Source organism: Esox lucius, chromosome 24 (genome assembly GCF_011004845.1).
Source record: "Esox lucius isolate fEsoLuc1 chromosome 24, fEsoLuc1.pri, whole genome shotgun sequence".
NCBI classification, from domain to species: Eukaryota; Metazoa; Chordata; class Actinopteri; order Esociformes; family Esocidae; genus Esox; species Esox lucius.
Genome location: NC_047592.1, coordinates 19,539,639 through 19,611,727, shown reverse-complemented (window position 1 = coordinate 19,611,727; position 72,089 = coordinate 19,539,639). Strand labels below are relative to the sequence as shown.

At 42.1% G+C, this 72,089-nt stretch overlaps 3 protein-coding genes across 7 annotated transcripts in view; all 3 read left to right on the top strand.

The window, feature by feature from the left end:
• Window positions 1-14,246, top strand: part of LOC109615028 (CD209 antigen-like protein E) — a 14,509-nt gene extending 263 nt beyond the window's left edge. The window contains exons 1-9 of one of the 4 annotated variants that reach the window (XM_034290387.1): window positions 1-19; window positions 4,577-5,909; window positions 6,209-6,286; window positions 6,899-7,039; window positions 7,344-7,424; window positions 8,199-8,282; window positions 10,654-10,796; window positions 12,699-12,823; window positions 13,363-14,246. The exon at window positions 1-19 is cut by the window's left edge and continues 263 nt beyond it. In XM_034290387.1, coding sequence (XP_034146278.1) covers window positions 5,831-5,909; window positions 6,209-6,286; window positions 6,899-7,039; window positions 7,344-7,424; window positions 8,199-8,282; window positions 10,654-10,796; window positions 12,699-12,823; window positions 13,363-13,540 — 909 coding nt within the window. In that variant the 5' untranslated portion in view covers window positions 1-19; window positions 4,577-5,830 and the 3' untranslated portion in view covers window positions 13,541-14,246. Of the gene's footprint in view, window positions 20-4,436; window positions 5,910-6,208; window positions 6,287-6,898; window positions 7,040-7,343; window positions 7,425-8,198; window positions 8,283-10,653; window positions 10,797-12,698; window positions 12,824-13,362 lie in introns of those variants that run through there. The other 3 variants (XR_004575337.1, XM_029117531.2, XM_029117532.2) reach the window with 3 other exon arrangements.
• An 18,454-nt stretch (window positions 14,247-32,700) lies between these two features.
• On the top strand, window positions 32,701-40,896 carry LOC105009529 (C-type lectin domain family 4 member E-like). The gene is made up of 5 exons (XM_034290837.1): window positions 32,701-32,719; window positions 33,386-33,469; window positions 34,846-34,988; window positions 39,216-39,340; window positions 40,427-40,896. The coding sequence occupies exons 1-5, from the start codon at window positions 32,701-32,703 to the stop codon at window positions 40,605-40,607; spliced, it is 552 nt and encodes a 183-aa protein (XP_034146728.1). The 3' UTR covers window positions 40,608-40,896.
• Window positions 40,897-70,702: 29,806 nt separating this feature from the next.
• Window positions 70,703-72,089, top strand: part of LOC105010021 (CD209 antigen-like protein E) — an 11,261-nt gene continuing 9,874 nt past the window's right edge. The window contains exon 1 of one of the 2 annotated variants that reach the window (XM_020043242.3): window positions 70,703-70,937. In XM_020043242.3, the coding sequence (XP_019898801.2) occupies window positions 70,853-70,937 (85 nt within the window). In that variant the 5' untranslated portion in view covers window positions 70,703-70,852. The remainder of the gene's footprint in view (window positions 70,938-72,089) is intronic. The other variant, XM_013133043.4, reaches the window with a different exon arrangement.

Genomic DNA, 72,089 nt, shown 5'->3' with positions numbered 1-72,089 from the left:
GCTGGGAACATTTCGAAAGGTGAATGTCTCTATCTTTATTATCCTTTATAAATATGTTTTATACATTTTCATCCTCTCTTCGGGTCCAGAGGAGAGGATGAAAAATGACAATTAGGAACACAGCACGTCAACCCTAATGGTGTATTGGATGTTGGACCTTTTGGTCAAATGAGTGTAACCTTCTGGAGTGGAAACAAAATCAAATGAATAGGGAGTATAATTCAGAATGAGGTTTTAAGTGAATAATGCTATCCTGCATGAGTGCAACAGAGATTTTTTTTTTAACTGTATTTATCAATCCTTAAACTTTAACCACAGCAGTAACGATACATGAGGAGGATGTCACATACTCTGAGGTGTGTGTGTGAGGTGTGTGTGTGTGATCCATGTCTAGTGTATGTGTATATGTGGGCACCTAAATACCTGAAGAAAAATGTCCTCTGGGTTTTCGGTTAAGTTGTCCGGTTCAGGGGTTAGGTTTAGTGAAACATATCCAAATGGGTATAAAGTTTAGGATTAGGCATTTCCAGGTCAGTTTTGGGATTGGGGTTATGGCTAAATCCAGTATAAAAGTTGTTGTTCTGGTTGCAGTTAGGTTAGATTCAGAGTTGGGCTCATGTTGAAGGAATAGGGAACATGGATTTCTAGATTAGTGTTAAGTCTCTGGGGATAGAAAATGAAACGTTTGTATTGTGTTTAGAATGAGAACTTTGTAACAATGATTTCTTGTCATCTATGCTTTTCTTCTTCCGACTATTGTGACCATAAATGACGGTATTATCATGTATTACAGTGAGTCGGGCATAACTCCATAACAGCAGTGTCAAATTGTGCTAATGTAATACCTATTAAAGTACTGAATACATGCATGTGTGAATTGGTTCCATGTGCCCAAGTTATTCTTTTTTAATTTTACTTTACATTAAGCAAGTTGTAACATTAAATCTCTCATTCCTTTTTCTGAAATAGACACTTGTTCTGGTGACTCATCTCCCCCAGTGGGGTCAAAGGTTGTGACTCCTGAGAGAGGATCACAGAGGGTTGTTTTAGTGACCCTGGTGTGTCTCTGTGTTGTACTGCTAGTTCTGTCCATCACTCTGGGAGTCCTCTGTAAGTACAGAACCATTTTATTGAGTTGAATCTTTTCACATTACTGAACCAAACAGAGCTGAATTTTGCTGTATTGGCGTGGTTTTTATTTCCATAAAATGTGCTGAAAATTAAAAGGCAAATCCTGGTCTCAGCATATCAAATGTTCCTGGGGAACTTGTATGTGGTTTGCAGCAATACAGAAAATGATAAAAAATGATTACATATAAATGGTTTGAAAATTATTACCCAAGCCAGCCACATCCATTTGTTCAGGTTGGCTTGATAGTTTAAAATGTAAAAAAAATATTGTCTCCTTCCCTTGCTCTTGATACAAAGAACATGATTGATCATCAAGCTGAGAAGGCTCGCTCTGAAGATCTCCTTGCCGAAATGAAGTTAAATTTAACCGGTGAAAATATTAATGTTTGATGAAATCCTTGATCTTGGTTTCTATGGTACATTTTGGAGTTTAAATGGTTCTGTCTCAGTTAAGACTTTACTTAGATTATGATTACATGCATGGAACAGTATTACCTTTGTTCCCCAAAACATGTATTTTAAAATGATATGATCATTTCAGTGCTCACATTAACTATTGCATGCATTTTGAGATGCATTGTTATATTAAGAGCTTCAACATTTAAACAGTAACCTAACTTCCCGATGCGATATACTGGCAGTAAGCCCATGTCAGTTCTATTTCCTTGTTTTAGTAATAGTCATTAAACAGACCCGGTCATTCAGAGCAATGTACTGTAACAGGGTTGTCCTCACCAGGAAAGGAGCCAGCTTAGGCCTGGTTTACACAGGTAACAAAATGCAGATATTTTCTGACTAACTGATTCAGGACAGCACAATGCAAACCTTTGACTAACTGAATCAGATTAGGTGCTGAGGGAAGCGTTTTGATACCCTGGCCTAAGTTTCATGTTGTATGTGAAGTTTCTTGTAAAGCACATTCATTTTGTAGGTCCATATTTGGTTTGCCAAGTGCCCTACATTGTGGTCTAAATTCAATTCAACAGGAACTGTACACTCTCTTCTAACTAAATGTAAATGACATCTGTATACAGCCCAGAAAGACCTGTTATCCTCAGAACTACAAAACTACAAAAGGAACCTTACTGAAGTCAACAAACTCCTGGCAAATGTCATAGTTCAGTATCATTTAGTTGTTTGAAATTTTAGTCATTCAGCAAAAGGTCTAATCAAGTTTGACTAATAGGAACTCAAGTGCACACTGATGCCCAAATCAAGGAATGTCCATGATGTAGTATTTGGACCTTTCATAAATGTTTGATGAAATCCATCACATTCATCTATAGTGTACATTGTGTCAATGGAAGACATGCTCAGATTCAAATACTGTCACCTCAATATATAGAACAATGAGACTAACTTCAAACAGGCAGTATTCCATTCAATTATTATTTAAAATGAGTTTACATTATTTGGCAGCACGAGATCGGTAGTGCAAAGTTTTTACCAAAATGATCAACCTTTCCCTAAAAACACAAGAACATCCTCATACTAGGTTGACAGAATAACACTTTTATATCATATTTATAACACAAACAATGTTTTACGGTGGTTCGGGCATCTGGTAAGGATGTCCCAAGGGAGGTGTTCCAGTTACGTCCAGCTGGGAGGAGACCTCGGGGTAGACCCAGGACTAGGTGGAGAGATTATATTTTGTACACTGGCCTGGGAACGCCTCGGGATCCCCCAGTCAGAGCTGGCAAATGTAGCTCGGGAAAGGGACGTTTTTGGTCCCCTGCTGGAGCTGCTGCCCCCGCGACCCGATACCGGATAAGCGGATGAAGATGAGATGAGAGACGATGTATTACGGTTCAATACATCATATATAGCGATGTACACCCTTGTAATCCCTATAGTCTTTAGACATGTTTCACTGAGAGCAGAGAGATAAGAGGGACATATGTAATGGTATGCAAACAGACAATTAGGCTAACATTGATTAGCTAGATTCAACTTAATTGTCATAGAACAAGTACAATGAAATACAGTTAGCATCTAACCAGAAGTGCAGACAGAATGCTGCAGAAAAAAGTCAAAGAATGAAGAACAATGTATGTTATAGGTGGGATTTATAAATGTGCAATGAAGGCAAATACAATTGGCAAGAGAGAAGTGCAACAAGGTCAGTCAGAGACACAACTAAGCGGTGGGCGAGTGAGTATGGTTAGTGATGGGTCAGAGTTCAACAGGGTTACAGTAGCTGGAAACAAACTTCTCCTGAGCCTGCTGGTGCGGGAACGAAGAGACCTGTACCACCTGCCTGATGGAAGGAGGGCAAACAGATTGTGGCATGGATGTGAAGGGTCCCTGATGATGCAGTGTGCCCTATGCAGACACCGTTTGCGCTACGATGTCCACCCGTTGCAGGGCATTCCCATCGGCCATGGAGCTTCCGCCAAACCACACTGTGACGCAGTTAGTCAGAATGCTCTCCATTGTGCAGCAGTAGAAGATCAAAAGGATCTTGGAGGACAGACGGGCCTTCTTCAGCCTCCTAAAAACGTACAGGTGCTACCACGCTTTTTTGACAAGGGCTGAGGTGTTGAGGGACCAGGAGAGGTCCTTGGAGATGTGGGCACCCAAGAATTTGAAGCTGGACAAACTCCACATCTGTGCAATCGATGAGAACTGGGGCGTGACTGCAGCCTTTAGACTTCCTGTAATCCACAATGAGCTCCTTGGTCTTCTTTGCATTGAGGGCCAGGTTGTTGTCAGAGCACCATGCCGCCAGACACTTAACCTCCTCCCTGTAGGCTGACTCGTCATTGACACTGATCAGGCATACTATCTTACACCTCCAGCTTGCTCGATTGCACAGTAAGAATATCCATTTGTACTTGCATTTGCCTCATCGCACAATCACACAACTATTCATTCCCCATTCATTCCCTACTTGTACATACATAATATTCAATACATTTTCTGACCTCTTTTTTCCTTCATTGCACATCCATACATTCCACTTGTAACATATACTACCCTTGTAAATAACCTGCCCTCTTTTATTTGTACTTCTGGTTAGATGCTAACTGCTTTCATTGTATGGTATTTGTACTGTTCAATGACAATAATGTTGAATTAAGTCTAATACTACACATTTTACTACTGCTACTCCTTTTACTACTCATCCTAGTCCTTCTTTAACACTTACTCATGCCCTACCTCCCTCCTACTTCTACAAATACTATTCATAATCTACCTGCTTCATAGTACTCCTGCGCCTCCTCTGACTCCTCCTTTTACTCCTCCTACCACCGACTACTACTACTCCTCCTACATCCTCCTACCTTTACTAGTCCTACATCCTCCTACTCCTAGTCCATCTAGTTCAAATGTTCTGTTGTTGAAGGATTATTTTCCTGCTGTAGCAAACAGGCTCAAACTGAGATCCTACAACTGTAGTACTGGAAGTAATCAAATTCTGATTGTGTCTTCTCTCTCCTAGCGAGACGATGTGCCTCTGGCTGGGAGATCTTCAATGGATCATGCTACCACTTCTCTGAAGACAAACTGACCTGGGAACAGAGTGAATATCCGTGAAGCCTGTATCCGTGAAGGAGGACATCTGGTCATCATAGAGAGTCAGCAGGAGCAGGTATGGAGTAATGAACAGTCAGATAATGTACCAGCCGGTATGGATAGAATGTTCACTTGCTGCCTAATATATCCCAACCATTGACAGGTGCCATGATAACACGATTATCAGTGTTATTCCTTTCACCTGTCAGTGATCATAATATTATAGCTGATCCGTATACAGTGGATATTGAAAGTCTACACATCCTTAAAGAAACAAAATGAATGAGATTTCCATATTCCATGTCAGCGCCTGGCTGGGGTCCTCTAGGCATCTCTATGCACCTCGGGGCCACCTCTGATTGTCCCCAAATAGAGATGTGGATCATTGTTTGCATTATGTGCTTCAAGTGGCCTCTCTTTTTTTCTGTTTTCTGTTAAAGTTTACAAAGAAGAACATTTAAAGGATGTTTCCCTTTAACTTTGCACCTGTGTCCTGCTTCCTAAATCGTGCACTTCTAGAATCAATATATTTAAATTGTCCTTGAAACTATAACTGCAAAAAGTTAAAACAGCTTTTTGCAGTAACATGTCCATTGACAATTTTGAATGTATTGTGGAATAGATAGAAGTCACATTAAGTATGTTTAGCTGCATTTTAAATAGTTAATACTAATGTATTTCATATGATCATGATATAATCAGTTAAAAAAGGGGGGTATTGGACCCTCCAAAACCATGATCTTAACAACATGGATACCTTTCACTACATTATTTACCATGAACATATGAGTCCTTTGTCAAGAGATTCATACAACACACAGTAACTTACTGTAAACTTACAGATCACCAAACAGAAAAATATGTAGTCAGACACACAGGATATGCTGTACTGTTAAATGTAACACTTACTGTACATACTACAGGACATTTTTTAACAAATGTGAAAGAACAAATGTATTGGTAGTGTCTGTAGAGAGGATATCAAGATAACAAGTTGATAACACTACTTATTTAAATGCAGGGGTAAATAGAAACTGAATGACTTCTGTGTTTCCCCTCACCATCCCCCCAAGCCTTCATCTGTGTGTTGTGTGACATTTTTATTCTCATGTGTATGTGTACGAGATATTGAGGGCCCTTCTTACTGTCTGGTCTCATCTCTAAGAGAAGAATTGTAGCGATGATGTCTGGTGAATTGATCTACTCAAATATAAATTTCTGCGAGACTCAGAAGCAATCTGCTGGGAACATTTCGAAAGGTGAATGTCTCTATCTTTATTATCCTTTATAAATATGTTTTATACATTTTCATCCTCTCTTCGGGTCCAGAGGAGAGGATGAAAAATGACAATTAGGAACACAGCACGTCAACCCTAATGGTGTATTGGATGTTGGACCTTTTGGTCAAATGAGTGTAACCTTCTGGAGTGGAAACAAAATCAAATGAATAGGGGGTATAATTCAGAATGAGGTTTTAAGTGAATAATGCTATCCTGCATGAGTGCAACAGAGAAAAGAAATGAAACTGTATTCATCAATCATTAAAATTTAACCTCAGCAGTAACGATACGTGAGGAGGATGTCACATACTCTGAGGTCAGAACTGGAGCCAGGCAGCAGGAGAATGCTGTGCAAGGTGAGGTGTGTGTGTGATCCATCTCTAGTATATGTGTATATGTGGGCACCTAAATACCTGAAGAAAAATGTCCTCTGGGTTTTCAGTTAGGTCGTCCGGTTCAGGGGTTAGGTTTAGTGAAACATATCCAAATGGGTATAATGTTTAGCATTAGGATTAGGCATTTCCAGGTCAGTTTTGGGATTGGAGTTATGGCTAGGTCAAGTATAAAAGTTGTTGTTCAGGTTGCAGTTAGGTTAGATTCAGAGTTGGGTTCATGTTAAGGGAATAGGGAACATAGATTTCTAGATTAGTGTTAAGTCTCTGGGAATAGAAAATCAAATGTTTGTATTGTGTTTAGAATGAGAACTTGTAACAATAACTTCTTGTCATCTATGGTTTTCTTCTTCCGACTATTGTGACCATAAATGACGAAATAAATGATCATGCAATACAGTGTGTCGGGCATAACTCCATAACAGCAGTGTCAAATTGTGCAAATGTAATACCTATTAAAGTACTGAATGCATGCATGTGTGAATTGGTTCCACATGCCCAAATTATTCTTTTTTTATTTGAGTTTACTCTAAGCTGGTTGTAACATTAAATCTCTCATTCCTTTTTCTGAAATAGACACTTGTTCTGGTGACTCATCTCCCCCAGTGGGGTCAAAGGTTGTGACTCCTGAGAGAGGATCACAGAGGGTTGTTTTGGTGACCCTGGTGTGTCTCTGTGTTGTACTGCTAGTTCTGTCCATCACTCTGGGAGTCCTCTGTAAGTACAGAACCATTTTACTGAGTTGAATCTTTTCACATTACTGAACCAAACAGAGCTGTACTTTGTGTGGTTGTTAATCCACAAAATGTGCTGAAAATTAAAATGCAAATCCTGGTCTCAGCATATTAAATGTTCCTGGGGAACTTGTATGTGGTTTGCAGCAATACAGTAAATTACAAAAAAATATTACATATAAATGGTTAGAAAATTCTTACCCAAGCCAGCCACATCCATTTGTTCAGGTTGGCTTGATTGTTTAAAATGCAAAAAAAAAATAAATGTCTCCATGCCTTTGCTCTAGATACTAAGAACATGATTGATCATCAAGCTGAGAAGGCTCGCTCTGAAGATCTCCTTGCCGAAATGAAGTACAATTTAACCGGTGAAAATATTAATGATGTTTGATGAAATCCTTGATCTTGGTTTCTATGGTACAGTTTGTAGTTTAAATGGTTCTGTCTCAGTTAAGAATTTACTTAGATTATGATTACATGTATCGTACAGTATTACCTTTGTTCCCCAAAACATGTATTTTAAAATGATATGATCATTTCAGTGCTCACATTAACTATTGCATGCATTTTGAGATGCATTGTTTTATTAAGAGCTTCAACATTTAAAGAGGAACCTAACTTCCCGATGCGATATACTGGCAGTAAGCACATGTCAGTTCTATTTCCTTGTTTTAGTAATAGTCATTAAACAGACCCGGTAATTCAGAGCAAAGTACTGTAACAGGGTTGTCCTCACCAGGAAAGGGGCCAGCTTAGGCCTGGTTTACACAGGTAGCACATTGCAGATCTTCTTGACTAACTGATTCAGGACAGCACAATGCAAACCTTTGACTAACTGATTCAGGACAGCACAATGCAAGCCTTTGACTAACTGATTCAGGACAGCACAATGCAAGCCTTTGACTAACTGATTCAGGACAGCACAATGCAAGCCTTTGACTAACTGAATCAGATTAGGTGCTGAGGGAAGCGTTTTGATACCCTGGCCTAAGTTTCATGTTGTTTGTGAAGATTCTTGTAAAGCACATTCATGTTGTAGGTCCGTATTTGGTTTGCCAAGTGCCCTACATTGTGGTTTAAATTCAATACAACAGGAACTGTACACTCTCTTCTAACTAAATGTAAATTACATCTGTTTATAGCCCAGAAAGACCTTTTATCCTCAGAAATCCAAAACTACAAAAGGAACCTTACTGAAATCAACAAACTCCTGGCAAATGTCACAGGTCAGTTTCATGTAGTTGTTTGAAATTTTTGTCATTCAGCAAAAGGTCTAATCAAGTTTGACTAATAGGAACTCAGGTGCACACTGATGCCCAAATCAAGGAATGTCCATGATGTAGTATTTGTACCTTTCATAAATGTTTGATGAAATCCATCACATTCATCTATAGGGTACATTGTGTCAATGGAAGACATGCTCAGATTCAAATACTATAATCTCAATATATAGAAAAATGAGACCAACTTCAAACAGGCAGTATTCCATTAAATTATTATTTAAAATGAGTTTTACATTAATTGGCAGCACGAGATCGGTAGTGCAGAGTATTTACCAAAATTACCAACTTACCAATATATCATATAGAGCGATGTACACCCTTGTAATCCCTATTGTCTTTACACATGAACATTTTTCACTGAGAGCAGAGAGATAAGAGGGACATATGTAATGGTATTCAAACTGGATGTGTAAGTATGTATGCGTTAGCTTCTTTTCATGGCATCTTGTGGTAGTCAGTCTCACTGTTGTTCATAGGTTCAGTATTGTTGTGAGAGGCAGAATTCATAGGATTTAAACTGTGTTTGTCTGTGTATAGTTGTTAGTTTCTCTTCATGTTCTCCTGTAATAGTCAGTGTTCACACTTGTTTTCAAAAAGCTTTTATTAGAGTTCAACAGGGTTACAGTAGCTGGAAACAAACTTCTCCTGAGCCTGCTAGTGTGGTCATGGAGCTTCCGCCAAACCACACTTTGGCGCAGTTAGTCAGAATGCTCTCCATTGTGCAGCAGTAGAAGATCAAAAGGATCTTGGAGGACAGACAGGCCTTCTTCAGCCTCCTCAAAACGTACAGTTGCTACCACGCTTTTTTGACAAGGGCTGAGGTGTTGAAGGAGCAGGCGAGGTCCTCGGAGATGTGGGCACCCAAGAATTTGAAGCTGGACAAGCTCCACCTCAGTGCCATTGATGAGGACTTGGGTGTGATTGCAGCCTTTAGACTTCCTGTAATCCACAATGAGCTCCTTGGTCTTCTTTGCATTGAGGGCCAGGTTGTTGTCAGCGCACCATGCCGCCAGGCACTTAACCTCCTCCCTGTAGGCTGACTCGTCATTGACACTGATCAGGCATATTACCTTACACCTCCAGCTTGCTCGATTGCACAGTAAGAATATCCATTTGTACTTGCATTTGCCTCATCGCACAACAATTAATTCCCCATTCATTCCCTACTAGTACATACATTATATTTAATACATTTTCTGCCCATTTTTGCATTGCACATCCATAGTCATCCTTCATTGCACATCTCAGTCGGAAAAGGGTGGCTTGCCCACTTCAGGTTGGTGGAGAGTGCCTGCCTCAAGTGGAGGAGTTTAAGTATCTAGGGGTCTTGTTCACGAGTGAGGGAAGGATGGAACGGGAGATTGACAGACGGATCGGTGCAGCTTCTGCAGTAATGCAGTCGATGTATCGGTCTGTCGTGGTGAAGAAAAAGCTGAGCCGCAAGGCGAAGCTCTCGATTTATCAGTCAATCTACGTTCCTACTCTCACCTATGGTCATGAGCTTTGGGTCATGACCGAAAGGACAAGATCCCGGATACAGGCGGCCGAAATTAGCTTTCTCCGCAGGGTGGCCGGGCGATCCCTTAGAAATAGGGTGAGAAGCTCGGTCACCCGGGAGGAGCTCAGAGTAGAGCCACTGCTACTCCACATCGAGAGGGGTCAGCTGAGGTGGCTTGGGCATCTGTTTCGGATGCCTCCGGAACGCCTTCCTGGGAGACCCCGGGGAAGACCTAGGACACGCTGGAGGGACTATGTCTCCCGGCTGGCCTGGGAACGCCTCGGTGTCCCCCCGGAAGAGCTAGAAGAAGTGTCTGGGGAGAGGGAAGTCTGGGCATCCCTGCTTAGACTGCTGCCCCCGTGACCCGGCCCCGGATAAGCGGAAGAAGATGGATGCTAACTGTATTTCATTGTATGGTACTTGTACTGTTCAATGACATTAATGTTGAATCAAATCTAATACTACACATTTTACTACTGCTACTCCTTTTACTACTCATCCCAGTCCTTCTTTAACACTTACTCATGCCCTACCTCCCCTCTAATTCTACAAATACTATTCATAATCTACCTGCTTCATAGTACTCCTGCGCCTCCTCTGATTCCTCATTTTATTCCTCCTACCACCGACTACTACTACTCCTCCTACATCCTCCTACCTTTACTAGTCCTACATCCTCCTGCTCCTTGTCCATCTAGTTCAAATGTACTGTTGCTGAAGGATTATTTTCCTGCTGTAGCAAAGAGGCTCAAACTGAGATCCTACATCTGTAGTACTGGAAGTAATCAAATTCTGATTGTGTCTTCTCTCTCCTAGCGAGACGATGTGCCTCTGGCTGGGAGTTCTTCAATGGATCATGCTACCACTTCTCTGAAGTCAAACTGACCTGGGAACTGAGTCAATATGCCTGCATCCGTGATGGAGGACACCTGGTCATCATAGAGAGTCACCAGGAGCAGGTATGGAGTAATAAACAGTAAGATAATGTACCATCAAGTATGGAGTAATGAACAGTAAGACAAAACAATTTCTGCAGAACAAATATGTAGGGCGAGATTAGATTAAAAAAAAAACCAGATGAGAATAGCCATATTGGAGCTAATCAGCTATTTTTGATGCGTTCCATTTACCTCGGAAGTTGGAACTTGGACCTAGGAATGAGGTCACACCCGAGTTAACCCAAGTTGATGGCGTTCCAGTGTCTAAAGTCGGAAAACAAGATGGACGCCCCCATTGAAGCCTTGGTTGTGCTCGCCCTTTCAGAATACACATTTGTGTTCATAAGTTTGCAAAACCTGGCAGACATTTTGGCATTGATTTTGAAAAAATGACTGATCATGCAAACAAACTGTCACATAGTTGTTTGGCTCATAATGAAAACAGAAATCACCCAAATAGCCCTGATCAAAAGTTTACACACAGGTTAAAATAGCAATTAAAGATTAGTTTCCCACAGCTGTGGCTTTTTAAATTGGAATTAGTGCCTGTATATAAATGGTCAGTGAGTTTGTTAAATTACTTTTGGATGCACTGAGCAGGCTAGATACTAAACCATGGGGAGCAGAAAAGAACTGTCAAAAGACCTACTTAACAAGGTTATAAAACTTTATAAAGATGGAAAAGGATATAAAAAGATATCCAAAGCCTTGCAAATGCCAGTCAGTACTGTTCAATCACTTATTAAGAAGTGGACAATTCTGAGATCTCTTGATACCAAGCCAAGGTCAGATAGACCAAGGAAGATTTCAGCCAAAACTGCCAGAAGAATTGTTTGGGATACAAAGAAAAACCCACAGGTAACCTCGGGAGAAATATTGGCTGCTCTGGAAAAAGTGGTGTGGTTGTTTCAAGGAACACAATATGACGATACTTGAACAAAAATGGATGCATGGTCGAGTTGCCAGAAAGAAGCCTATAATGATGACCAAAGAATTTGCATAACCTGGAGGCATTTTGCCAAGAAGAATGGGCAGCTATACCACCTGCATGAATTTGGGGCCTCATAGACAACTAGTACAAATGACCATGTTTTCTATACAAATGGTCCACACATTACCAATTCTCAAAGGGTATGCAAACTTTTAAACACATCGGTATATAATGTTTTCCATTGTATTTCATTGTGTAGAAAAATGTTTAGAATGGTTTTTAATAGGTCTTTCCGTAACCGGTAGCTAAACCTGTAACCTGGATGGACGAGTGCTCTTCAGAATATTGTAACGTAACTATGAACGTAATTTTATAACACTAGTCTGCTAAATGGCATACATATAATGTCCGTTTTACAAGGTGCTGCCAACTTGGATTACGAACTCTGGGCTAGTGGGGTTGTTTCCCGACTTTCCAAGTTGGAATTCCGAACCGAGGGGGTGTTCCAGTTGAAACGCGCCATTACACCCACTAATGCTGGTCACCCTGGGTCTGGACATTCATGTGGACGTCAATTTGACACATGGCACCTACCTAAACATTGTTGAAGACCAGGTGCCCTTAATGGCAATGGTATACCCTGATGACAGTGTATGGATGTGCTGGACAGAGAATTCCGATCCACGACGGCTCCACCTCACAACTTACAGGACTTAAAGGATCTGCTGTTAATGTCTTGGTACTGTTTTGGAGGCACACTGAGGACCAACAGCATATTAGGCAGGTGGTCATAATGTTGTGGCTCATCAGTGTATGCTGTTTGTAGCTTTTGTAACAAGTTGTTAACCACAAATTTACCTGCAAAAACAAGTGATCTGATGCTAAAATTCAATGTTTGAGTAAATAGCCAGGTGTGGCTTTAATTTACTATATTTAATATTGGTAAGAATTTCTAATAGCATTTCTCTGCACCTTCTGTCTCTCCTGCATAGGACTTTATTAGAATGAAGGTGGGAAACACTGACATTACAAACAGCTACTGGATTGGAATGACAGACAATAAGGCGGAGGGAGTTTGGGTCTGGATGGACAATACACCCCTTAATAACAACATCAAGTAAGGACATTTTTACATTATGTTAATCAGAATCAATACAGTACAAAATACACACACACACACACAATTGGCTCTAGCCTTTTCGGTGCCCAAGACAAAAACATTTGCCCCCCAGTGATGGCAAACGTTGCCCACACGCCCATTATACAGATGCGCGGATTAATGAGTAAACATTTCTGCTGATACCAGTCAATGATGCCCCCTAGACAAATAGCAGATCCCCCCACATTCCTTTTGTAATTTGAACAAGGGTACTCAGTCCTTTAATCAGTGAGAATACATTGGTTAGAGACATTTCCACAACAGGGCCCAAGACCAAAAACTGTGCAGCCCCCCAGTGATGGCAAATGTTGCAGACATGCCCACAACGTGTATATGACAGTCAATTATGACTTTCAAGGCCAATAACCATATAACCATTTACACAATAATAAACATTCTTGCTCAAATATAGCATAATTATTTATACAGTTTCATACATGTTTCCTTCTGTGGTTACATACAGTATGGAGTCATGGTTTATCTCCTTCCTGTTTTAGGTACTGGGATCTAAACAATGGAACAGGTGACAGTGCCTATCCAGAACCAAATAACTGTCCTCCAGGTGAAAACTGTGCCCAAATGGGTCGGCACTGTTCTGTTCAAATCAGTTGTTGGTTTGACTATGGATGTAATATACTATCTAAAAGCATCTGTGAGAGTCGGTCAATTAAATAATAATCCCGACTAATAAAATCCTTCCTAACCAGCACAAGGTGGTGCTTTTTGGACAGTATACAGTATCTCACAAAAGTGAGTATACCCCTCACAGTTTTCTAATATTTGATTATATCTTCTCATGTGACAACAAAGAAGAAATCACACCAATGTAAAGTAGTGAGGGTACAGCTTGTATAACAGTGTAAATTTGCTGTCCCCTCAAAATAACTCAACACACAGCCATTAATATCTAAACCCCTGGCAACAAAAGTGAGGACACGCCTAAGTGAAAATGACACCCATTCAAAAAAAGGATCGCCATTGCACTGTGGAAACCAGCAACGAACTCAGTACAGGAGCATTTCTCATTTGGAGCCTGCATTACTACAATGTGTCACTGTACACAATTTCTGCAAACACTGAGAACGCTTTTGGCAGACTGCAGGGCAGATGGAGGTGCTTGTTAAAACTATTTGCAACATACACAAGGTCAAATCCATGGTTATAGCATGTTTCTCTGAATGCTGATGAGTACAGAGAATAATGAGGTGTCACTGCATTAAACCAGCCTGACAGGTCACTGCCATCCACTGTAGAGACCAATGGGCTTGACACACGTACAGGTTTGAAGTACATCATTAGACCTGTATGTGTGTCTAGACCCTCGCCCTCTACAGTACATGTTTGTTTCATTCTGTGATTTAATAAATATATCAGCAGTTAGCAAGACAGTGTCTGGAAATTCTTCTGTTTTCAGATGTACACAAACAGCCACTATACACACGTATGTGGTTCCACAATTTATCTGCAAAAATGTAGGTGCACAATACAGAGTACTGTAAACTAGGAGAAACCTGGGTAGTAATATTAAACATTTAGATATGGCAGTAACATAAGTGTAAACTAGCAGCAATTGGTAGTATTGAATATTATAGACTCATGACTGTAATATGAATGGAGGAATAGCACACTTCAACTATGTAGTGAGAATTATAAAAATATTGCAAGAAAATAAAGCAATAATATACATAACACTGTACATGGTTAAAATACATAACACAGTTTCTTCTGCCTGTCACTCGAGGAATGCCAACTCTCGCCTCCTTTTCGCTCTTAATGCAGCTCTCCTCAGCCTGACTCTTTCCTCAGTTTAGCAGCTGCATATACTGGTCCTGCTGCTCCTGTCCTCGCTGCAGTAAGGCCCAGTTAGCGTCGTCCATGTCCCTCAGCGTGTCAAGGAATTCTGTCTCATTTCCTCTTTCCTAAGAAGAACAATAAACACAAACACACCACAATAAATGAATAATACACAAGCATAGTCGTCATAGTTCTGAAAACTTTCTTGTACCGACTAATCATTTGATCAAGTTGTCAATGTTTAGTTATTATTAGAGACATACAAATGTAAACTAGCATGTCATTATCCCATACCATACCATCTTCTTCCGCTTATCCGGGGCCGGGTCGCGGGGGCAGCAGTCTAAGCAGGGATGCCCAGACTTCCCTCTCCCCAGACACTTCCTCCAGCTCTTCCGGGGGGACACCGAGGCGTTCCCAGGCCAGCCGGGAGACATAGTCCCTCCAGCGTGTCCTAGGTCTTTCCCGGGGTCTCCTCCCGGTGGGACGGGACCGGAACACCTTCCCAGGAAGGCGTTCCAGAGGCATCAGAAAAAGATGCCCAAGCCACCTCAGCTGACCCCTCTCGATGTGGAGGAGCAGCGGCTCTACTCTGAGCTCCTCCCGGGTGACCGAGCTTCTCACCCTATCTCTAAGGGATCGCCCGGCCACCCTGCGGAGAAAGCTCATTTCGGCCGCCTGTATCCGGGATCTTGGCCGCCTGTAACCATTCATGTCATTATCATTTCTGAAATTCCAGTGGAAATATTACTATTTTCAGCTAGTTGTTTAGCTATGTGGCTAAAACCCTTATTATCAGCCACCGTCCTTTATTATCAGCCCCCTCACTTTTTTGTCCAGTAATGTTTCATTTCCTCTTTAATTTTGTTACAAATGCCTGATCACAGTTTCAATTACGTGTTCACTAGAAACTTTTAGCTAACTTTCATGCATTCTGTTGAAGGGGAAAAAAGTCAGATCACTGATAAGAGCCTACGTGATGTTGTCTGGTCTGTTTCACAAGTCACGTAAGTTCACATTGTGCAATAAAAATGACGATACATTAATTTTTTTAAGTATTTAACCTCCATACGTATCAAATAGGGGGTGGCCGATAATAGGGAACATTAGCTAGGCAAACATAATTGATGTTCCTGTAGCTAATGTTGGTTTTTGTCTAGAGGAACAATAGCATGACAAACGATAACATGACTAGTATACAAATATCCTGACATAACTTTATAGCATTTAACATGCATCATGAATCTCCAAAGGCTCTCAGCCAAACTTGACCCTAATATACATCCACGGCATCCTTTGAAGCTACACAATCACCCTTTACCACTGGCTCTCATTAGGCCTGGAATCAGGACCACATTTTCTTTCCTTCATACACTTCAAAAACTCTTCCTGGTACTGGATGTTGCTTTGTTGGAGGGGGGAGTCATTGTGTGCTTCTTAATTGTCATGAAGATGTGAAGATATTGTGTTAGCTTCCTTTTTTAATGAATAACTTCTCTATATTTCAGACAGAGCATGTCATATTTGGTATCCCCAGTTAGGGGATCATATTTCCTGACATGCGGCGAGCGTGTAACGGCAAAAGCAGATGCAAAGTGTGGGGGAGAACGTGCATATGGAGAGTGTGGAGAAGGGGTCCCTTTAAAATGCAGTAATTGTGGAGTTTCTCATAGTGTGTCTTATGGGGGATGTACAGCAATAAGAAGACAGATACAAGTTCAGCGGGTGAGGATTGAGTGACAACTATCGAATGCAAAAGCAGTTAAACTAGTTTGTGCCAAGGAAGAAAGGGAACAGATAGGAGGAGGAGGAGGGTCGTAGAGAACAGAGCGAGGGAGGAAGAGCGCAAAATGGAGGAGGAAGCATGAATGATGGGATTAAGGAAGGTTGTCAAGGTTTGTAACTGCTGTTATAAATTGAAGATTGTAAAAAAATTATAGAAATTTATAAAAGATAAAGATTGTAATGAAGCTGGCAGGAAGGTATCTAGGGACCACAGGATTGTCATGGGAAAGTGTAAATCAGGATCTCAGTTATAGTGAAGATCAGTCCAGTCAGGAATCATGTGTGGGTTAATCTGTAGTACGGTTGTAATCCTTCAGTGGCATGCCAGGAGTCTCATGGCAAATGGGAAAAAATTCAAGAAATGTGTAGATCAGTGTTTCTTAATCCTGTTTCTGGGGACCCAAAGGGTTGCACGTTATTGCCCAAGCACTCACACACCTGATTCAAATGTTGCCCTACCACTCACACACCTGATTCAAATGTTGCCCTACCACTCACACACCTGATTCAAATGTTGCCCAAGCACTCACACACCTGATTCAAATGTTGCCCAAGCACTCACACACCTGATTCAAATGTTGCCCTACCACTCACACACTTGATTGATGTAATCAACTTATCATCAAGTCTTTTATTTAAATCAGGGGCGTGAGTGCTTGGGCAAAAACTAAAATGTGCACTCCTTTGGGTCCCCAGAAGCAGGATTAAGAAACACTGGTGTAGATGATTTACCCACTAAACCAGATGTGATGTGCATACAAGAGACGTGGCAAAAAACTAGTCCAGATTTGGTACTTTTATAAAGCAAGAGATTCCATTTAGATGTGTTGGAAAGGGGGTTATACAGGTCTATGGAAGTAAAACAATTATAATAGTATGTATAATGGAAAACAAAATAGATAATAAACAGGGGCATGTATATTTTTGGTTTGTGTTTAGAATCGAGTGGAACTATTATTGTGTGGAGGAAGGTGAACGGGAGAGAGTTTTTGGGGGAGAGAGCCAAGAGAGAGAGAGAAAGAAGTGTGAGTTGTAAGAGGTGAGATTTGGAACGATAAATAGGAGTGGTTATTTTTGGATTTTTTAATAGTGCTCGATAGTGTGAGGAGCACATTTGAATACTGTGTCCCCAGGACTGAGCTTACACTCTTGAACAGTGAATATATTTGCCACACAGAAAAGCTTGGGAGATGTAAATTTAGGAGGTGACGGAATCTGTAAATGAGGATATTTGTGATGCAATCTGTGATGGCAATTTCTAAAGTGCAAAACAGTTCTATGAAAATGGTAGGTAAGACAGGAGAAATCAATTGCGCAATAAACGGTTTTAATATACTTGCAAGAAGAGAGTACGCAGGTTACAAAGTAACAGTGAATAGTCTCTACATAAAACAGGCAATCGACAGTATTTAAGGACAGGAGTGGGGTGTGACAAATCCTGCACATTCCAGCTCAACAGGACACATTCCCTTTGTTCCATTATAACCTAAACATCACACAAAGGACTGCTCTCCTTCCTCCCATAAATACCTTCTTCAATTCTAAGAGTTCCAACCAAACCCGAACAGACAATAGATGCCCTGATGAGTTATACAGATAAGGAGATAAAGAGTAACCATTTCATCAGCTGATACCAGTCAATGATGCCCCCTATGCAAATTCCAGATCCCCCACATTCCTCTACCTATCTAAACAGTGGGACTCAGTCCTGTAATCAGTGAGAATACATTGTATGAAGATTTCCGCCCTATATCATGAAATGTCATGTAGTAGTCACATGCAACTTTTAACCAATTTTATTCCTAAGACAAGAAACATCAACTCACTAATCTTCAAACACAATCTTACACAACATGATTTTTTATGATATCATCATCCCAGTAGTTTGGGAACGGAAACACCTCCGAAATGTCTAACTCCTCATTTACATGCTCCTGGACCATTACCTGTGTAGCAAATTTAGAAACACATAGTCCCCTCCTTGAACTGCCACCTTAACGTGGTGGAGGGGTTTGAGTAACCGAGTGACCCTAGGAGCTATGTTGTCTGGGGCTATATGCCCCTGGTAGGGTCTCCCAAGGCAAACAGGTCCTAGGCGACGGGTCAGACTAAGAGCGTTTCAAAAGGCGGGGGCCTAGACAACCCGATCCCTGGACACAGAAACTAGCTCTAGGGACCTGGAACGTCACCTCGCTGGCGGGGAAGGAGCCTGAGATCGTGCGTGAGGTTGAGAGGTTCCGACTAGAGGTAGTCGGGATCACCTCTACGCATGGCTTGGGCTCCGGAACCACACTCCTTGAGAGAGGATGGACTTTTCACCACTCTGGAGTTGCCCATGGTGAGAGGCGGCGGGCTGGTGTGGGTTTGCTTATAGCTCCCCAGCTCTGCCGCCATGTGTTGGAGTTTACCCCGGTGAACGAGAGGGTCGTTTCCCTGCGCCTACGGGTTGGGGATAGGTCTCTCACTGTTGTTTGTGCCTACGGGCCGAACGGCAGTGCAGAGTACCCGAGCTTCTTGGAGTCTCTGGGAGGGGTGCTGGAAAGTGCTCCGACTGGGGACTCTATCGTTCTACTGGGGGACTTCAACGCCCACGTGGGCAACGACAGTGACACCTGGAGGGGCGTGATTGGGAGGAACGGCCCCCCTGATCTGAACCCGAGCGGTGTTCAGTTCTTGGACTTCTGTGCTAGTCACAGTTTGTCCATAACGAACACCATGTTCAAGCATAAGGGTGTCCATCAGTGCACGTGGCACCAGGACACCCTAGGCCGCAGGTCGATGATCGACTTTGTTGTTGTTTCATCTGACCTGCGGCCGTATGTCTTGGACAACTGATCACCACCTGGTTGTGAGTTGGATCCGATGGCGGGGGAGGAAGCTGGACAGACTCGGCAGGCCCAAGCGTACTGTAAGGGTCTGCTGGGAACGTCTGGCAGAGTCTCCTGTCAGAGAGATCTTTAACTCCCACCTCCGGCAGAGCTTCGACTGGATCCCGAGGGAGGCTGGAGATATTGAGTCCGAGTGGACCATGTTCTCCACCGCCATTGTCGAAGCGGCCGCTCGGAGCTGTGGCCGTAAGGTCTCCGGTGCCTGTCGAGGCGGCAATCCCCGAACCCGGTGGTGGACACCGGAAGTAAGGGATGCCGTCAAGCTGAAGAAGGAGTCCTATCAGGCCTGGTTGGCTTGTGGGACTCCTGAGGCAGCTGACGGGTACCGACAGGCCAAGCGGACTGCAGCCCGGGTGGTTGTGGAGGCAAAAACTCGGGCCTGGGAGGAGTTCGGTGAGGCCATGGAGAAGGACTATCGGCTGGCCTCGAAGAGATTCTGGCAAACCATCCGGCGCCTCAGGAGAGGGAAACAGTGCCCTACCAACGCTGTTTACAGTAGAGGTGGGCAGCTGTTGACCTCAACTGGGGATGTCGTCGGGCGGTGGAAGGAGTACTTCGAGGATCTCCTCAATCCCGCCGTCACGTCTTCCATTGAGGAAGCAGAGGATGAGGGTTCAGAGGTGGACTCGTCCATCACCCGGGCTGAAGTCACAGAGGTGGTTAAGAAACTCCTCGGTGGCAAGGCACCGGGGGTGGATGAGATCCGCCCTGAGTACCTCAAGTCTCTGGATGTTGTGGGGCTGTCTTGGCTGACACGCCTGTGCAACATCGCGTGGCAGTCGGGGACAGTGCCTCTGGGATGGCAGACCGGGGTGGTGGTCCCTCTTTTTAAGAAGGGGGACCGGAGGGTGTGTTCCAACTATAGGGGGATCACACTTCTCAGCCTCCCCGGGAAAGTCTATGCCAGGGTTCTGGAGAGGAGAATACGGCCGATAGTAGAACCTCGGATTCAGGAGGAACAGTGTGGTTTTCGTCCAGGCCGTGGAACACTGGACCAGCTCTATACCCTCTACAGGGTGATGGAGGGTTCATGGGAGTTTGCCCAACCAGTCCACATGTGTTTTGTGGATTTGGAGAAGGCATTCGACTGTGTCCCTCGCGGCATCTTGTGGAGGGTGCTTCGGGAATACGGGGTCCTGGGTCCCTTGCTAAGGGCTGTCAGGTCCCTGTACGACCGAAGCAGGAGCTTGGTCCGCATTGCCGGCAGTAAGTCAGACTTGTTCCCTGTGCATGTTGGACTCCGGCAGGGCTGCCCTTTGTCACCGGTTCTGTTCGTAATTTTTATGGACAGAATTTCTAGGCGCAGCCAGGGGCCGGAGGGTGTCAGGTTTGGGGACCACACGATTTCGTCTCTGCTCTTTGCGGATGATGTTGTCGTGTTGGCCCCTTCAAGCCAGGACCTTCAGCATGCACTTGGACGGTTTGCAGCCGAGTGTGAAGCGGTGGGGATGAAAATCAGTACCTCCAAATCCGAGGCCATGGTCCTCAGTCGGAAAAGGGTGGCTTGCCCACTTCAGGTTGGTGGAGAGTGCCTGCCTCAAGTGGAGGAGTTTAAGTATCTAGGGGTCCTGTTCACGAGTGAGGGAAGGAAGGAACGGGAGATTGACAGACGGATCGGTGCAGCTTCTGCAGTAATGCGGTTGATGTATCGGTCTGTCGTGGTGAAGAAAGAGCTGAGCCGCAAGGCGAAGCTCTCGATTTACCGGTCAATCTACGTTCCTACTCTCACCTATGGTCATGAGCTTTGGGTCATGACCGAAAGGACAAGATCCCGGATACAGGCGGCCGAAATTATCTTTCTCCGCAGGGTGGCCGGGCGATCCCTTAGAGATAGGGTGAGAAGCTCGGTCACCCGGGAGGAGCTCAGAGTAGAGCCGCTGCTCCTCCACATCGAGAGGGGTCAGCTGAGGTGGCTTGGGCATCTGTTTCGGATGCCTCCGGAACGCCTTCCTGGGAGGGTGTTCCGGTCCCGTCCCACCGGGAGGAGACCCCGGGGAAGACCTAGGACACGCTGGAGGGACTATGTCTCCCGGCTGGCCTGGGAACGCCTCGGTGTCCCCCCGGAAGAGCTGGAGGAAGTGTCTGGGGAGAGGGAAGTCTGGGCATCCCTGCTTAGACTGCTGCCCCCGCGACCCGGCCCCGGATAAGCGGAAGAAGATGTATGTATGTATGTAGTTTGATTAAACAAGACAAGAATATACAACAAACAGATAATAGGGCAATAGCGGCTAAGGCAGTAGTCAATAACTTGTATATTGTCATCCCCCAGGGACCAATCATAGAAGACAACCCTGAGAATGGGTCCCATCCATGAACTGTATGAAGTATTTCTACACCTTCCTTAGTTTCTTGTACCAAATCATTTACCTTTCTTGATGCGTCTGAAATGTATGTACAACACTCAGATCCAACCACGTTACAGACACCGCCCTGGGAAGCCAAAATCAAATCTAATGCCATCCTATTCTGTAAAGCAACTGAGCGGGTTTCACTTAGCTCCATGCCTATTGCTGCAATGGTATCACTGGTCAAATTCATGTGTTTCTCCAACACTTATGACAGGGCCATTATCTCTTCCTGTGAGATGTATGTGCCATATCCTGGGATCAACACACTAAATATACGTTGAGTTCTGGTAAGTGTTTGCTTATGGCGAGATTGGGATTGATGTAAAGCTCCCATTTCCCCGTGGTCAGCCCGCCTAATCAAAGGGACCAAGTACGCCATGTAGCATACTCCACCTGTGTCTCTAGGGATGCAACTGTATGCAGTCCCACCACAGACTATATAGACCTGCTCCGGCAAAGCCCCTAGAGCCGCGAAGTTGGCTTGAGTCGTGGCGGGACAATCACTTTGTCCTAAACTCTGTGTGGCTCCTGGAGCATCTGTAATACAGAGTGAGATATTATGCAATTCATAAGCAGGTATTGATGGCCAAGTCTGGGTACAATCACGCAAACTGAGCTTCTCAGGTATCAAGGGAGGAGAACAGTCATGCAAATTGATGGTCATTGAATCTATGTTCACGTATGTTTCCCATGGGATAGAGTTAACCACTGCATCAATACGAACAGAGAAACCTGAGGGTAAGGGAGTACAGGTCCTACCTGTTCTGATTCTATCCTCCTTATTGCGACAGTCTGTCTGCACCAGGGTCATTTGTATCCTTACAATTAAGCCACCTTTTCCTATTCGCTCAGTGTAGGTTAACTTAAATAATTTGGAAATGTTTACCCCCATAGGACGACGGTGATTGTTAAATTCTGCTATCACCATATAGACCAAATCTAAATTAGCCGCACCCGGCTGGTCAGGAATGGCTGATGGGGTATAACAGTCCTTATTTGTGCTGCCACATCCGTCCAACCATGTGCCTGCCAGTCTGCTACTGAAAATGGGATAGGGGTTAACATAGGAGAACGTGAAGATGTTGGTATGTGTTGGCAAATCCAACAATTAGTCATGTTCTTGTGTTTTGCATAGTCAACCATTATCCTAAGGGCTATGTTGTCTGGCTCTAACAGTGCTCTCCTTACTCTACTTGGTTCAGGACGACGTGGTGCAAGAGTAGGAACTACAGTAGTACGTGCAACTGTTAAGGGACATATCATAGCGGGTCTACCTGTAGGGAAGTCGGGTGATCTGCAAGGGGTGGTACCCTCATTGGTACTGAAACACCAGTAATCCTGGATTACTCCTAGAGGTTTGGAAATGTTAACAGTACAATAAACATCATCATAACATCTCCAACTATTCACATGGTTGGGGAAATGGTGTGAGGGGAACATAGTCTTCCCCCCTGTATTCAGGTGAGTCCAATACCACTAATCATCCTTCAAAACTGGGCTTGTCAGTACATAGCAATCCCCATCCGGGGGGCAGCTCATCATGTCACAAGAGATTAACAAAGTCTGTTCAAAATAAGACCCTGTCTGTATCTGTGGTTCGGGCCTCTTCTCATGGTGTACAAATGTCTCTTTCCTTGCTTCATCAGGTGTCATATTTACTGTTGCGGCGATCTGCTGGGAGGTGTGTCTGAGTGCGTGTGCATGTGACAGAGGCTGCTTCTGCATGCGCGTGACAGAGCGCGGCTCCGCAGTGCACCTCAGCAGGTGAGCGAAATTAAACTAATTAGCAGTGCATGTCAGAAACCTTCAGACAATACAAGCAGAGCAAGTTTGTTCAGGTTTGCAATGCAGCTAAGAACAGTGAAAGAAAAGAGAAATCGCTGAAGAATCACAGAATTAAAACTCATGGAAAAAGGAAAAAGATCAAAGGGGCTACCGGTAAGCTCACATCTCTTTACTGGACTTTGAAGACTGTAAATGTGATTGCTGGCTGCGTAGTAGTTTGTATGGGCAAACAAAATGTGTGGTCTGTTGATACATTGTTTATTGCACTATTAGTAGATTGAGGCTAAAACATTTCTGTACATGAGTAATTGCCTTTGCAAGTGGCTAAAGTCCTTGTTTTAAGCTGTTTAAATTGGTAATCATTGTTGAAGATATGTCCTTGATGAAGTTTCTGAAAGTTTTCTTGAAGTAATCTTTCTTCATTTAAATACAAAGGGTGAATTGTTAGTTTGTACAAAGATATTTAACCATTTCTGAACCTATTAATATTGTTCTAATTCACAGTTAATGGTTTAGAATGCTTGATTTCATTTAGGTGAAATTATGAATAAAATATGGAAATGCTGTATAGAATGATCAAGGGTAAACAAACAATAACAGGTTACTTTAAAAGGAAATAGGTCTAAAAGTAGAGCTGGCTTTCTGGGTATGCAATGCCAGATTTACACTGTTTACCTGGGATAACAAAATGAAATATCTATGTCTATCTAATATCTATGTGTAAAATATACTTACCCTTTGCTTGATGTTCCGTGTTGTATTGTATTTAATGGGAAATATTGAGTTTTATTTAATGTGTGTTATTTTTTGTATGTTTAAAGGTTTTTCACCTTTCTTGTTACTGGTCAAATAAATTGAAGAACGAGTGAAATCCTGAGTCTGGTCAATTCCTTCCCTTTTCAAGTGTGGGAAGCCATGAAGTTCTAAATACACTTGATCATTGACAATCTGTCCATGATCATCACAGTGTGGTTTGGAAATCCACACTATCGGTATGATGATGATAATACTTAAAATCAGCAGGCACCCGATGGTGCACCTCATTCCTCTGGACCTCCTGAAGGGGTTCCATGGTCCTTGTCTCTCTGGCTCCATGATCGCAGGATGAGTTGGAGTTGTTAGTTACCAGCGTGGCTTGCTCCAGTGCTTTCTCTTGCAGTCCTTGATGACTACCCAGTCTCCAGGCTTGATGTCGTGCAGCGGGCCGTTAATGGGAGTTGGTAGAGCAGCTTTCACACTCCTGTGGATGTTGTTCAGAACCGGTTGATGTGCTCTGGACCGCCCCGCCAGACCGTCAATACCCCTCTCCCTGGTAATTTTCAGTCCTATGCGCTCTTGGGTTGTTCACTGTAAATCCACCGGAATTAAAATTTTCCCTATTCATTCGTCCATCCTCTCTTGGGTCCTTTTCAGGACACTCGCGAATCCAATGTTCAAGGGAACCACAACGGAGGCAGGCATTGTCCGAATTTGAGCGGTTAACATAACCTCGTCCTCTGCCTCGAATCGGTGCTCGTCCTCTAGCTCTACCACGTCCTCGGCCTCTCTGGTCATAGCCATTGTAGTAACCTATTTGGACCATCTGTAGTCTCGTTTCGCGCTTCTCCCTGTCGTCTTTTTTCTTATCTTCTCGGCCCCTCGTAGACTTTTTCGGCGTGCTTGATATACGGCCAAACGATTTCCATGCGGCCCTCATCCAAGGCCACGCAGTGCTCCTTTACATGTTTCCGCAATTCTGGGAGCAAACCAGCCACCATTCTTATCTTACACTGTTGTTCCCAGGGAGAATCATTAGCCCCGTCTGGTTTTCTGCCCATCCCGCTGTGAATTTCAAATTCTTTCTCAAGTCTGTTACGATAGTCTGTGACTCTTTCCCCCAGCTTCTGTTTGCAGACAGAAATTTTCTCCCAGTTCATCCGTCTCGGGAAAAAGGCACCTATCCGTCCAACCCATGTAACTGTCTTTGGCTAAAGCTGCCATTCTTTGGAAAACCCAAAAACTCCCAGAGGTACAATTGTTCACATGTCCAAACACCATACTTATCTTTCATTACCTCTGCCGGCCCAACGTAACTTCGAGGGACGTTCAAAGGTTTACTGGCGCACTTCCCCATGTTCCCAATTTACCCAGTAAATCTAGTTTACCTCAGCCAACGTGCCCAGCATGCGTTGATGAGCTCGTCAGCCCACAAATGAGATATTATAAAAGGTCCAACCTTTTACTGCAGATTTTAACTATAAAGTCCAACTTTAAGTTTTTAAACCGCGGTCTAACCGCTAACCGTATTGCGTTCTTACCACCAAATTCAATTTCCCCAGGAAACCTGTACTGATCAGGCATGAGTCTCAGCTCCAGTCAGGTACTCTCTCTCAACCCCTCAAAGGATAGCCTATTAGGAGGATAATAGAGTCCAGAGATTGTTCTCAGGCCGTGCACGGTAGACCTGCTGTGGAAAAAGACTCGAACCGATCAGGATTAGGACCCCGGACGTGCTCCCAAAATGTGATGGTAATTTCTTAAGTCCAAATAGTTCTATGAAAATGGTAGGTAAGACAGGAGAAATCAATTGCGCAATAAACAGTTTTAATATACTTGCAAGAAGAGAGTACGCAGGTTACAAAGTAACAGTGAATAGTCTCTAAATAAAAACAGGCAATCGACAGTATTTAAGGACAGGAGAGGGGTGTGACAAAATCCTGCACAATCCAGCTCAATCAGGACACATTCCCTTTGTTCCATTATAACCTAAACATCACACATAGGACAGCTCTCCTTCCTCTCATAAATACCTTCTTCAACTCTAAGAGTTCCAACCGAACCCGAACAGACAATAGATGCCCTGGTGAGTTTATACAGATAAGGAGATAAAGAGTAACCCTTTCATCAGCTGATACCAGTCAATGATGCCCCCTATGCAAATTCCAGATCCCCCACATTCCTCTACCTATCTAAACAGTGGGACTCAGTCCTGTAATCAGTGAGAATACATTGTATAAAGAAAATTAAGAAGCAGCAGCAGTTTGAGCAGGATCACAAGTGTAGTTTAACAATCTGGTGCCAAAGAGGTGAGCAGCCCGGGTAGATAGACTGCAGAGGTGATGAATGGAATGAGCTGCAGCTGTGTGGAAACTGTGCAGGAGTGAATGGCCACGCCCCTTGACCTAGTTCCTCCCTAGGTCACGCCTCTCACAGCCTCAGGTGCAGACGGACACAACACAGACAGAGACAACAGGGGGAAAAGGGCCACACAGAGGAAAGGAGAACACAGCCAACCCATAACAAATCTTGCTATAGCCCTATAGCATTGACCTCTCATGTATGTAAACTGATGGGAAGAACGGCAACAGAACGATTGACTTACTTCCTAGAGAGCAGGGTTATTGATGTCCCATAACCAAAGTAGGTTTAGTAAAGGCAGGGGAACCGTGGATCCTATACTGTGTCTGGAATCATATATTAGGAAAGCTCATTTTAATAAAGGTGGTTGATGTTGTATTTTTTGATGTAGAGAAAACTTATGATATATTCTGGAATGAATATATAAAACTTTTTAGCACAGGGATTAAGGGGAGGGTTTTCAACTGGGTAAAGGACTTTCTCTTTGGAATGTCAGTACAAGTAAGGATTGGAAGTGCATTGTCAGATAGTTATGAGGTGGATCATGGTACCCGCCAGGTAATGTAATCAGCTCTTTGTTGTTCTCTATTATGATAAATGATGTGTTTTGTAAGGTGAGTCCAGATGTTGGGAGCTCATTATATGCAGATGATGGCGCACTTTGAAAAAGAGGGAGAAAGGTGGTACACGTAACAAGACGAGTGCAAAAGGCAATAGGAGTAGAGGAACAGTGGTCTTTAAAGTGGGGCTTCAAGTTCTCTGTGGAAAACACTTTTTACCTGAAGGGTTATTAGGGATGAAATAGGTTTAAAGGTGTATGTGAAAATACTATGAGTGTTTTGGGTTTTGGGGGGATGTGGTTTGACTGTCAACTGACATGGAAAGACCATTTTGACAGAGTTGTGACCAAAGGAAGAAAAATACTGAATGTAATGAGATGTCTTGCAGGAAAAGATTGGGGAGCTGATAGAGTAGCTCTGAAAACTCTGTATATAGCTCTGTTAAGATCAACATTTGACTATGGCTGTACAGCACATGGATCATCAGCTCTGTCTCATCTGAAAAAGCTTAATGTAATCCAAGCACAAGCACTCAGGATATGTTGAGGGCAGTAAGAACCTCTCCCGTGGCAGCACTGGAGGTGGAGTTGGGAGAAATGCCATTAAAGCTAAGGAGACAACAACTAGCTATGACATATTGGGTAAATCTTCAAGGACATATGGTTAAACATCCTACAAGGTGTGAACGTCTAACATTAGATTAGATTCAAATGTATTGTCGTTGAACAGTTCAAGTACAGTATACAACAAAATGCAATTTGTGTCTAACCAGAAGTGCAAATAGAGGGCAGAGGACAATTATTAAGTCTATGTATATGTGGAATGTGTAGATGTGCATCAGTGGCGTCGTTAGGCCTGGGCGTCTGGAGCTATAACTGGATCTTTTATGAATAGCCCCTCAAATTGACCAAAAAAATCTAAACAACTAGCCCCTGATCTATTCATCTATAATTCCGGTCCGGCATTATGACAATGTAGATGTGTAGGGGGTAGCGTGCATATCAACATTTACCGGATGTAGATTCAAACTGGTCGAAAGTAAAAACAAATGACTAGGCTTTGGGAAACACAATAACAGCTGAGTGCACAGCTGAGTGTTGCGTTGATGAAGGCCAGGTGAGGGTACCTGGAATGGAACAAAGCCGGAGGTAAAACAGAACTGGAACACTAGGTATTTCAGCAAGACAATGCCAAATTCTGCACATATTACAACAGCATAGCTCTAGAGTAAAATAGTCCGGGGGCTAAACTGGCCTCCCTGCCTCCAGTCCAGACTTGTCACCCATGGAAAACTTGGAAAAGTCTGCAACATGAAACAAAAAATTACAATAAAGGAGACCTTCGACCAGTTGAAATCTTTTATCAAGCAAGAATGGGAAAACATTACATTTTTTAAACTAAAGCAATAAGTCTCTTAAGCTCCAAAATAACAATACAGAGTATTGTTAAAAGAAAGAGGTGATGCAACACACTGGTAAAAATGCTGCTGTCACAACTTTTTTTAAACGTGTGGCTGGCATCATATTCAAAATTGGCATGTATTTCTCTATGAACATGACAATTTCTCAGTTTCAACATTTGATATGTTGTCTTTGGACTATTTTAAATTAAATACATGGATACATGATTTGCACATTATTGCATTGTGTTTTTATTTGCATTTTATGCTGCTTCCCAACTATTTTGGAAAGGGGTTTTTTATGATGGAGGGACAGACTCCTATTTACATTGCAATCGATGTCTCGGCTGCCTGTTAATCAAGGCAGGTAAATTCTGTGGGGAGATTGATATGATGAACAAGTATTATATTATTGTATTATTCTTTGTTCCCTTGTTCCACTTGTTCCACTATACACATACAGTTAGGTCCGGAAATAATTGGATACTGACATAAGTTGTATTATTTTGTCTGTTTACCAAAATGTAGTAAAGTTACAGGTACATAATAAATATTGGCTTTAAGTGCAGTCTTAAGCATTAATGTGAGGGTATTCACATCCAATGTGGAAGAAGGGTTTAGGAATTACAGCTCTTTAAGATGTAGCCCCCTCTTTTTCAAGGGACCAAAAGTAATTGGACAGTTGACTCAAAGGCTGTTTCATGGACAGGTGTGGTCTATTCCTTCATTAATTATTCATCAATTAAGCAAGTTAAAGGTCTGGAGTTTATTCCAGGTGTTCACATTGGGCAGTTGTTGCTGTGAACCCACAACATGCGGTCAAAGGAGCTCTCAATGCAAATGAAACAGGCCATCCTTAGGCTGCAAAAAAAAAAAAAGGAACATTAGGAGGGGCCAAATGAACAGTTTGGTACATTCTGAGAAAAAGAAATGCACTGGTGAGCTCTGAAAAACATAAAGGCCTGGACATCCACGGAAGACAACAGTGGTGGATGATCGTATGATCCTCTCCATGGTAAAGAAAAGCCCTTCACATCATCCAGTGAAGAACACTCTCCAGGAGGTAGGCATATCATTGTCCAAGTCTACCATCAAGAAAAGAGTTGCTTCTAACGCATCAACTTTGAGGATAGAATGTTCACTTGCTGCCTAATATATCCCAACCATTGACAGGTGCCATGATAACAAGATTATCAGTGTTATTCCTTTCCCCTGTCAGTGATCATAATATTATAGCTGATCCGTATACAGTGGATATTGAAAGTCTACACATCCTTAAAGAAACAAAATGAATGAGATTTCCATATTCCATGTCAGCGCCTGGCTGGGGTCCTCTAGGCATCTCTATGCACCTCGGGGCCACCTCTGATTGTCCCCAAATAGAGATGTGGATCATTGTTTGCATTATGTGCTTCAAGTGGACTCTCTTTTTTTCTGTTTTCTGTTCAAGTTTACAAAGAAGAACATTTAAAGGATGTTTCCCTTTAACTCTGCACCTGTGTCCTGCCTCCTAAATCGTGCACTTCTAGAATCAATATATTTAAATTGTCCTTGAAACTATAACTGCAAAAAGTTAAAACAGCTTTTTGCAGTAACATGTCCATTGACAATTTTGAATGTATTGTGGAATAGATAGAAGTCACATCAAGTTTGTTTAGCTGCATTTTAAATAGTTAATACTAATGTATTTCAAATGATCATGATATAATCAGTTAAAAAAGGGGGGTATTGGTTCCTCCAAAACCATGATCTTAACAACATGGATACCTTTCACTACATTATTTACCATGAACATATAAGTCCTTTGTCAAGAGATTCATACAACACCCAGTATCTTACTGTAAACTTACAGATGACCAAACAGAAAAATATGTAGTCAGACACACAGGATATGCTGTACTTTTAAATGTAACATTTACTGTACATACTACAGGAAATGTTTTAACAAATGTGAAAGACCAAATGTATTGGTAGTGCCTGTAGAGAGGATATCAAGATAACAAGTTAATAACACTACTTATTTAAATGCAGGGGTAAATAAAACCTGCATGACTTCTGTGTTTCCCCTCACCATCCCCCCAAGCCTTCATCTGTGTGTTGTGTGACATTTGTTATTCTCATGTGTATGTGTACGAGATATTGAGGGCCCTTCTTACTGTCTGGTCTCATCTCTAAGAGAAGAATTGTAGCGATGATGTCTGGTGAATTGATCTACTCAAATGTAACATTCAGCGAGACTCAGAAGCAATCTGCTGGGAACATTTCAAAAGGTGAATTTCTCAATCTTTATCATCCTTTATAAATATGTTTTATACATTTTCATCCTCTCTTCGGATCCAGAGGAGAGGAAGAAAAATGACAATTAGGAACACAGCATGTCAACCCTAATGATGTATTGGATGTTGGACCTTTTAGTCAAATGAGTGTAACCTTCTGGAGTGGAAACAAAATCAAATGAATAGGGGGTATAATTCAGAATGAGGTTTTAAGTGAATAATGCTATCCTGCATGAGTGCAACAGAGACAAAAAAACTGAAACTGTATTCATCAATCATTAAAATGTAACCTCAGCAGTAACGATATGTGAGGAGGATGTCACATACTCTGAGGTCAGAACTGGAGCCAGGCAGCAGGAGAATGCTGTGCAAGGTGAGGTGTGTGTGTGATCCATCTCTAGTATATGTGTATATGTGGGCACCTAAATACCTGAAGAAAAATGTCCTCTGGGTTTTCAGTTAGGTCGTCCGGTTCAGGGGTTAGGTTTAGTGAAACACATCCAAATGGGTATAATGTTTAGCATTAGGATTAGGCATTTCCAGGTCAGTTTTGGGATTGGAGTTATGGCTAGGTCAAGTATAAAAGTTGTTGTTCAGGTTGCAGTTAGGTTAGATTCAGAGTTGGGTTCATGTTAAGGGAATAGGGAACATAGATTTCTAGATTAGTTTTAAGTCTCTGGGAATAGAAAATCAAATGTTTGTATTGTGTTTAGAATGAGAACTTGTAACAATAACTTCTTGTCATCTATGGTTTTCTTCTTCCGACTATTGTGACTATAAATGACGAAATAAATGATCATGTATTACAGTGTGTCGGGCATAACTCCATAACAGCAGTGTCAAATTGTGCAAATGTAATACCTATTAAAGTACTGAATGCATGCATGTGTGAATTGGTTCCACATGCCCAAATTATACTTTTTTTATTTTAGTTTTCACTCAGCTGGTTGTAACATTAAATCTCTCATTCCTTTTTCTGAAATAGACACTTGTTCTGGTGACTCATCTCCCCCAGTGGGGTCAAAGGTTGTGACTCCTGAGAGAGGATCACAGAGGGTTGTTTTGGTGACCCTGGTGTGTCTCTGTGTTGTACTGCTAGTTCTGTCCATCACTCTGGGAGTCCTCTGTAAGTACAGAACCATTTTACTGAGTTGAATCTTTTCACATTACTGAACCAAACAGAACTGTACTTTGTGTGGTTGTTAATCCACAAAATGTGCTGAAAATTAAAATGCAAATCCTGGTCTCAGCATATTAAATGTTCCTGGGGAACTTGTATGTGGTTTGCAGCAATACAGTAAATTAAAAAAAAAGATTACATATAAATGGTTAGAAAATTCTTACCCAAGCCAGCCACATCCATTTGTTCAGGTTGGCTTGATTGTTTAAAATGCTAAAAATGTCTCCATGCCTTTGCTCTAGATACTAAGAACATGATTGATCATCAAGCTGAGAAGGCTCGCTCTGAAGATCTCCTTGCCGAAATGAAGTACAATTTAACCGGTGAAAATATTAATGATGTTTGATGAAATCTTTGATCATGGTTTCTATGGTACAGTTTGTAGTTTAAATGGTTCTGTGTCAGTTAAGAGTTGAATCTTTTCACATTACTGAACCAAACAGAGCTGAATTTTGCTGTATTGGCGTGGTTATTAATTCCAGAAAATGTGCTGAAAATTAAAAGGCAAATCCTGGTCTCAGCATATCAAATGTTCCTGGGGAACTTGTATGTGGTTTGCAGCAATACAGAAAATGATAAAAAATTATTACATATAAATGGTTTGAAAATTATTACCCAAGCCAGCCACATCCATTTGTTCAGGTTGGCTTGATAGTTTGATCATCAAGCTGAGAAGGCTCGCTCTGAAGATCTCCTTGCCGAAATGAAGTACAATTTAACCGGTGAAAATATTAATGATGTTTGATGAAATCTTTGATCATGGTTTCTATGGTACAGTTTGTAGTTTAAATGGTTCTGTCTCAGTTAAGAATTTACTTAGATCATGATTACATGTATGGAACAGAATTACCTTTGTTCCCCAAAACATGTATTTTAAAATCATATGATCATTTCAATGCTCACATTAACTATTGCATGCATTTTGAGATGCATTGTTATATTAAGAGCTTCAACATTTAAAGAGGAACCTAACTTCCCGATGCGATATACTGGCAGTATGCACATGACAGTTCTATTTCCTTGTTTTAGTAATAGTCATTAAACAGACCAGGTAATTCAGAGCAATGTACTGTAACAGGGTTGTCCTCACCAGGAAAGGGGCCAGCTTAGGCCTGGTTTACACAGGTAACACAGTGCATATCTTCTTGACTAACTGAATCAGGACAGCACAATGCAAGCCTTTGACTAACTGAATCAGATTAGGTGCTGAGGGAAGCGTTTTGATACCCTGGCCTAAGTTTCATGTTGTTTGTGAAGTTTCTTGTAAAGCACATTCATTTTGTAGGTCCGTATTTGGTTTGCCAAGTGCCCTACATTGTGGTCTAAATTCAATACAACAGGAACTGTACAATCTCTTCTAACTAAATGTAAATGACATCTGTATACAGCCCAGAAAGACCTGTTATCCTCAGAAATCCAAAACTACAAAAGGAACCTTACTGAAGTCAACGAACTCCTGGCAAATGTCACAGGTCAGTTTCATTTAGTTGTTTGAAATTTTAGTCATTCAGCAAAAGGTCTAATCAAGTTTGACTAATAGGAACTCAGGTGCACACTGATGCCCAAATCAAGGAATGTCCATGATGTAGTATTTGTACCTTTCATAAATGTTTGATGAATTCCATCACATTCATCTATAGGGTACAATGTGTCAATGGAAGACATGCTCAGATTCAAATACTATAATCTCAATATATAGAACAATGAGACCAACTTCAAACAGGCAGTATTCCATTAAATGATTATTTAAAATGAGTTTTACATTAATTGGCAGCACGAGATCGGTAGTGCAGAGTATTTACCAAAATTACCAACTTTTCCCCAAAAACCCAAGAACATCTTCATACTATGTTGACAGAAAAACACTTTTATATCATATTTATAACCCAAACAATGTATTACGGTTCAATATATCATATAGAGCGATGTACACCCTTGTAATCCCTATTGTCTTTACACATGAACATTTTTACTGAGAGCAGAGAGATAAGAGGGACATATGTAATGGTATTCAGACTGTATGTGTAAGTATGTATGCGTTAGCTTCTTTTCATGTCATCTTATGATAGTCAGTCTCACTGTTGTTCATAGGTTCAGAATTGGGGAGAGAGGCAGAATTCATAGGATTTAAACTGTGTGTGTCTGTGTATAGTTGTTAGCTTCTCTTCATGTTCTCCTGTAGTAGTCAGTGTTCACACTTGTTTTCAAAAAGCTTTTATTAGAGTTCAACAGGGTTACAGTAGCTGGAAACAAACTTCTCCTGAGCCTGCTAGTGCGGTCATGGAGCTTCCGCCAAACCACACTGTGGCGTAGTTAGTCAAAATGTTCTCCATTGTGCAGTAGAAGATCAAAAGGATCTTGGAGGACAGACGGGCCTTCTTCAGCCTCCTCAAAACGTACAGGTGCTACCACACTTTTTTGACAAGGGCTGAGGTGTTGAGGGAGCAGGCGAGGTCCTTGGAGATGTGGGCACCCAGGAATTTGAAGCTGGACAAGCTCCACCTCAGTGCCATTGATGAGGACTTGGGTGTGACTGCAGCCTTTAGACTTCCTGTAATCCACAATGAGCTCCTTGGTCTTCTTTGCATTGAGGGCCAGGTTGTTGTCAGCGCACCATGCCGCCAGGCACTTAACCTCCTCCCTGTAGGCTGACTCGTCATTGACACTGATCAGGCATATTACCTTACACCTCCAGCTTGCTCGATTGCTAACTTTACTAGTCCTACATCCTCCTACTCCTAGTCCATCTAGTTCAAATGTACTGTTGCTGAAGGATTATTTTTCTGCTGTAGCAAACATCTGTAGTACTGGAAGTAATCAAATTCTGATTGAGTCTTCTCTCTCCTAGCGAGACGATGTGCCTCTGGCTGGGAGTTCTTCAATGGATCATGCTACCACTTCTCTGAAGACAAACTGACCTGGGAACAGAGTGAATATGCCTGCATCCATGATGGAGGACACCTGGTCATCATAGAGAGTCACCAGGAGCAGGTATGTGGTAATAAATAGTACCAATAAAAATACCATCAGGTATGGAGAAAAGATCAGTAAGATAATGTACCATCAAGTATGAAGTAATGAACAGTAAGACAAAACAATTTCTGCAGAACAAATATAAAGGGCGAGATTAGATAAAAAAAAACCCAGATGAGAATAGCCACATGGCAGCTAATCAGCTATTTATAGTGCGTTCCATTTACCTTGGAAGGTGGAACTTGGACCTGGGAATGAGGTCACACCCGAGTTAACCCAAGTTGATGGCGTTCCAGTGTCCAAAGTCGGAAAACAAGACAGAAGCCCCCATTGAAGCCTTGGTTGTGCTCACCCTTTCAGAATACACAGTTGTGTTCATAAGTATGCATACCCTGGCAGACATTTTGGCATTGATTTTGAAAAAAATTACTGATCATGCAAACAAACTGTCTTTTGTTTTAAGGATAATGATCATATGAAGCTATTTATTATCACATAGTTGTTTGGCTCATAATGATAACAGAAACCACCCAAATGGCCCTGATCAAAAGTTTACACACAGGTTAAAATAACAATTAAAGGTTAATTTCCCACAGCTGTGGCTTTTTAAATTGCTATTAGTGCCTGTGTATAAATGGTCAGTGAGTTTGTTAAATCACTCGTGGATGCACTGAGTAGGCTAGATACTGAGCCATGGGGAGCAGAAAAGAACTGTCAAAAGACCTACGTAACAAGGTTATGAAACTTTATAAAGATGGAAAAGGATATAAAAAGATATCCAAAGCCTTGCAAATGCCAGTCAGTAATGTTTGATCACTTATTAAGAAGTAAAAAATTCTGAGATCTCTTGATACCAAGCCAAGGTCAGGTAGACCAAGAAGGATTTCAGCCAAAACTGCCAGAAGAATTGTTTGGGATACAAAGAAAAACTCACAGGTAACCTCAGGAGAAATACTGGCTGCTCTGGAAAAAGTGGTGTGGTTGTTTCAAGGAGCACGATACGACGATACTTGAACAAAAATGGATGCATGGTCAAGTTGCCAGAAAGAAGCCTATAATGATGACCAACGAATTTGCATAACCTGGAGGCATTTTGCCGAGAAGAATGGGCAGCTAAGAATAGGCAGCTATACCTGTCGCGGTCGTGGGGTGAGAAGGACACAGGCGCAGAGTAGAGTTGGTGAAGATAATCCATGTTTAATGCAAAATAAAGAAAGACTCCAGCAAAACAAAAGGCAGCAACCAGTGACGTGGGTATTCCTTACACAGGATAAACAAAACCAAAATGAACCACGCCTCGGGGCCTACAAACTAAACTTAAATAGGGTCCCCAATTGGAGGCAATAACTAACACCTGCCTCCAATTGGGGAAACCAAAAAAAGGAGTAGAGGTGGCTAAAGGCCACCTCCTGTCCTGTCCTGGCTATGCCCCGAGCCCAGCGCAGAGATGGCTAGGGGCACAGCCAGGACGTGACAGTACCCCCCCCCAAAGGCGCGGGCTCCCGACCGCAAGACCGGGACGACCACACCCGGACCGGCGGAGGCTCAGCACCCGGAGCCGCCGGCACAGGCCGGGGAGGCGGAGCCGCAGGGACAGGCCGGGGAGGCAGAGGGTCAGGAGACGGGAGAGCCGGCGGAGGGACAGGAGCCGGCAGGAGAGCCGGCGGCGGGTCGACAGCCGGCGGAGGAGCAGGAGCCGGGGGAGCCGGCAGAGGGTCGACAGCCGGCGGAGGAGCAGGAGCCGGGGGAGCCGGCAGAGGGTCGGCAGCCGGCGGAGGAGCAGGAGCCGGGGGAGCCGGCGGAGGGTCGACAGCCGGCGAAAGTGCAGGAGCCGGGGGAGCCGGCGGAGGGTCAGAACCCTGTGGGAGAGCCGGCGAAGGAGCCGGAGACGGGGAAGCCGGCGGAGGGTCAGGGAGAGCCGGCGGAGGGTCAGGGAGAGCCGGGACAGGCGAGGGCGCCGCTGAGGCCGGGACAGGCGAGGGCGCCGTGGGACGATGCGGGGGCTCCTGGGCAGGTGAAGGCACTGCGGGACAAGGCGGCCAGCCATCCGCGGCCTCGGGCGGCCAGTCATCCGCGGCCTCGGGCGGCCAGTCAACCGCTGGCTCGGACGGCGGCAGCCAGTCATCCACGGCCCTGGGCGGCGGCGGCCAGTCATCCGCGGGCCCGGGCGGCGGCGGCCAGTCATCCGCGGGCCCGGGCGGCGCCGGCCAGTCATCCGCTGGCTCGGGCGGCGGCGGCCAGTCATCCGCGGGCCCGGGCGGCCGCGGCCAGTCATCCGCGGCCTCGGGCGGCCAGTCATCTTCCGGGCAGCGGGGGGGGCAGCGGGGGGGCGCTGGCTGTGGCTTCCGGGCAGCGGGGGGGCGCTGGCTGCGGCTCCCGGGCAGCGGGGGGGCGCTGGCTGCGGCTCCCGGGCAGCGTGGGGCGCTGGCGGCGCTGGCTGCGGCTCCCGGGCAGCAGGGGGCGCTGGCGGGAAGCCGCAGCCTGCGCCCCCCGCTGCCCGGGAGCCGCAGGCTGCGGCTTCCGGGCAGCATGGGGCACTGGCGGCGCTGGCTGCGGCTCCCGGGCAGCGGGGGGCGCTGGCTGCGAGAACCGGTACGGCGGGTCCCGATAGCCCCACCAGTCCTCGCATCTCCCTACATCAGGGAAAGCCCTCATAGGCCCCACCGGCGTTGTTGCCCGACACCTAGGAGCTGGCACCGGGCAGGGCTGGGGCACCTGGACTACCCCACACGTGAGCACGGGTGGCACGGCCGCGTCCTGCCACTCCGCTTGCCCCCACGGCACCCCCCCAAGAAATTCTTGGGGCGGACACACGGAGGTTTGCTTCCGTCACCTCTGTCGACGTCTCCTTGTGGGTGGACGCTGTGTTGGCCCGGTGTGCCGCAGGGGACGGTAGGGGTTCTCCTCCTCCTCCTCAGTGTCGCTGTCAGGCCAACCGAGGAGTTCCCCTACCGTCCATTTCTGCCGTGTCTCTTTGTGGTGGTTCATTCTGTCGCGGTCGTGGGGTGAGAAGGACACAGGCGCAGAGTAGAGTTGGTGAAGATAATCCATGTTTAATGCAAAATAAAGAAAGACTCCAGCAAAACAAAAGGCAGCAACCAGTGACGTGGGTATTCCTTACACAGGATAAACAAAACCAAAATGAACCACGCCTTGGGGCCTACAAACTAAACTTAAATAGGGTCCCCAATTGGAGGCAATAACTAACACCTGCCTCCAATTGGGGAAACCAAAAAAAGGAGTAGAGGTGGCTAAAGGCCACCTCCTGTCCTGTCCTGGCTATGCCCCGAGCCCAGCGCAGAGATGGCTAGGGGCACAGCCAGGACTGGACAATACCACCTGCAAGAATTTGGGGCCTCATAGACAACTAGTACAAATGACTACATGCTGTCATTTATGCTAAAGGGGGCAATACACAGTAATTAGAACTAAGGGTATGCAGACTTTTGAACAGGGTTCAGTAAATTTTTTCTTTGTTGCCATGTGTTTAATAATTGTGCCATTCTGATATGACCTACTGTTGAATGTGAATCCCATAAGAAATAAAAGACGAGTGTTTTGCCTGCTCAATCATGTTTTCTATACAAATAGTCCATATATTATCAATTCTCAAAAATTATTTTAATCGGCCATTCCGTAATTGGTAGCCTAACCTGGATGGACGAGTGCTTTCAGAATATTGTAACGTAACTAAATGGCATACGTATAATGTCAGTTTCCCGACTTTCCGAGTTGGAATTCCGACCCGAGGGGGTGTTCCAGTTGAAACGTCCCATTACACCCACTAATGCTGGTAACCCTAGGTCTGGACATTTATGTGGACGTCAATTTGACACATAGCACCTACCTAAACATTGTTGAAGACCAGGTGACCTTAATGGCAATGGTATACTCTGATGACAGTGTATGGATGTGCTGGACAGAGAATTCTGATCCACGACGGCTCCACCTCACAACTTACAGGACTTAAAGGATCTGCTGTTAATGTCTTGGTACTGTTTTGGCGGCACACAGAGGACCAACAGCATATTAGGCAGGTGGTCATAATGTTGTGGCTCATCAGTATATACTGTTTGTAGCTTTTGTAACAAGTTCTTAACCACAAATTTACCTGCAAAAACAAGTGATCTGATTCTAAAATGCAATGTTTGAGTAAATAATCGTGTGTGGCTTTAATTTACTATATTTAATATTGTTAAGAATTTCTGCTAGCATTTCTCTGCATCATCTGTCTCTCCTGCATAGGACTTTATTAGAATGAAGGTGGGAAAGACTGAAGTTCCAAACAGCTACTGGATTGGAATGACAGACATGAAGAAAGAAGGAGCGTGGGTCTGGATGGACAATACACCCCTTAATGACAACATGAAGTAAGGACATGTTTACATTATGTTAATCAGAATCAATACCGTACAAAATACATACACACGCACATAATTGGCTCTAGCCCTTTCGGGGCTGTGATGGCAATTTTATCGAACTCTTAAAGGAGTAAGAACAGAGACAAAATCCTCTTGGCGCAATTTAACAGTTTATTAATTATTTTCAAATAAGAGAGACGCGTCAAACGCTTACAAACATGATCGTCCTAGGAGTCTCTAATTCGATAAAGGTCATTCAACAGTATATATTACATAGAAAGGGGTGTGGTAAGTTGTCGCCTATCGGTCTTGTGTTACATAGGCTTGTACCCAAAGGGCGGGCTGTCCCCCCACCTTATCCTTCTCAACTCCTGAGGGTTATACAGATTTAGGAGTAACCCTCTAATCCGCTGGTGCTGGTCAAGGATGTCCCTTAGGCAAACACCAGATCCCTCTTGGCATCTTTAACTAGTAACCCATTTATACATGTATAGGGCGACCAAGTATACATCAGTGCAAGAATTTCCACAACAGGTAAAGTCCTGCACCACTGCCCCAACTCAACAGGACACATTCCCTTTGTTCTATTATAACCTAAGATTCACACAAAAGACAAGCTGTCCCCCCCCCCCCATAGGTAACTACTTCAATTCTAAGAGTTCCAACCAAACCCTGACAGACAATAGATGCCCTGATGAGTTATACAGATGCGCAGATTAATGAGTAAACATTTCTGCTGATACCAGTCAATGATGCCCCCTAGACAAATAGCAGATCCCCCCACATTACTTTTCTAATTTGAACAAGGAACTCAGTCCTTTAATCAGTGAGAATACATTGGTTAGAGACATTTCCAACACAGGGCCCAAGACAAAAAACTGTGCAGCCCCCCAGTGATGGCAAATGTTACACACATGCCCACAATGTGTATATGACAGTCAATTATGACTTTCAAGGCCAATAACCATATAACCATTTACACAATAATAAACATTCTTGCTCAAACATAGCATAATTACTTATACAGTTTCATACGTGTTTCCTTCTGTGGTTACATACAGTATGGAGTAATGGTTTATCTCCTCTCTGTTCTAGGTACTGGGACCAAAACAATGGAACAACTAACTCTGGAAGACCAGAACCAAATGACTGGAACTCAAATGAAGACTGTGCCCAAATGGGTGGGCGCTGTTCTGTTCAAATCAGTTGTTGGTTTGACTATGGATGTGATATACCATCTAAGAGAATCTGTGAGAGCCGTGCAGCCAACTATTAATCCTGCCAATATTTTTTTTAACCTTCAGCCAGCACAAGATAGTGGTCATTGCTGTCAGTACATTGCATCACTTTCCCAGACCCATATATGAACTAGCCCTAAACAAAACACCATGCTTAGTGGAGATTGTCCATTTTACAGTATGAAACAGTCTGAAACAGATCCATAATGAATGCTTTGGATGTGTATCCAGAGTAACTAGCTGCTGTACATGTCATCTTTTTCCAACAGGACCAGTGTTTGTGTTTTTGGCTACAATGCCTCTGTACAGAAGTTACACCTCGTAACCAGCTGGATGAGAAACATTAATGTAGACATATTTGTAACTTTTCTTTCTGATTATAAATATATGACTATACACTGCTAATGTACTTATTACTTTTATTGAATTTGAATGTTTCTGTATTGCTATTGATGGTTTAGTTTGTTTGAAATTTGTTGGAAATGGGATTTAACAATGGGATTACAGTTTTCGTCTCAGGTGTGTTCTATAGTTGTTTTTTTTTATAGAATGTACAGTGGTAATATAACCATTTAGACATCAACTGGAAGATAATAGATATATTAACTGCATAGAAATGGTGTCTGAGAGACACTTTAATTGACTTAGAAAAGCTCAAAAAGGGTTTTTGTGGTATGAATATTGTACTGTCCTCTACATGTTTAGTGTATTTAAACAAAGTCAGACCACAAGCCAAACTCATTCATTAAAGACATGCAAGCCAGGAAGTGAACGTCCTAGTTCCAGTATTTATTGCCGTTATGCAATACATTTCACGCTCAAACCATGAATGCTTGTTGATCTGTAATGAATCAAAGTGAAACTGTAAGATGACGAAAATGTGACAATTACTAATTGCGTATCTCACAGTCTTTACAATATATGTATTAAACAGAGCTGAATAACAGTACTACAGATATGCATAGACTACCATTGAGAATGTGTTAATTAAATACAACAGGTAAGTATAACCAACAACAAACTGCACAGTATGAACAACACACTGCTTTCTGATATAAGCTAACAGGCAATAGTACTGGGGAATGGAAGGTATGCTAACCATGATTATTACTAGGTAATGTAATCAAAGGCTGAAGAAATATGATACTGGCAGACATAAAACATTTCTCATAACTTACAGACATTGTTTTCCTAAGCATGACAAATTTGGAATAAACAGGGTTAAATCTGTAGCTCCAATCAGCTTATCATAGAGCATAACAAATATATTTAATCTGACTTCACCTAACGTGAGTGTATTAGAGTTTTAGCAGAATCTATCAATAGAGATCCTCTCTTCACTGTTAAACAATTTACATAACTTTAGCAATGGATTCTTTGTCAAACATTCAAACCAACTTTCAACAACTGAAGTTGAGTATCTTCTTGTAGCCACATAATGGGAGATTGACCACAGTATCATGGGCAAAAATGTCTTAATAATGGAGTGTGATAACAAGAAGGGGTGCAGGGGGGACATTAACCCCAGAATACAGAGGTGGCACTACGGTCCAAACGTGGTGGGAATTTTGGGACATATTGGGGACCAGTCAGAATTGTGTGTCCTACTTGTATGAAAGTATCCTACCAGTGAAAATGAGATTATCCATCCACTTCACAGGTGTGGCAATATCAAGATACAATACAGTAAAACTGTAAAACTGCACAGTAAAACTGCACAATAAAAGTGGCCTTTTATTGTGGCCAGCCTAAGGCACCCTTGTGCAATAATCATGCTGTCTAATCAGCATCTTGATATGCCACACCTGTGAGGTGAATGGATAATCTCAGCAAAGTAGAAGTGCTCACTAACACAGATAAGACAGATTTGTGAACAATATTTGGGAGAAATGGCCTTTGGTGTTCATAGAAAAGGTCTTAGATCTTTGAGTTCAGCTCATGATAAATGGGGGCAAATAATTTTTGCGTTTATAATTTTGTTCAGTGTATAATAGTAGATACATTGAATACACTCGAAACTACATTGTGTTCAGAGTGGTGGGGCGGCGCCACACCACTATAAGAAGTACTGGGGCAAATGTCAGCTCTAATCAACCAATCACATGGCAGTTGCTTCAATGCATTTTGGGGTGTGGTACTGGTCAAGACAATCTCCTGAACTCCAAACTGAATGTCAGAATGGGAAAGAAAGGTGATTTAAGCAATTTTGAGCGTGGCATGGTTGTTGGTGCCAGGCGAGCCAGTCTGAGTATTTTACAATCTGCTCAGTTACTGGGATTTTCACGCACAACCATTTCTAGGGTTTACAAAGAATGGTGTGAAAAGGGAAAAACATCCAGTATGCGGCAGTCCTGTGGGCGAAAATGCCTTGTTGATGCTAGAGGTCAGAGGAGAATGGGCCAACTGATTCAAGCTGATAGAAGAGCAACTTTGACTGAAATAACCACTCGTTACAACCAAGGTATGCAGCAAAGCATTTGTGAAGCCACAACATGCACCACCTTGAGGCGGATGGGCTACAACAGCAGAAGACCCCACCGGGTACCACTCATCTCCACTACAAATAGGAAAAAGAGGCTACAATTTGCACAAGCTCACCAAGATTGGACAGTTGAAGAATGGAAAAATGTTGACTGGTCTCGATTTCTGTTGAGACATTCAGATGGTAGAGTCAGAATTTGGCATAAACAGAATGAGAACATGGATCCATCATGCCTTGTTACCACTGTGCAGGCTGGTGGTGGTGGTTTAATGGTGTGGGGGATGTTTTCTTGGCACACTTTAGGCCCCTTAGTGCCAATTGGGCATCGTTTAAATGCCACAGCCTACCTGAGCATTGTTTCTGACCATGTCCATCCCTTTATGACCACCATGTACCCATCCTCTGATGGCTACTTCCAGCAGGATAATACACCATGTCACAAAGCTCAAATCATTTCACATTGGTTTCTTGAACATGACAATGAGTTCACTGTACTGAAATGGCCCCCACAGTCACCAGGTCTCAACCCAATAAGGCATCTTTGGGATGTGGTGGAACGGGAGCTTCATGCCCTGGATGTGCATCCCACAAATCTCCATCAACTGCAAGATGCTATTCTCTCAATATGGGCAAACATTTCTAAAGAATGCTTTCAGCACCTTGTTGAATCAATGCCACGTAGAATTAAGGCAGTTCTGAAGGCGAAAGGGGGTCAAACACAGTATTAGGATGGTGTTCCTAATAATCCTTTAGGTGAGTGTATATTTCGTAGTTGTAAGCAAACCACAATCTACAGAATTCATCATGATGTCTAAGTCTTACAGTCATGTGAAATCTTCAAGTTATAATGTGGTCCAAGTTCCAGGGCATTGAGATTATTAATGGGAGAACTTGTCCAAGATGGCTGTCTATTGTTTTCAAACTAATCTACTCATTGTCCAATAAGCCGAATTGTGAGCACATAGTTCCAGTTTCACGATTTAGGATTTTTATCATTTTAATAGGGTTCCCATTAGCTAAGGAAGGCACACAAAAAACTCTTCCTTGAGTCTAAAAACAGTACAATACAAGGAAAGACATTAATATACAAAAAAATAACAAAAGATAATCAGCTCTTTATTTAAGAGACATAATATGTTGATTGAGCCTTTATTGTATCCAAAATAATACCTCAGCATAGAATTCAGACTGAACCAGACTCACCCGTTATATAATGCAACATAAACAATTGGGTAACACTTTCCAAAGGGTAAATTAACTACCATTAACAAATACAGTAGTTAACATAAAAGAATGACAAATGATTATGACAACATTTTAAATGACATAATACTACTGTTTTAATCCAATAGATCATAATAGAATTTGATCAGTTTAATCGAATCCTGACAGTTAGAGTTTACCATAAGACATGTAAATAACAATCCCTTGACAGCTAAATAACAGCACACTGTCCTAATATTTATTGTAATGTTTCTCATTTTGGAACATTAAGGATGATAGTAGTAAATGTAGGGTATAATGTATCACTTTGATGATTTATGACCCTGGTGGGCGGGGCTTCCAGAATGATTTGAGAGGTGGGCGGGACATCCGGTTTGCAGGTTGGGACTTCCAGTGTGACGTATGGACTTCCTGTATGACATTTGTTAGGGCGGGACTTCTGGAATGACGTATGCATGTCCGGTGACTTTGTGATTTATGATTACATTGATGTGTCCGTGTTTGATGTTTTACAATGTCTGATGAGCAAAACAGACGTGTGTTATAACAGGTGGGTTATGTTTGATGATTAACAAATGGGGTCTTAGGGTTCCGGAATGTTACATTCCCAGGCAATAATTGTTATATCAGCGGCAAGATGTTTGGTGTTTAACAAAAGGGCGCCAGGGTTCAGCAATGCTATAACCCCTGTTGTGGAAATTCTTGAACTGATGTAATCTTGGTCGGCCTATACATGTATGAATGAGTTACTAGTTAAAGATGCAGAGAGGGATCTGGTGTTTGACTAGGAGACATCCTTGACCGGCACCGGCGGATTAGAGGGTTACTCGTAAATCTGTATAAACTGTGCTGTTGTTGGCTGTAAAGAGGAGCACAAAACACTCCATCGCGTCCCAGCCGCAGAGGACAGAAGAGCGGCATGGCTTGAATTCATTTTGGAAGGCAATGTCCCTGCTACAGTTGTCAAAAAATTGTCGGTTTGTGCTAACCACTTTGAGACGGGCTGTTTCTCCAACTTCGGTCAGTACAAGGCAGGATTAGCCAAGAAACTTTTGCTAAATTCCAACTTTGCGTGGAATACCTGCAGACGAGGGGCATGTAAGTACTTCTATACAATTAGCTGTCTTTATTTTGCAATTCTACACGAACTAACCAAGAAGTGTTTTGGCAAACTAACATTTTAGCTAGCCAGTGTTTTGCCACATAGTACAAGGTAACGCTAACCGCTAGCTTCTAGCTATTAACATGGTGTCCACATACAAACCTGGAGACTCAGTCGGTCAAGCAATACACATCCCCCGCTACCATGGTAACAGTTAGAGTGGGCGTGGGCAAAGGAGCAGCAGTTAATGAATATGCAATGAGCAGCAGAAAACAGAAAACTTTGAAAGGGACTGAAACAGAGGGTAAAGGAGGGAGGTAAGAATCTTTTCCTTCAAGCTATTTCCAGCAAACTTCAGAAACATGTTTAATGGAACTTATAGACCTATTTTAACTTGTTGAAAAGCAGTCATAATATGGGCGCTTTAACCTTTCATGTTTTAAGGGATGATTGGCTTGGTCTGTGTATTTAAACCACGCAGACCCCTGTGATGGTCATTCAGTACTGCCTGAGTAAACATACCTATACAATACAAACCATGGCAGCTTGTGTAGCGATCAGCGTTTTGGGTGAAACTCCATTTTAAGCTAACAGCTTAACCGCAGCTCAGCGAGTCGGCAAGAGATTAGAAATGGACAGCAGAGACGCAATCAACATGCCAGCCCTGGAGAAACCGATGCAGAGTTTAACCCAAATCCATCAACTACACCAGGATATGTTGGCAGAGGATTGGATGATGGATGACGGTCGGATCGGTGGATACATATTCAACCCAGAGATACCGGAGGTGGCATTTTATGAATTACCTGAAGGCCAAGAGTTTAAGGCTGTGTGACTGATCAAGTGGTTTTTAATGCCCATTTATGGGACACCTTTCGGAAAGTGATTTATTTAGGCCCAAAACAGGGCACACATAATACGGTAGATGTACTGTTGTCGAGGAAATGAAACAGTACGATGAAATGTCAGCGGGTTAGATTGTGAGTGCGTACTATTCGATTGACGCAAGACCCTGAAGCCCTGCCTTAACCTATCACCATCCTCAACACAGCATAAAAACAGACAGACCGCCTGTGACTATCAAGCAGTCTGAAGAATTTCCGAAACATGTCTCAAGAATACAACCAACCAAAGCTTGAAATCCACAAGGTAGAGGCCTGGCTGTGTGACGCCATGGCTGACAACGCTGTAGACTTCTACGGTACCCCAGACCCCGACACTTTGATTCCACAGGCATACCCAACAAGAATCTACAATTGGCTTGACTGGTTTGGTGATCAGCTAGGTCCTCTTAATGTGTCACCTCTTTCAAATGCTAACAAGAGTTATAACAAAATAGACAAATGCCTTGCACCAAAAGTTTCAAAGATCATCAAAGCAACATTGGGTACGATTCTGGAAAACGTTATTGCCACTTTTCTCCACAAAGCATGAATTGGATGTGAAGTGGACCACCCAAACCAGACCCATTATGATGACATTGTGGAGACAGTTTTAACACCGCGACTGAAACATGTGTTGGTCAAGGCTTTAGAGAGGGTTTGAAAAGAGCGTACTTGGAGAAAACCGGGGAGATCCTCAAAAATGGCGAGGCAGATGACTGGACACTCGCCAGGGATACATACACGCTACACAGGACTACACAACCCTAACCCTAACCAGGCCTGTAGCTATGCATTTTCAAAGAAATAGAGTTACTGTTCATTATATAAATTCACAATTTCAGCTGGATTTGGTTGACATGAGTGCTTACAGTGTGGAAAACAATAACATGAAATGTATGCTAACATGCATAGATGTATTAAGCAAATACGCATGGATTTGTGTGCTGAGAAATAAAAGTGCTATCGAGGTAAAGCGAGCATTTGAAGACATATTAAAAGAAGGAAGAACACCACAAAAACTCCATATAGACAAAGAGGAGTTTTTTAATTAACATTTTGAAATGTTAATGAAGAAGTACAACATAAAACATTTTGTTTCAAGAAATTATGTCTAAGCGAATATCGTTGAGAGATTTAATAAACTTGGTAAAGTGACCATCCCATGTTTTCAATGAAAGACAATAATTACAATATCTGTGAATGCCACACAATCATTTAACACTAAACCAGCGCCCTTATGTAACTCACAACCACTAACCAGGGCCTCAGCATGTGTACTGTGAGTTAAACATACCCATCAAACAAACTGAAAAACATGTACAATCATTATTCACAGCCACATATAAATGCCTTTTTATCAACAGTATTTGAGCTTTACATCGCGGGGCACCACCCTCATGGTTGTTGTTCATTTGTAACGCCAACTCTGGTGATTCATCAATCTTAATCTCAGCATTACTCTGCATAACACTTTCAAGTAAATTACCAAACGTGCATTAATTATATTAATCCGCCCACAGGAATGCACGGGGTCTATCAGAGATTCACCAATCAACTCAATCTGCAGATGATCTCCAGGCCCGTGTACAAAGTCTGAAGCTCTAACAATCAAAGTATCTTTGCCATAATGATTGCATAGAATGTGCCAAAATCACCAACTTCAACAGTATTTTGTAAATGTATCAACTGTCATAATTCAAGCGCATTACGCGGGGCGAAAACGCATTTGAACTACATGACTTGAAAAACGACAAAACTTGGAAATATGAACTCGACACCGGTTATTACAGCAGCATATTAAAACTAGTGATAGAGCTCAACAGTCATTTAAAACACATGGTTTATCGGTGGGGTACGATGAATTTAAAAATAGAGTGTTTCTAAAAGGTGAGCCCCAGTTTAGTTTGAAATTTAGTGCAAAACTGGAACAGATATTGGGGTTAAAACCAGGTGAGCGGTGGTCCGCCACATGGTATGGAACATACACCACAGATATTCTGACGGGGTTTAACACCCTATACATCTACACAGATATAATTGATTATCAATGTGTTGGTGACAGTCATGTCCCACTGCTGCGAACTGTACATATTACAGGGAGAAAGAACGAAGCTGTCACAGTGAAGTACGACAAGCCACACTACGTACCTCTTAGTAAGAGACAATTTGATGAGATCTGTATTGAAGTAAAATCTGATCAAAATGGAGAGCATTCTGACTAACTGCGCCACAGTGTGGTTTGGCGGAAGCTCCATGACGGCACTAGCAGGCTCAGGAGAAGTTTGTTTCCAGCTACTGTAACCCTGTTGAACTCTGACCCATCACTAACCATACGCACTCGCCCACCACTTAGTTGTGCCTCTGACTGTCCTTGTTGTGCTTCTCTCTTTGTACTACTGGATTGCTTTGCGGAGTCTTTCAGATAGATTTCAGATACACATACACACACAAATTGCACCTTCAATTTGCCATCAGTGCACATTTATAAATCCCACCTATAACATACATTGTTCTTAATTCTTTCACAATCAATTTTCTGCAACCTTCTGTTTGCACTTCTGGTTAGATGCTAACTGTATTTCATTGTACTTGTTCTATGACAATTAAGTTGAATCTATCTAATCAATGTTAGCCTAATCGTCTGTTGCTGTTTATCAGCTCACAGCATTATACAGAACATTGACAAAATAAAAGAATATCCAAAATAATTGAATTTGTGTACTTTGTAAAATGTTTTGTTTACCCGTTACCCATTTAAATAAGTTGACAACCTATTAGTAATATAGTAAAATGCCTGGACTTTAATGCTTAATAAGAGCTTTTTGAAAACAAGTGTGAACACTGACTACTGCAGGAGAACATGAAGGGAAGCTAACAACTATACACAGACACACACAGTTTCAATCCTATGAATTCTGCCTCTCTCCCCAATTCTGAACCTATGAACAACAGTGAGACTGACTACCACAAGATGCCATGAAAAGAAGCTAACGCATACATACTTACACATACAGTTTGAATACCATTACATATGTCCCTCTTATCTCTCTGCTCTCAGTGAAAAATGTTCATGTGTAAAGACAATAGGGATTACAAGGGTGTACATCGCTCTATATGATATATTGAACCGTAATACATTGTTTGTGTCATAAATATGATATAAACGTGTTTTTCTGTCAACATAGTATGAAGATGTTCTTGGGTTTTTGGGGAAAATGGTAATTGGTAATTTTGGTAAATACTCTGCACTACCGATCTCGTGCTGCCAATTAATGTAAAACTCATTTTAAATAATAATTTAATGGAATACTGCCTGTTTGAAGTTAGTCTCATTGTTCTATATATTGAGATGACAGTATTTTAATCTGAGCATGTCTTCCATTGACACAATGTACCCCATAGATGAATGTGATGGATTTCATCAAACATTCATGAAAGGTGCAAATACTACATCATGGACATTCCTTGATTTGGGCATCAGTGTGCACTTGAGTTCCTATTAGTCAAACTTGATAAGACCTTTTGCTGAATGACTAAAACTTCAATCAACTAAATGAAACTGAACTGTGACATTGGCCCGGAGTTTGTTGACTTCAGTAAGGTTCCTTTTGTATTTTTGTAGTTCTGAGGATAAGAGGTTTTTTCTTTAAATGTAATTTGCATTTAGTTACTAGAGAGTGTACAGTTCCTGTTGTATTGAATTTAAACCACAATGTAGGGCACTTGGCAAACCAAATATGGACCTACAAAATGAATGTGCTTAACAAGAAACTTCACAAACAACATGAAACTTAGGCCAGGGTATCAAAACGCTTCCCTCATCACCTATACTGATTCAATTAGCCAAAGGTTTGCATTGTGCTGTCCAGATTCAGTTAGTTAAGAAAATCTGCAATGTGCTACCTGTGTAAACCAGGCCTAAGCTGGCCCCTTTCCTGGTGAGGACAACCCTGTTACAGTACTTTGCTCTGAATTACCGGGTCTGTTTAATGACTATTACTAAAACAAGGAAATAGAACTGTCATGTGCTTACTGCCAGTATATCGCATCGGGAAGTTAGGTTCCTCTTTAAATGTTGAACCTCTTAATATAACAGGTGAATTCAGGCTATAATGTAGGACATTTGGAAAACAAAACATATGGAGATCTCCTTTGATATGTTGACCTGCCCGACCTAGCACCCTTAACACAGTACTTACCTTAGGCCAGATTTGAACAATCCTACACTCAGCATCAGACATTATTCAGTCAGACCGTGTCAACAGTGACATCTGCTCTCTGAATACAATGACATGATCTCAAAATGCATGCAATAGTTAATGTGAGCACTGAAATTATCATATAATTCTAAAATACATGTTTTGGGGAACAAAGGTAATACTGTTCCATACATGTAATCATAATCTAAGTAAAGTCTTAACTGAGACAGAACCATTTAAACTCTAAACTGTACCATAGAAACCAAGATCAAGAATTTCATCAAACATCATTAATATTTTCACCGGTTAAATTGTCCTTCATTTCTGCAAGGAGATCTTCAGAGCGAGCCTTCTCAGCTTGATGATCAATCATGTTCTTAGCATCTAGAGCAAAGGCAAGGAGAATTATTTTTTTTACATTTTAAACTATCAAGCCAACCTGAACTCAATGGATGTGGCTGGCTTGGGTAATAATTTTATATGTAATATTTTTTTATAATTTACTGTATTGCTGCAAACCACATACAAGTTCCCAGGAACATTTAATATGCTGAGACCAGAATTAGCATTTTAATTTTCAGCACATTTTGTGGATTAATAACCACACAGCTCTGTTTGGTTCAGTAATGTGAAAAGACTCAACTCAGTAAAATGGTTCAGTACTTACAGAAGACTCCCAGAGTGATGGACAGAACTAGCAGTACAACACAGAGACACACCAGGGTCACCAAAACAACCCTCTGTGATCCTCTCTCAGGAGTCATTAGCATAATTTGACACTGCTGTTATGGAGTTATGCCCGACACACTGTAATACATGATAATTTTTTTCGTCATTTATGGTCACAATAGTTGGAAGAAGTAAAGCATAGACGACAAGAAGTCACTGTTACAAAGTTATCATTCTAAACACAATACAAACGTTTGATTTTCTATCCCCAGAGACGTAACACTAATCTAGAAATCTATGTTCCCTATTCCTTAAACATGAGCCCAACTTTGAATCTAACCTAACTGCAACCTGAACAACTTTTATACTTGACCTAGCCATAACCCAAATCCCAAAATTGACCTGGAAATGCCTAATCCTAATGCTAAACATTATACCCATTTGGATATGTTTCACTATACCTAACCCCTGAACCGGACGACTTAACCGAAAACCCAGAGGACCTTTTTCTTCAGGTATTTAGGTCCCCACATATACACATACACTAGATAAATACAGTTAAAAAAAAAATCTCTGTTGCACTCATGCAGGATAGCATTATTCACTTAAAACGCAGTGAGTTCCTCGAAAGGTTCCTAGTTCCTGGGTAAAGTTCCTGCGGTGAAAACGTGGCAGCATGAAAGGAACCTCGCAAAACACCAATACCAGGTCAATCTCCAAAGGCTCTCAGCCAAACATGACCCTAATATACATCCACGGCATCCTTTGAAGCTACACAATCACCCTTTACCAACGGCTCTCATTAGGCCTGGAATCAGGACCACATTTTCTTTCCTTCATACACTTCAATAACTCTTCCTGGTACCGGATGTTGCTTTGTTGGAGGGGGGAGTCATTGTGTGCTTCTTAATTGTCTTGAAGATGTGTACATAGTGTTAGTTTCCTTTTTTAATGAATAACTTCTCTATATTTCAGACAGAGCTTGTCATATTTGGTATCCCCAGTTAGGGGATCATATTTCCTGACATGCGGCGAGCGTGTAATGGCAAAAGCAGATGTGCAAAGTGTGGGGGAGAACGTGCATACGGAGAGTGTGGAGAAGGGGTCAATTTAAAATACAGTAATTGTGGAGGTTCTCATAGTGTGTCTTATAGGGGGATGTACAGCAATTAGAAGACAGATACAAGTTCAGCGGGTGAGGATTGATTGACAACTATTGAATGCAGAAGCAGTTAAACTAGTTTGTGCCAAGGAAGAAAGGGAACAGATAGGAGGAGGAGGAGGGTCGTAGAGAACAGAGCGAGGGAGGAAGAGCGTGAAGATGGCAGGAAGGTATCAAGGGACCACAGGATTGTCATGGGAAAGTGTAAATCAGGAACTCAGTTATAATAAAGATCAGTCCAGTCAGGAATCATGTGTGGGTTCATCTGCAGTACGGTTGTAATCCTTCAATGGCATGCCAGGAGTCTCATGGCAAATGGGCATACATTCAAGAAATGTGTAGATTAGTGTTTCTTAATCCTGTTTCTGGGCACCCAAAGGGTTGCACGTTTTTGCCCAAGCACTCACACACCTGATTCAAATGTTGCCCTACCACTCACACACCTGATTCAAATGTTGCCCTACCACTCACACACCTGATTCAAATGTTGCCCTACCACTCACACACCTGATTCAAATGTTGCCCTACCACTCACACACCTGATTCAAATGTTGCCCTACCACTCACACACTTGACTGATGTAATCAACCTATCATCAAGTCTTCAATTTAAATCAGGTGCGTGAGTGCTTGGGGAAAAACTAAAATGTGCACTCCTTTGGGTCCCCAGAAGCAGGATTAAGAAACACTGGTGTAGCTGATTTACCCACTAAACCAGATGTGATGTGCATACAAGAGACGTGGCTAAAAACTAGTCTAGACTTGCTACTTTTATAAAGCAAGTGATTCCATTTAGATGTGTTGGAAAGGGGGTTATACAGGTCTATGGAAGTAAAACAATTATAATAGTATGTATAATGGAAAACAAAATAGATAATAAACAGGGGCATGTATATTTTTGTTTGTGTTTAGAATCGAGTGGAACTATTATTCTGGGGAGGAAGGTGGACGGGAGAGTTTTTGGGGGAGAGAGCCAAGAGAGAGAGAGACAGAGGTGTGAGTTGTAAGAGGTGAGATTTGGAACGATTAGTAGGAGTGGTTTAATAGTGCTCGATAGTGTGAGGAGCACATTTGAATATTGTGTCCCCAGGACTGAGCTTACACACTTGAACAGTGAATATATTTGCCACATAGAAAAGTTTGGGAGATGTAAATTTAGGAAGTGACAGAATCTGTAAATGAGGATATTTGTGATGCAATCCTAGTGGCAGCAAGACAAGTGATACTTATTGGTACTGGGAGACGCAAGGGACAAACAGCACCCTGGTGGAATGAACAGTGTGGAGAGACGGTTAAGAACAGGAACAGAATATTCAGATTGCATATGATACTGTACAAACAAGCAATAGTAAGGAGAACCTTTCGGTTAACAAAGAGGGTGTAGTGGAGGACGTTGTGTGGGGAAATTGGTAGGGATACCCCTGTTGGAGTGTGGGGGGAGATGAGGAGGAAGAGTGGATGTTGGTGGGACTGTGTATTACCTGCACTGAAAAATGAACGAAGGCAGAAATGTTAGCACAAGCATTTGTGAAAGTACACAGATCACACAACTTTCAAGAGGAGGGCCAGAAGATGATGATTGCTCATCTTAGCGACAATGCCATGGAAAAAGTGCTTATTTAATAAGGTGTGGAGGGACAGTCAGTTACCAGAGAGTGGCAAGAAAGCTGTTGTAGGTACAATAAGGAAACCTGGGAAAGACCAAACTAATTCATCTTGTTAGGTTGTCGTTTGACCCAAAACACAGAGACACAACACACGGAGGCAGATAGCTGTCAGAGATGTTTATTTGAACAGTCAAACTTAATCGTGCAAAGAGGGGGAGTTTGGGCAGTGCAGCTTCTGGATGGTAGTGATGCGCCAGGCAGGCAGGCAGAGAGGAATCCAGGGCAGAACTGAGAATCGGAGTGGGCAGTCTGAGAAAGTCCAGTCTTGACTTACCGACAAAAATCCAGGGGAATGTGAGTGAGCAGTGCAGGGTGGAAGTCAGCAGCTCAGCAGAAAGCGGCAGAGTAATGGCTCAACAGGTCCCAGCGGGGAGGCAGTGAAGCAGGTAACTCAGGTAAGTAGCAGGCAGCAGCAGTTTGAGCAGGATCACAAGTGTTGTTTTACAATCTGGCACCGAAGAGGTGAACAGCCTGGGTAGATAGACTGCAGAGGTGATGAATGGAATGAGCTGCAGCTGTGTGGAAACTGTGCAGGAGTGAATGGCCACGCCCCTTGACCTAGTTCCTCCCTAGGTCACGCCTCTCACAGCCTCAAGTACAGACGAACACAACACAGACAGAGACAACAGGGGGAAAAGGGCTACACACAGGAAAGGAGAACACAGCCAACCCATTACAAATCTTGCTATAGACCTATAGCATTGACCTCTCATGTATGTAAACTGATGGGAAGAATGGCAACAGAACGATTGACTTACTTCCTAGAGAGCAGCATTATTGATGTCCCATGACCAAAGTAGGTTTAGTAAAGGCAGGGGAACCGTGGATCCTATACTGTGTATGGAATCATATATTAGGAAAGCTCATTTTAATAAAGGTGGTTGATGCTGTATTTTTTGATGTAGAGAAAACTTATGATATATTGTGGAATGAATATATAAAACTTTTTAGCACAGGGATTAAGGGGAGGGTTTTCAACTGGGTAAAAGACTTTCTCTTTGGAATGTCAGTACAAGTAAGGATTGGAAGTGCATTGTCAGATAGTTATGAGGTGGATCATGGTACACGCCAGGTAATGTAATCAGCTCTTTGTTGTTCTCTATTATGATAAATGATGTGTTTTGTAAGGTGAGTCCAGATGTTGGGAGCTCATTATATGCAGATGATGGCGCACTTTGAAAAAGAGGGAGAAAGGTGGTACACGTAACAAGACGAGTGCAAAAGGCAATAGGAGTTGAGGAACAGTGGTCTTCAAGTTCTCTGTGGAAAACACTTTTTACCTGAAGGGTTATTAGGGATGAAATAGGCTTAAAGGTGTATGGGAAAATACAATGAGTGTTTTGGGTTTTGGGGGGATGTGGTTTGACTGTCAACTGACATGGAAAGACCATTTTGACAGAGTAGTGATCAAAGGAAGGAAAATACTGAATGTAATGAGATGTCTTGCAGGAAAGGATTGGGGAGCTGATAGAGTAGCTCTGAAAACTCTGTATATAGCTCTGTTAAGATCAACATTTGACTATGGCTGTACAGCACATGGATCATCAGCTCTGTCTCATCTGAAAAAGCTTAATGTAATCCAAGCACAAGCACTCAGGATATGTTGAGGGCAGTAAGAACCTCTCCTGTGGCAGCACTGGAGGTGGAGTTGGGAGAAATGCCATTAAAGCTAAGGAGACAACAACTAGCTATGACATATTGGGTAAATCTTCAAGGACATATGGTTAAACATCCTACAAGGTGTGAACGTCTAACATTAGATTAGATTCAAATGTATTGTCATTGAACAGTACAAGTACAGTATACAACAAATTGCAGTTAGTGTCTAACCAGAAGTGCAAATAGAGGGCAGAGGACAATTATTAAGTCTATGTATATGTGGAATGTGTAGATCAGTGGCGTCGTTAGGCCTGGGCGTCCAGGGCTATAACTGGATCTTTTATGAATAGCCCCGGATCTCAAATTGACCAAACAAATCTAAACAACTAGCCCCTGATCTATTCATCTATAATTCCGATCCGGCATTATGACAATGTAGATGTGTAGGGGGTAGCGTGCACATTGAACTTTTCTGGATGTAGATTCAAACTGGACGAAAGTAAAAACAAATGACTAGGCTTTGGGAAACACAATAACAGCTGAGTGTTGCGTTGATGAGGGCCAGGTGAGGGTACCTGGAATGGAACAAAGCCGGAGGTAAAACAGAACTGGAACACTAGGTATTTCAGCAAGACAATGCCAAATTCTGCACATATTACAACAGCATAGCTCTAGAGTAAAATAGTCCGGGGGCTAAACTGGCCTCCCTGCCTGCAGTCCAGACTTGTCACCCATGGAAAACTTGGAAAAGTCTGCAACAAGAAACAAAAAAATATTATAAAAATATTGAAATGAACAGTAACCAGTTGAAATCTTTTATCAAGCCAGAATGGGAAAACATTAAATTTTTTAAACTAAAGCAATAAGTCTCTTATGCTCCAAAATAACAATACAGAGTATTGTTAAAAGAAAGAGGTGATGCAACACACTGGTAAAAATGCTGCTGTCACAACTTTTTTTAAACGTGTGGCTGGCATCAAATTCAAAATTGGCATGTATTTCTCTATAAACATGACAATTTCTCAGTTTCAACATTTGATATGTTGTCTTTGGACTATTTTAAATTAAATACATGGATACATGATTTGCACATTATTGCATTGGGTTTTTATTTGCATTTTATGCTGCTTCCCAACTATTTTGGAAAAGGGTTTTTTATGATGGAGGGACAGACTCATATTTACATTGCAATCGATGTCTCGGCTGCCTGTTGAACAAGGCAGGTAAATTCTGTGGGGAGATTGATATGATGAACAAGCATTATATTGTTGTATTATTCTTTGTTCCCTTGTTACACTTGCTCCACTATACACATACAGTTAGGTCCGGAAATAATTGGATACTGACATACATTTTATTTTTTTGTCTGTTTACCAAAATGTAGTAAAGTTACAGGTAAATTATAAATATTGGCTTAAAGTGCAGTCCCTCAGCTTTAATTTGAGGGTATTCACATTCAATGTGGAAGAAGGGTTTAGGAATTACAGCTCTTTAATATGTAGCCCCCTCTTTTTCAAGGGACCAAAAGTAATTGGACAGTTGACTCAAAGGCTGTTTCATGGACAGGTGTGGTCTATTCCTTCATTAATTATTCATCATTTACACATGTTAAAGGTCTGGAGTTTATTCCAGGTGTGGCATTCACATTTGGAAGTTGTTGCTGTGAACCCATTACATGCGGTCAAAGGTGCTCTCAATGCAAATGAAACAGGCCATCCTTAGGCTGCAAAAAAAAAAAAGGAACATTAGGTGGGGCCAAATGAACAGTGTTGGTACATTCTGATAAAAAAAATAACTCACTGGTGAGCTCTGAAACACATAAAGGCCTGGACGTCCACGGAAGACAACAGTGGTGGATGATTGTGGGATCCTTTCCATGGTAAAGAAAAGCCCTTCACAACATCCAGTGAAGAACACTCTCCAGGAGGTAGGCATATCATTGTGCAAGACTACCATCAAAAGAAGAGTTGCTTCTAACGCATCAACTTTGAGGATAGAATGTTCACTTGCTGCCTAATATATCCCAACCATTGACAGGTGCCATGATAACACGATTATCAGTGTTATTCACTTCCCCTGTCAGTGATCATAATATTATAGCTGATCCGTATACAGTGGATATTGAATGTCTACACATCCTTAAAGAAACAAAATGAATGAGATTTCCACATTCCATGTCAGCACCTGGCTGGGGTCCTCTAGGCATCTCTATGCACCTCGGGGCCACCTCTGATTGTCCCCAAATAGAGATGTGGATCATTGTTTGCATTATGTGCTTTAAGTGGCCTCTCTTTTTTTTCAGTTTTCTGTTCAAGTTTACAAAGAAGAATATTTAAAGGATGTTTCCCTTTAACTCTGCACCTGTGTCCTGCCTCCTAAATAGTGCCCTTCTAGAATCAATATATTTAAATTGTCCTTGAAACTATAACTGCAAAAAGTTAAAACAGCTTTTTGCAGTAACATGTCCATTGACAATTTTGAATGTATTGTGGAATAGATAGAAGTCATATCAAGTTTGTTTAGGTGCATTATAAATAGTAATACTAATTCATTTCAAATGATCATGAATTAATCAGTTAAAAAAGGGGGTATTGGACCCTCCAAAACCATGATCTTAACAACATGGATACCTTTCACTACATTATTTACCATGAACATATGAGTCCTTTGTCAAGAGATTCATACAAAACACAGTAACTTACTGTATACTTACAGATGACCAAACAGAAAAATATGTAGTCAGACACACAGGATATGCTGTACTTTTAAATGTAACACTTACTGTACATACTACAGGCCATTTTTGAACAAATGTGAAAGACCGAATGTATTGGTAGTGCCTGTAGAGAGGATATCAAGATAACAAGTTGATAACACTACTTATTTAAATGAAGGGGTAAATAGAAACTGAATGACTTCTGCGTTTCCCCTCACCATCCCCCCAAGCCTTCATCTGTGGGTTGTGTGACATTTTTATTCCCATGTGTATGTGTACGAGATATTGAGGGCCCTTCTTACTGTCTGGTCTCATCTCTAAGAGAAGAATTGTAGCGATGATGTCTGGTGAATTGATCTACTCAAATCTAAATTTCTGCGAGACTCAGAAGCAATCTGCTGGGAACATTTCGAAAGGTGAATGTCTCTATCTTTATTATCCTTTATAAATATGTTTTATACATTTTCATCCTCTCTTCGGGTCCAGAGGAGAGGATGAAAAATGACAATTAGGATCACAGTACGTCAACCCTAATGGTGTATTGGATGTTGGACCTTTTGGTCAAATGAGTGTAACCTTCTGGAGTGGAAACAAAATCAAATGAATAGGGGGTATAATTCAGAATGAGGTTTTAAGTGAATAATGCTATCCTGCATGAGTGCAACAGAGAAAAGAAATGAAACTGTATTTATCAATCCTTAAACTTTAACCACAGCAGTAACGATACATGAGGAGGATGTCACATACTCTGAGGTCAGAACTGTAGCCAGCCAGCAGGAGAATGCTGTGCAAGGTGAGGTGTGTGTGTGAACCATGTGTGTATATGTGGGGACCTAAATACCTGAAGACAAAGTTCCTATGGGTTTTCGGTTAAGTCGTCCGGTTCAGGTATTATCATGTATTACAGTGAGTCGGGCATAACTCCATAACAGCAGTGTCAAATTGTGCAAACGTAATACCTATTAAATAGTTATGGTCCTCAAAATCTCAGTTGTCCAAAAAATTTCCTGAACCTCCCTGACCAGGTGTCAATGGGGACACATACATTTTTTGATACCGTATCGCTCGACACATTTACAAAATTTGTAATGAGTTCTAAACCCACAAACTCTCAGCTAGACCCGATTCCAACAAAATTACTTAAGGAGCTATTTCCTGTGCTAGGTCAGCCAATGCTGAACATAATAAATTGCTCCCTTTCCTCCGGATGCGTACCAAACTCACTAAAAATAGCGGAAATTAAGCCTCTTCTAAACAAATCTAATCTGGATCCCGACATATTAAACAATTATAGGCCAATATCGAACCTCCTGTTCCTCTCAAAAATCTTTCCCAACAACTGAATGCCTTCCTAAAGACAAATAACATTTATGAAATACTCCAGTCCAGTTTCAGATCCCATCATAGTACTGAGACTGCACTCGTGAAGGTAACAAATTACCTTCTAATGGCCTCAGACAAAAGTTCTGCATCCATCCTGTTGCTTCTTGGTCTCAGTGCTGCTTTTGACACTATTGATCACTCCCTTCTCTTAGAGAGACTGGAAACCCATGTTGGGCTACGTGGACATGTTCTAGCCTGGTTTAAATCTTATTTATCTGAAAGATATCAGTTCGTTAGTGTGGATGGCATATCCTCTGACAAGTCAAAGGTATGCTTTGGAGTTCCTCAAGGCTCGATTCTGGGCCCATTATTGTTCTCAATATACATGCGCCCTCTGGGCGATGTAATCCGAAATCACAATATTAAATTTCACTGTTATGCTGATGACACACAGTTATATATTTCAATGAAGCATGGAGAAGCCCCTAAATTAGCTATTTTGGAAGCATTCGTTTCAGATATTAGGAAGTGGATGACAGAAAATTTCTTGCTCTTAAACTCAAATAAAACAGAAATGCTTGTTTTAGGACCCAAAAAACAAAGCGTTGTTAGCAAATCTCACTGTGAACCTCGACGGCTGCATGGTCGTATCCCAAAAAACTGTAAAAAACCTTGGCGTTACCCTTGACCCTGACCTCTCCTTTGAAGAACATATAAAATATGTCTCAAGAGTTGCTTATTAACTTTCTATCAAAAACTGATGCAGAAAAATTAATCCATGCTTTCGTTACTTCTAGACTAGATTACTGCAATGCTCTTCTCTCTGGTTATCCAGACAAATTAATAAATAAACTTCAATTAGTGCTGCACACGGCTGCTTGAATCCTAAATAGAACAAATAATGTTTAACACATTACTCCTGTCCTGGCATCCTTACATTGGCTGCCTGTTAGGGTTAGGGCAGATTTTAAGGTTTTACTCTTAACCTATAAATCAATACATGGACTTGCTCCTACTTACCTTGCTGAAATGATCCAGCTATACATACCTACACGTAACCTTAGATCGCAAGATGCAGGCCTTTTAATTGTACCTAGAATTTCTAAACAAACAGCTGGCGGCAGGGCCTTTTCTCATAGAGCTCCACTACTGTGGAATGATCTGCCAATTAGGGTTAGAAATGCAAACTCAGTGCAAACTTTCAAGTGTCTACTAAAAACTCATCTATACATCACGGTTTATAATTAGGTGTAGCCTGGCCCGGGGGTGTGAAGGTGACCAGTAGGCTTGATACTGTCCACCCTTGCTGTCTTGCCAGGTGGGCTCTTGTCGCCACTGGGATGCCCTCCCTCCAATGCCTTTCGGGGGAAGAGTCACTGGCTTGTTGTTGTCTCTCTGTTGTGCACCTGTGCAATTGGGCTGTACGCTGCTAGCAATACTCTGCCCTCATTCAGGGGGGTTGCGGTTGGTGGGTGTCCCTTTGGTTGATGCCTGGCAATGTGGGTGGATTGATTTCCTGCCTGTTGGGCCCTGTCCGGGGCCTCCCCCGGGTAGGGCCACAGTGTCACCGGACCCCCCCGTCTCAGTTTCCAAGGTGTTACGCTGCTATATTATTGTGCTGGGGGATATGAGGAATGCACTACTAACTTTTCTCAGTCTCCTCCAGTTTTAAATTTTAGGAGGAGATGAGGTCCTGGTCCACACCTGCGAATTACCTGGTTTGGGGGGCCCGTTGCTGTCCCTGTCCTTGTCCATCTGGTCATATTTCTGACCTAGTCTAAAATCAAATAGACTCTGGATTTAGCCCAGAGAAATGTATTTATTATTACAATTGGACTCTTAATATCTCACCCTGCACAGCCAGAAGAGGACTGGTCACCCCTCTGAGCCTGGGTCCTCTCTAGGTTTCTTCCTAAAATTCGACCTTCTTAGGGAGTTTTTCCTAGCCACTGAAATTCAACACTATTGTTGTTTGCTCCTTGGGGTTTAAGGCCGGGTGTCTCTGTAAAGCACTTTGTGACAACAGCTGTTGTATAAAGGGCTTTATAAATAAATTTGATTGATTGATTGTTTAATATAATTTTAATTTGTAACTGTATTGTTTAGGAATTATTGCACAGTAAGAGCAAAGCTAGTTCCTGTTAGCTGTATTCGGTTAGTTATTAGCTGGCTCCAGGTAGTTGTAAGCTGGCTCCCTTCAAGTGTTTGTTAGTTTCGGTTTGCACTTTGCTAACTTGCTCAGCCATGTCCTATTCTTGTTAAAATGAAGGTAATTTGCAATTGTCTCACCCTTTTACTAGATTTTACTACACTAGCTCAACATGAAGGTATTTTAGACATAGGTACAACATTACTGCTGTATAAGCACTTTGTGAAAACTGATGTAAAAACTGCTTAACTGAATTAAATGTAATTGACTTTAATTGATTGATGAATTTAATTGATGCTGCTCTTCATTTCTTTCCCATTTCTACTTCTATGACTTGCCTGTTTCCACTTCCACTGAAAAAGACATTGCTCATCTATTCCTTCATCATGTCCATGTGTCCAGAGTGGTTGTCTTACAATTTGTCTTTATACACTTTCAGTTAATTCTGTCATTCTTGAAGGGAGGAATTTGTGCTATCACTAGTATTATAACTAGCACCAAACCATTAGTTCATACTCTTTTGGCCTGCCGAGTAACCATTGAGCTGGAATAAGGCATTAAAGCTGCACTAGGTAGGATTTTTGCCAGACCGTGTAAGCAGAACCTGCCTAGAAGAGTAAATGTCTTGAAGAGCAAATGTCTTACTGAGTGAGAGAGTGACTACCTGTTGTTAAATAGCCTAGTGGTTAGGGACGCAGATTAAGGAACAACAGGTCCTGTGTTCGTCTCTGGTCACCGTCAAAACACATTAAGTCTTTAGGATTTGTTCAGGACAGACAACAACTTTGCTGGCTACAACCCTCAGTAGCTATGTTATAGGAAGCCTAATATGAAACAATTCTGATGAATATTAGGATTTATTCAAGACAGACAAACCCTTGATGAAAAAGTCAGTTATCGTCAACTATATTGATATTGTATCAATGTCATTCACGAATGGCTAATTAGCTGTTAAAACATCCACTGGATAGACAAATCTTTGCTGGTTACAACATTCAGTAGCTATGTGTTCAAGGAAACCTAAAATAAAACGGTTAAATTGCGACTATTTCTGGTGGATTTTCAAATTATATATTAGGATTTGTTCAGGACAAACAAACACTTCACTGGCTACATGATTCTCTCATCTTTTCACTTGATGAAAAATCTGTTATAGTCACCAATATTGCTAGTTATTGTATCAATGTCATTCACAAAGGGCTAATAAGCTGTTAAAACGGCCAGTGGCAAAAGCCATACAGTTGATGAATGTTATTTGTGGTGGAGGTAAACTTAATAAGAAACGTTACTCAGTTTAACACAATGCTTAATGGTGTCTAGCGACACATTACAACTTGCTTTACATGCTATACCAACTCTTGGCAAAATTATGGTGTAGTTTTTAAAGACATGGCCACTTGCATGGGAGACCCAGGTTCGAATCCAGGGAGGGCAACAAAAATGAAGGCTTTTTATTGTGGACCGACTGAACTAGACTTGCCTGTGAGAGGAAATGGGCATGAGAAACTTAAAAATAAATAACATTATTATACACTAATTTTTTTAATTTTCTGTTAGAAGGCCTCCGTACTCTGTATGCTTGAAACATTACGTATACTAAAAGACTTGTCTTTCCTTGTCAGCAACTCATGACATCTCTATCAGTGTTCACGGGCAGTAATGAATGGAATGTCGGCTGAATAATGCTCCTAATCTCAATCTATGTGTGGAAGACTAGGCCTTGGGCTGAGCAGAAACCACTAGAAGAAGTCTCCCTTTTGGGGGTACATCTTAATAACAGCAGTGGGGCTCCTGCTCGTTGTATTATAGAGGTGAACAGGACTCTATTCCTTCCTGGGAGAGCTGAGTTATGCCCCTGCTGTCGTGTGTGAGCTTTCACCAAGTTGACCGGGCAACCGACATTCTTTGATTACCTATGTCTCCTGGATCTATGTCTGTATGCAACCTTGCATTATCTAGGCTACATCATGGCAACAACAAATCTTTGTATGTACATTTTTACAAGCACTGATGTGACAACTGTTTCCATATTGCTAGTATTGCCAGGTGGGGTGTTTCCTACATAATTGGGCTATTTTTAATGGGTGTGGGCGGGTTGATTTTCTTCTAGAGTCTGCGGTAGAATAGCAGTTTACGGTCAATGAAATCTGGCAACCTTGCATACAGGACCACACGCGTCCAGATTTTGAGGAGATGAGTAATTTTGGGAAAACAAGTGGATCCAAGTTTTCTTTAACACCCAAGCATGTCAAGATATTTCATTAAAACCTACAGTAATAACCTCAAACTACCTTCAATCTAATCCACCTTTTTTTTTACTTTTCAGGTGACTTCTAGAAGTCTAGATTAACAGTTTTTTTAAAGAGAGATCATGAGTTTAATGAAGATGACTGGTGAAATGACCATCAGATGAGGGTATGCACTGTCACCAAAAACATTAGGGTAAATATGCAATATACAGAGTAAAATATAAATATACAAATGTGAAGACGCTGGGTCAGAGACAGCAGCAGAGCCTAGTACAGTAGATTTAACACTCTAATAGTTGTCTTTTTCAAGTCAGTAGCCACATATTATATTAAGTATTTCACAGAGGTGTGTCCGGTAGAGTGCGGGCGTTAGGGTACCACGTTTGCCTAATTTTGAGCCAGGAAAACCCCTGTATATACAAACATGTCATATGTTACTCTCATTGCAATGAGACTAGATATACAGTTCCGGAAACAATTAAGAGACCACTGCATAATTAAGAGACCATTCCAAGACAACAAAATGGTGGCTAGTGAAAATGCTGAATGGCTAATTACTTTGGAAAACCACTAGCCACAGTGGCTGGTGAACAGGGTTGGGTAGTTTACTTTTTAAATGTAATCAGTTACAGTTACAAATTACCTGTCCACATTTGTAATCAGTAACGTAAATTTTTGATAAACCAAACTCAGTATCGTAATTCGATTCCTTTTAGATTACTTTAATATTAAGAGGCATTAGAAAACAAATAGGGATAGCCTATAACCAATTAAAAAAAATTAATTATTAGGACCACCAGTGATGAATTTTCTAAACACAAATTAAATAAATAAAACTAAATAAATAAACGGTGATTAAACACCTGCACTTAGCTTAAATTCAATGCAGTCAGCAGCCAATGATAACCACACTATTCTGAGATGCCAAGCAAAAGCTAGATCACATGGCCTACCTGTATGGATGGAGTTGAGTTGGTTGCTTCAAATGCAAATCATCATCCTTTGGCAAAGGGCTTCACAAAAAATATTCTCCACAAATTCCTTATAATGTTTTATCTTGAAGGTAGCGCCATGTTACAGCTATCAAACAAATTAGTTGCCTAATCTTCGAAACTCTTCCTGCTTGTGTTGTTTGATGCATTTGACAAATAGACCTTGAAACTTGAAACATATACAAAACCAGGTAGGCCTATCATTGTTCTGATGAAGATGCGTCGATTGGATAACTAAATCATTTTATATTGGTAGGCTTATATTATTGTAGATACAATGTTTTTGCCAAAAGAACTTGCTTCATCTGTCACTAATCTGGTTATGCGCGCCTACCTTTGCACATATGATCACACCCAACAACTGAAGTGCAAGATTGTTATTTTGATTAAAATAACTATGTTTTTAAAACATTATATAATTTTTTTTAACATGCAACGTGTCATAATTATTTTGCTCAATTTAAGTAATCCAAAAGTAATCATATCTTTTTTCAAAAGTATCTGTAATACAATATTTCAGTTGATAACGTAAAGGATAAGAGTAACTCCTCAACTCTGCTGATGAACAAAAAAAGGTAATGTCAAGCACATATACAAACCAACCAAAACTGGAGAAAATGACATCGGTCACTGATTTGGTTATGCGCGTCCACGTCTGCGAGCATGCAGATCACACTAACAACCACTGCATGCAACTGTCATTTGTATACAACAAACGTTTTTAAAACATTAAATAAAAAAATCTAACGTAACGTAACATAATTATTTGGCACACGTTTTTTAGTTGAAGTAATCCAAATGTAAAACCCTTTAATGATGAGAAAAATCTTGAGGTCCGTGATGTCGCCCGGTATGGCGCAGCCGGGGCCCCACCCTGGAGCCAGGCCCGGGGTTGGGGCTCGTACGCGAGCGCCTGATGGCCGGGCCTTTCCCCATGGGGCCCGGCCGGGTTCAGCCCGAAGGAGCGACATGGGGCCACCTTCCCGTGGGCTCACCACCTGCGGGAGGGACCATAAGGGGCCGGTGCAGAGAGGATTGGGCGGCAGTCGAAGGCAGGGGGCCTAGACAACCCGATCCCTGGACATGGAAACTAGCTCTAGGGACGTGGAACATCACCTCGCTGGCGGGGAAGGAGCCTGAGATCGTGCGTGAGGTTGAGAGGTTCCGATTAGAGGTAGTCGGGATCACCTCTACGCACGGCTTGGGCTCTGGAACCACACTCCTTGAGAGAGGATGGACTCTTCACCACTCTGGAGTGGCAGGAGCTTGGTCCGCATTGCCGACAGTAAGTCAGACTTGTTCCCAGTGCATGTTGGACTCCGGCAGGGCTGCCCTTTGTCGCCGGTTCTGTTCGTAATTTTTATGGATAGAATTTTTAGGCGCAGCCAGGGGCCGGAGGGTGTCAGGTTTGGGGACCACATGATTTCGTCTCTGCTCTTTGCGGATGATGTTGTCGTGTTGGCCCCTTCAAGCCAGGACCTTCAGCATGCACTGGTCCTCAGTCGGAAAAGGGTGGCTTGCCCACTTCAGGTTGGTGGAGAGTGCCTGCCTCAAGTGGAGGAGTTTAAGTATCTAAGGGTCTTGTTCACGAGTGAGGGCAGGATGGAACGGGAGATTGACAGACGGATCGGTGCAGCTTCTGCAGTAATAAGATCGATGTATCGGTCTGTCGTGGTGAAGAAAGAACTGAGCCGCAAGACTCTATGGTCATGAGCTTTGGGTCATAACCGAAAGGACAAGATCCCGGATAAAGGGGGCCGAAATTTGCTTTCTCCGCAGGGCGATGCCTTAGAGATAGGGTGAGAAGCTTGGTCACCCGGGAGGAGCTCAGAGTAGAGCTGCTGCTCCTCCACATCGAGAGGGGTCAGCTGAGGTGGCTTGGGCATCTGTTTCGGATGCCTCCGGAACGCCTTCCTGGGAAGGTGTTCCGGGCCCGTCCCACCGGGAGGAGACCCCGGGGAAGACCTAGGACACGCTGGAGGGACTTTGTCTCCTGGCTGGCCTGGGAACACCTCTGTGTCCCCCCGTAAGAGCTGGAGGTAGTGTTTAGGGAGAGGGAAGTCTGGGCATCTCAGCTTAGACTGCTGCCCCCGCGAACCGGCCCCGGATAAGCGGAAGAAAATGATGATGATGTAATCCAAGAAGTAATCATAATTTCTTTCAAAAGTATCTGGAATCCGATTACAATATTTGGAATCCGATTACAACTTAATTGATTACAGTTACAGTTTTTTTGTAATCAGTTACCACAACTCATAGACTATAAAAATTGCAAAGAAGTGGAAAAAGACAAATTAGCTCTCGGTAGCAACCAGGAACCCTAAACTAACATTAGAAGGGCTCAGAATAACGTCGAACTATGGGTTCGTTTATTTATTTTTTTGGAACAGGTAATTCTGTTTTTCATATTCGTTTTTTCATAATATTTTTCAGAAACCAATGGTGCGGAACCACTTTCTGACCGGTGAGTAATTGCAAAACACAGTAACAGTTTTTTTCTTTACTGTAAATCCTGCATAGTCACGTCTTTGGGGGGCGGAATGAGGAGGCGCAGGAGAACGGCGTGATAGTAGTATATTTTAATACTATAGAGTGAATATATATAATGTCAATACACGAAGCGTAACACAGCTCTTTGAATATACAGAGACAATAACACACAAAGACAGGGGAAGCAGAGGGAACATATATACTGGGGGGAATGATGAGGATGAGGACCAGGTGCGCTAAACAAGACACAAGTGAAATGCATGATGAGAGGGACGGTGGTGTCAGAAGGCCGGTGATGTCGAACGCTGGAGCCTGTCTGCTGCAGGGGGAGGTGAAGCAGCAGAGGGCGCAGTTGTCACAAGTACGTCTTTAAGTAAAGTCATGAATAGTCCTATATTATTAAGCACTAACCATTGGTAGCTCTAAACCATTTGTATTATCTGGTATTGGATGGATGTACCTTATAATCTGGTACCTGAATGCATTATATTTGGAAATCAATATAACAAGCCAAGAAATTCACTAAATTCACTAATTATTTTTTTTTTCATCTAGAGGACAAGAGGAACTAGCAGTGTGAATTTCTCACAAGGGGATGTTCAACATGAGGAAGTGTTTATTTTAGAGAAATGGTGTCATTATGCATGATTGATGATAGAAAGAAATATCTCTGGGAGTTTTCTGTGAAAACTGATACATACTGATCTATAAATTTTACACCAACGCCCAGCTCACATTTTCTCAGCAAAGGTGTTAAAGGTTTGATGGTTTATATATAATAACATCCTGTACCCAAAGCCATAAAAACTGCATAAACACTTCTAGACAGTCTGTTATAATTATTCACTCCTTTGAGTGAATGGGCCAAAGAGTATACTAACTGCCCCTCTACCCTATGCAAAATAACTGCATGTGAGTGAAAGTACAGAGTTTAGGATTTGATGACTGATTCAAATGTGTGTAGAGGACAACCAGGAGTTCTTTGAGATGAGATCAAGTTTGTCTGTAACATCATGAACAACAGACAATCAAATGCTGCAATAAATGACTGAATTACTGTCTCCCTTGACGACTGAGTATGTGATCCTTATTTCACCACTACATGAAAAGGCTGATTCTAACACAGGTAATCATTTCACCTATTTTCAACTGAGCCATTCGTTATAATTCAGGATAATACATTTGGCGAAATAACGTAATTTACTAATATCAATAAAAGATATGAAATATAGCTCATTAATATATTTTACACATAAATGCTGATTATGTACATTTGCCCACTGACAAACAAATGATCGTTCTATAATTTTAATAGTAGGTTTATTTGAAAAGTGAGAGACAGAATAACAACACAAAAATCCAGAAAAACACTTTTCAAATTTTTTGAAATGCAAATTAAAGAAACTAACTGTGATCATACACATGCACTCTTAATTTATATTCAATGTCGTCACCAGCCAATGATAACCAATGAACATACTTTTCTGAGATGCAAAGCGAGCAGAATCACATGTCCTACCTGTATGGACGGAGTTGAGATGGTTGCATCAAATACATATCATTGTCCTTCGGCAGAGTGCTTCCCAACACAGCTTTTCTCCTTAAATATTGTGATTAATTCCATATGTTTTATCTTGAAGGCAGCCCATGTTACAGCTATCTAACAAATAGTTTACTAATATTCAAAAACAATTCCTGTCTGAGTTGTTCGGTGCATTTGACAAATAAACCTTGAAATTTGAAAGAAAATTACAAGACGAGGTAGGTCGTTAGTTACCGGGAATGTAACTCATGGATTGGAGCACCGCCCCCTAGAGGGGCTTTAGCTCCTAGTGGTTTACCCGTCACGTCAGTGGCCATACTGAAAACTCATTATGCAAGATGCAACAGCTAATTAGTGCACGCCTGCCCATATATAGGACCCGTGAGCCCAGAGAATGCCCTCCCTTTTTATTCAGCCTTGCTGAGTTACTACTGATTACTCTGTTCAGCCTGAGAATTTTTGTCATCGGCATTCTTCAGCCCAGATGTCTCCGCCATGAAGAAATGTTTTGTTGCTGCGGACCTTATCTCTGCCATTGCACCTACGGGGGAACCTGGAATATTGGAGAGACCCTGTAGTACTCTCTCAGGGTCGCAGAGTGCGTTCAGGTTTTCACGGACGCCTCTCTTCATGGATGGGGCGGTGTGTGTCGGGGTCAAGCTGTCGGAGGTGTGTGGCCATATCAACCTGCTGGAACTGGGGACAGTCCTACTGGTGCTGACGCACTTATCGGACCTGGTCAGGAGCCGTGATGTTCTGATTCACTCAGACAATCGGGCCACGGTCGCTTACATCAATACAAGTGTCCTAGATTAGACCTGTCCCAAATGATCAAATTCAGGCAGATTATTATTTTTGGGGTACACAGAACACTAATAGGTGTGGCATGTCTCCTCTGGGTAAAATATCTACATTATTTCCTCTGTGTTGGTTAGAAAACCTTTTAGGGATTTCAGAAAGGTACAATATGTTGATAAAATGTGTTAAACAGATATCGGAACAAATCGTAATCTGTAATCCAATTACAATATTTTCGTTTTGTAATCCGTTACTCACCAACTCTGGGTACTGTGATGGCAATTTCTAAAATCCAAATAGTTCTATGAAAATGGTAGGTAAGACAGGAAAAATCAATTGCGCAATAAACGGTTTTAATGAAACTTGCAAGGAGAAAGTATACAGGTTACAATGTAACGGTGGATAGTCTCTAAATAAAAACATCATTTCGACAGTATTTATTACACAGGAAAAGGGGTGTGGTAAGATGCTGCCATCTGTCTCATGTCAATCAAACACCTTTTCCTTTGTTCTATCACACAAGTCAAATGCTATCTTCCCCCACCTTATCCTTCCTGCCATAATGTTTACTGTTGTGTTTACCCAAAGGGGCCAACTGACCTTACTGCCCCCTGTTGTATCTTCTCCTATCCTGTCCTAAAACCCATTGATCTGCATCTGGACAGACAATAGATGCCCCCTATGCAAATACCAGATCCCCCACATTCCTCTACCTATCTTAACAGTGGGACTCAGTCCTTTACTCAGTGAGAATACATTGTATAAAGAAATTTCCACAACAGTACACGAATGGTGGCACCTGCAGCTTCAGTGTCACACCAGCGCCCCCCAATGATGTCTGGTTCTGGAACCTTCAGGAGGCAGCCTCTGCCCTGCAGACCTCCCATCAGGACCAGGAGCAGAAGCTGGAAAACAGACAAAACCTCAGAAGGAGAACCAGAAAAAGTGACAGAGGATTTGCGTGTGTTTTTGAGATGTTAAAAGCCCTTCTTCCTCTTCTCTTAGCCACTAAGAAAGACGTCTTGAAACAGTGACAATGTCTGGTGAAATTATCTACTCAAATGTAACATTCAGTCGGCCTCAGAAGCAAGATGATGTGGCAGAAAGTAAAGTCTCTGAAGGTGAGCATCTCTTCATCATTATGCTTTTTTGATATGTGTTTGTATTAGTTCTAAACATAAATTGACCAGAAATCATGTCAGCATTACTAATGATCCCATTGTTATTCAACATTTACAAACATGTCTGATCTAGTTAAACTATGAGGTTTTATCACATAGAAACAGGTGTAATTTCAGAAGCTTCATTATAGGAATAAGAGATTAATTCTAAATGAAATAAATGTTGTGTTTAGTATAGTGTTTTTTGAGTTTCCATGTATTTTAATTGTATGCATTTTAATTGCCTTCAGTGTTATCTAAGACATAGGAACAGTAATAGTGTTAGGGTTAGGAAAATCCCTGGGAAAGTTGCTCAGTCACATTGGTCAATTCTGTGTAGTTTCACACGTTGACTAACCTTCCTGAGAGACACTCAGATAGACACCCTGACCTCATTTATTTTATAGCCACAAGTGTTATCTACTTGTGGCATTGGCGCAGTGAATGCTTCTTTCTGCAAACTCGACCATGCAGTTCATTTTTGTTCAAGTATCATCATATTGTGCTCCTTGAAACAACCACACCTTTTTCCAGAGCTGCCTGTATTTCTCCTGAGGTTGCCTGTGGGTTTTTCTTTGTATCCTGAACAATTCTTCTGGCAGTTTTGGCTGAAATCTGTATTGGTCTACCTGACCTTGGCTTGGTATCAAGTGATCCCCGAATTTTCCACTTCCTAATAAGTGATTGAACAGTACTGACTGGCATTTGCAAGTCTTTGGCTATGTTTTTATATCCCTTTCCATTGCCTTGTTACGCATGTCTTTGGACAGTTCTTTTCCGCTCCCCATGGCTCAGTATCTAGCCTGCTCAGTGCATCCATGTGTGAGCTAACAAAGTCATTGACTATTTATACACTAATTGCATTTTTAAAAGCCACAGGTGTGGGAAATTAACCTTTAATTGTCATTTTCACCTGTGTGTGTGTCACCTTGTGTGTATGTAACAAGGCCAAACATTCAGGGGTATGTAAACTTTTGATCAGAGCCATTTGGGTGATTTCTGTTTTCCTTATGATTTAAAAAGGAGCCAAACAACTATGTGATAATAGATGGCATCATATGATCACTATCCTTAAATAAAATACTATTTTTCTTTGCATGATCAGTCATATTT

Excerpts from the sequence above, each read along its gene's own strand:
- LOC105009529 (XM_034290837.1), top strand. Across the intron at positions 34,989-39,215 it reads TAGAGAGTCACCAGGAGCAG|GACTTTATTAGAATGAAGGT; the intron begins GTATGTGGTAAT and ends TCTCCTGCATAG. Across the intron at positions 39,341-40,426 it reads CCCCTTAATGACAACATGAA|GTACTGGGACCAAAACAATG; the intron begins GTAAGGACATGT and ends TCTCTGTTCTAG.